This window comes from Desmodus rotundus, chromosome 2, assembly GCF_022682495.2.
Source record: "Desmodus rotundus isolate HL8 chromosome 2, HLdesRot8A.1, whole genome shotgun sequence".
NCBI lineage: Eukaryota > Metazoa > Chordata > Mammalia > Chiroptera > Phyllostomidae > Desmodus > Desmodus rotundus.
The window spans coordinates 198,566,589-198,638,476 of NC_071388.1; the positions used below are offsets into that span (position 1 = coordinate 198,566,589).

The following is a 71,888-nucleotide window of genomic DNA, read 5'->3' on the forward strand; positions in this document are numbered from 1 at the left end:
CTTGGGACGTACAGTTTAGGGTCTCCCAACTTTGGTTGGCTCTCAGAGCACTGGAAAGCCGCGGTTCTCTCTGGAACACGAAGAGTGGTTGTTAGGCTGAGTCCAACCTCGCAAACTAAGGATGCTTCTGGGAGGAAATCTGTGCAGTCGAAAATGATAATCACAAGCACATATAATCCTGAGAAGAAAAGCAAGCTGTTTGGTGCTGCTGCTGCCCAGCTTTCCAATAGCACTCGTTTGCTCTTTTCGTCTACCCGACAGCCTGCCAGTGCGCCCTAACCTCCGGAGACACAGAGTTTCAGGAAAAAATCTCTGGGAGAAAAACAATGGAGAAAATGAAAAACACTAAATTATTCCCCCTTCCGTTGAGGAAGAGCTCCATGATTGGATTACTCACAGAATGCCTTTTTTACCACATCTGTCGTACATTAAAATTGCAAAGCAAACTGATGATTTTGATCCAATGAGTTTTGCAGGAGAGGTGAGTAATGAGGTCCCTGACAGGTAGAGAAGGCTCTTTCCAGTCAGGGGAGGAGGGGCTTGCCTGGCTTTCTGATGACCCTTCCTTTACACAAGTTACAGATATTATCCTCTCTGTAGCAAGAGCACATGTCAGGAAAGGCCCGGAGACACTCAGCAGTAGGCAACATAGTTAATGAGACAGATACAGTCAACGGTCAGCGGACCACCCTCAGGTTAACATGACTCACTGGGACTCAATTCTTAGTCCTGCCGTTGTTTTTCTTGTCTAGGAAGGAAAAGCACAAGGCCTGCCACCCTTCTCTTTGCCCTTGGTAGCTGGGATTATAAACTTCAGGTGGAGGAGGTGTATCTCCAAGAAATGTAAACATTCACTTCCATTTTGCTTTTCAATACTCAAATGCATCTGCAGCCACTCACGATGCAGCTGGTACTGCAAAACAGTGCTTTCGCATTTAGCCAGTTTCTCCACAACTACCTCCTTTTCCTTGATTTGGGAGAAGGAATCTCCAAAGAAACGGAGCGTCAGAGGCAGTGGCGTCTCCCGCTCCTCGGCCTCCGGAAGTGGGCTCTCTGTAGGCCACGGAGCCTTTCAGCACCCACGGGAGGGGGAGGGTGTAGCAGTCGTTCACCAGCGCGGGGGAACTCACTAGGGCTCCATCGGCAAAGGCGTCTGGGAGAAGCTGGACTCTGTTTAACCCTCTGCAGCCTCAGGCTTGGATCATTGCGCAGAACACCGGATGCCGCCCAGAGATAAAGGTGAGGCCCCAGGAAGAAGGCTCCTGCATGTGCAGAGTGTGATAGCTGCCTGATGATGTCTGCAAACTTAGGAACGCGTTGTTCTTTCTGGTGGTCGAAGCGACTACCCATCTGTAATTTCACTATTAACCTCGTATAAAAGGGACCCTGTCCTGGGAGGGCTGGGCCCCTGAGTTTCCAACGTCCCGTCTCCCTCTGTCTAGCCATGGAAAAAGTCCAACCTTGTCCTCAGCAAGGCCAAGACAAAAGCCAGTGTGCAGAGAGCTTTTGCTTCATATTAAAGCTCAGTGCTTTGCAGTCCACAGGCAGCTGCTAAGTGGCCTCAGTCCCCATCCAGGGAGCTTACAGGTAGTTTAGCTTGGTTTCCCTGCTGCTCTAGTGGCGGAGTCCACGTGGCTCCTGGCCGTGCAGCTGCTAAGGCCACATGGCTATGGAGAGAGGACGTGTGAGTGCCTGGGGTAAGTGTGGGTCACATGGGCGAGAGAGAGAGAGAGAGAGAGAGAGAGAGAGAGAGAGAGAGAGAGAGAACAGAGCTTCTTTGTTTCCCTGGGATTATGTTAGTTTGGGCTTGGGGTGGACCAGCAGAACCAATCAACTTTTTCAAAAGTACCAATCAACTTCCCAAGCTTTTGTGGGCTTTTGATAGGTATACACCCCCTGGTGAGACTGACAGGCCTTTATGGTCCAGCACCTCCCCCTGTGGCCCCCAACAGTCTGGTACCAGAGGTGGGGGGAAGGACAGAGAGTTAATCCTCTCGGTGGAGCACAATGCTGAGGTGCCCTGGCATGTGACGAGCTGTAGCTTCCTGGTGAAGCAAATAGGTTTGTGATCCCAGTTTATTAAGCTCAAGGTCTAAGTCCCTTTGCTTTCCTTTTCTGTTAGTCATTAGTTTAATACCGGCAGAAAGAGTACTTGGTACCCAGAAGGTGCTTTAATGAATGAATGAATCAATGAAGTTCACAATTCTTAGATTACTGATAACACTATTCCTATTTTAAACTATGCAAAATAATATAACGGAATGGGATCAGGAAACTGGAAAACCAGCAAAGCTCTAAAAGGCATTAATAACTGATGCCAGCATCTTTGCTAGAGTACAAGTGGTCTGTGGCACTTAATCTCAAATAGGGAAAACACGCCCCACGTGCCCTCTCTATTACGGTTAATCAAAGTATCCATGCTTAGTTGCAAACCAAAGCTCAGCCCGCTTGACAAGCGAGAATTACAAACAGCAAATTGGTGGAGTGCTGAATGTGAAATTTTAATATATTCAGAGTGGTGAGTAGAGTTCGGAGGTTAATAACACGTTTCTCGTTGCCCTGGCTGAGTGGCTGGGTGGGTTGGAGCGTTGTCACAAACACAAGGAGGTTGTGGGTTTGATTCCCCGTCAGAGCACGCGTCTATGTGGGGGGGTTTAGTCCCCTGTCCGGGCAGGTACAGGGGCCAACTGGCCGAGGTCTCTCTCTCTCTCTCCCCCTTCTTCTGTCTCTGAAATCAATAAGCATATCCTCAGGTGAGGACTTAAAAAAATGTTTTTAAGTATTGATAAAAAAATATTTTAAACCATTCTGATTTTGATAAGGACTACCCAAATCTTGAAATTAGTAGGGGGAACAACAGGCAAATAAAAAAAGGGTAACATTAGAATTGTGATGAGTTCTCAAAAAAAAAAAAATCTTGTCACTTAAAAAAATAAAACCTCTCTAGCCTGTCACCAAAATGACACATCCACCATTCACTCCGATTTTCGAAGTCTGTTCGTTCCCAGGAACTTCCTTCTGCTTCGGCTACAAAAACCCTGCTTTTGCTGATAATACTTGGCCCTCACTTGCGTGAGTGAGCAGGCAGCTGAGAGCAGAGATGGTTTAACGAGCTGGTTATTTCTCTGAAGTGATCTACCAGCGGAGAAGGGGTGAAGCAGAGAATAGTATCTGACGGTCAGGTTTGCAGAAAACAGCCAAGGGCTCTGGGTTTCCTGCAGCTCACCAACGTGCAAAGTTTTATTGGAAGAGGCTGAAGTCTTTACAAAAGGCTGTTTCTTGTGTTGTATTTTCAAATAGCAGAGACATACCTTGTTTTTGTAACTACTCATAACACTTTATTTTTACTTTGTACAAAATACAAAAAAAGGCAAATCCAAAGAATACAGACCAGTAGCGACAGGCACACTGCACAACAGCAAACCTTGTCTAGAAAGACATTAGTTTTTGAAACTTTTCTTTAGTGAATACATGCATTATGTCAAACAACAACGACAACATCGAAACCACACAGCGGCTAGAGACTTCACTACTTCTACCCCGCCCCCCGAAGAATGCTTGCTTTCGAGACTTTGGATGAGACCAAAAAAAAAAAAAAAAAAAAAATTAAAAGAGGCCAATAATATTTTTTCATAGAAATGTAAGAGCTACCGTAAAATGTCTTTTCCCCTCATCACACTGATTAAATTTCTTCTGCAAAGCCATACATATAAACAAAACAAAACAAAAATCCTGAACTGGACAGTAAATACTCAAGAGGGTTGTTACCTAAGTAACCGCTCAGTAGTTTAAGGAATCTTTTAAACACTTGGGAGCCTTTCTCTTCACTTCTCAGTACAGTGTTCCAGCCGTCCTGCCCTTCCCCCCCCTTTAACACATCCCAGAATAGAAACGCTTGCATCGTTGAGTCTCTACTCTTAAGAACTAGTTTTGAAAAAGAAAGTAAAGTATGAAATATTTAAGAGAACTATGAAAGACGTAGGCCAGGAGTCTGCTCTTCACAGCGAAGTTGGGTTTGCTTTTGCTTTGCATGGCTTCTTCTGGGTTGCTTCTCAGGGTTTGTTTATCTGCCCCATGAATAAGAAGGCACCTACGGCAGTCAAGGAAAACAAGGCACAACCATAAAGAACAGTTTTTGATAGAGGACGAAAGGCACATTTAAAGGAGGCTTCTGGGCTGAGTTGAACCTACTGCTCTCAATAGAACTTTCTGCAGTGATGGAAGTAGTTTCTATCTTCATGGTCCAATATGGGAGCTGCTAGTCACAGGAGGCTAATGAGCCCTTGAAATGTGGCCCGTGTGACTAGGAAATGGAATGTTTAACTATATTTCATGTAAATTAACTGGAAGTTAAAGGGAAAGAGCCACATGTGTCTGTAGGCTCCCGTAGTGGGCTGTTTGGTTCAGGTGCACACTGATGATGGCATTAAGCATGCAGTGAGACATAAGGATAAGGAAGTACCTGACAGTGTTCATTTCAAAACAGAGTAAACAGTAAAATGTATTAGTTTCTACTCTGTACCAACATGAAGCCAACCTCTCCACAAAGACAATCTTATTTATTCTTCAAAATTGTACTAAGGGGTAGGAGCTACTCTTATCCTTAAAGATGGAGCTACAGTTTGAACCAATGACTCACAGAGCCAAGATCAACTGAATGAACAAATCTCAAGTCACAACCAGAGAGTGGGCTTACAAAGGTTGATGACATCTGGCTTCTCATACAATTTACTGCATTTATTTAAAAAAAATCAATAGATGTTGAAAGTGCCCCAAAGGGTTGCAGAGCTCTCTCTATGTTAAAAACAAAACAAAACAACACAAACATAAAATCTTGTCCTTGTTTAAACGGTTCCATTACCCTTTGTAAAGAGCCTGGTTTTCGTCTCTCTCCAAGGTGTGTGCTTCTACTGTTTGAGGTGTTTGCGACAGCTGCCACGTGGGAGAGAGAGGGAAAGCAGTGCCCTTGGATTGAATCCCCGTGGCGATCTACCTTTCTGAACTCTTACAGCCTGTGACCAGTGGACGGGGAGAATCGCTTACCTGTAGGATTATGTCGGATGAAAAATAGAAAAGGTCTGTCCACTATGAACCAGGGAGGAGATGACCTTGCAATTAGAATCGCAGCTGTGGGAAGAAAAGGAAGCATGCTGTACGTCCAACGTGCGGCCAGCAAGGCAGCTGGCTGGATGGGTCCTTGATGCTGATGTTTGACGACACACCTGACAGCAGGCCCACCGGTCACCATTTACTGAACACCCACCGTGGGCCAAGCCCTGCACAGTTACCATCTCATTTCATCTACGCAAGCTCCATCTTCTTCAATACCAGGACTTAGCCCTGGTTGGGTTTTTATGAGGATTAAATGACACGGACATATCACAGCTCTCAGCACGGTGTTTGCCAGTTCATGAACACCCAGTGCATATTCACTGTCAGCATTGGCTGTGTTTTACTTGTTCCATCCGCCTTCCTGCAGACGGCAGCTGGGCCCCTCAGCCTCTCCAAATCCCTTCGGTGAATCAGGGCCCAGCTTCGTGCTCAGCCACTGAGACTGTGCCTTTTGTCTAGGATGATCTAGGTTTCCCTCCCAGTGGCGACAGAGACCCCTCATCTGGGACCAACTGTGTCGTTCAGCTCATCTGGTGTAGGCATTGGAAGGAGAAAGCAAACTTCTTCAGTTTATGGTCTTAGACATGCTTACTCTGCCATGTTTACCGACAGTGGCTTGATTTTAATAAGCCTGCGAGAATGCCTTGCAGGAGGGTGGTGCCAGGCATACCTGCCCCATGCTTGCTGCGGTGACCCGCTCCTCTTGTTCCCAGCCCAGAAGGCATTAATGACTCGGGCTTGATGTTCCACGGGAAACATCTGCGGCTGTGCTGGGGCAAAGCACTCAACCCGGGGTTACAAAAACATCTCAGTAGTTAGCAGGTGTTGTAGACTAGACTGCATCCCCTCCAAATTTGTATGTTTAAGCCCTGATCCCCCATGTGACTGTATTGGGACAGAGGGCCTTGAAGGAGGTATTTATTTAAATGAGGTCATGAAGGCGGGGCCCATAGCCAATAAAACAGAAGGAGACCAGGGATGTATGCACACAGAGAAGAGGCCATAGGAGAACACAGTGAGAGGTGGCCACTGCAAGCCAAAGAGAGATGACTGAAGACACCCTGCCAACACCTTGATCTTGGACTTCAGCCTCCAGAAGTGTGGGAAGTACATTTCTGTTGCTCAGGCACCCAGTCTGTTATGGCAGCCCGAGAAGATGAATGTAGTAGGCCTGGGCTTCGTGTGGATGTGACCCGGGCGGTTACACACGGCCCCACGCTCTCAAGGACCCCACGCTTGGTTTAGTGATCCATTGTTGCTGCCTTGAAATTATTAATTGGTTTTGAACAAGGGGATGAACATTTTCATTTTGTGTAGGGACCTGCAAATTATGTAGCTAGTCGGCAAAATTGGTCAATACCTTTGGCAAAATTTAAGTGTCACTTATAACCTAGAAAAGACAAGAGGCATCTTAAAAATTCCAAGCCCTCTTATTCTAGGTCTGTGTTTTAAATGCTATTTTAAAGGAATATTAAAGTTTATTTTAGAAAGGCAATCAAGTATCTATTGTGGGTGTACCTTTTAATGACCAGAAATATTTGACCCAGTTACAAGTGTAGCTGAGATATTATTCACTTCATGAGCTGGCAGAGCTTGGTCCTATCTGTTCAGGCAATCTCATGTGGGTAATTAGGGTGCAGAAAAAAGACAGCCTAAGATTGTTCTGTTTTCTCCATTATAGAAGCTGTCAGGGAGAAAGCAGATGTGGATGTTCAAACTACCAACAAAGGCTGCAGAGCAATCCCGCTGCGATTCAGCAGCTGCGGGCTCATGCTTCCCGTTGTCCTGGATGAACCTGATGGACTATCTTCCTAGTAGCAAGTGCTGTCATTTTATGTTTCAATCTGAAGATCGGCCTGTTCTGCCAGTAAGAAGCCAGAGTCCGCTCTGCCCTTCTGAGAGCAAGGTTCAGCAGACTGCAGTGCCAGGCCAAGTGCAGGGGTCAGATCCTGCTCCCAGCAAGTTCTATATAAACGGCCACGCCCATTTGCTTGTATCATCTGCACTGTTTAGTCACTACAATGGCGAAGATGAGAGCTGCTCTGGGGACACTACGGCCCACAGAGCAGAAAACACATAGTTTCGCTCTTTACAGAAGTTTGTCCATTCTTGTCCTACAGGAATTTCTCTCCCTTCATCAAACAGACTCTGAGCTTCATGGACACGGGTCCTGCATCTGTCTCATGTCCCCACTGTCTCTTACAGTCACCACAGGGCCTGACTGGAAGTCGGTGGTGAGCTTACCCCCCGCCCCAGATCCAGCCCCAGAGCCAGCCCTGCTGCAGCTCCCCGCTTACTCGTTACTGCTGAAGCTTTGGTTCCATCTTCACTGACTTCGATTTTCGCTTTTTGCAAGATGTGAGAAATATGAAGGTTTTCTGACCCTGTTTCCAGAAAATAAGACAAAAACAGCATTTGTTTGATATGCAGACCATCTGTTTCTCTGGAAAAGGAACCTCAGCCATGGCAAATTCCAATTCTCAAAAGCAGTCAGAGAAGTGACCTCTTCCAGTCTCGCGATTAAAGGCTGTAGGATGACTGTCCCTGCAGCATCTGCTCCGTGAACTGTGATGTCACTTACGAGGAGGGAGTCCCAGACTCCAAAAATGTTAGTGCCTCAAGTGATTCAACTCTGACCATTAAGAATTTTATTAAAAAAAAAAAAAGAGAGCAGAGCTTTGAATAGGAAGCCCAGCTTTCCAGAAGCAGCAAGGCAACATTATTTTTCACTTAGATAATGTCAGAGCCAGGAAGGATTTCAGATGGTATTTATAGAAGGGAAAACTGAGGCCCAGAGTGTTAAAAAAAAATCTGCCCTCAGATCACACAGCTAGTTAGTGGCAGAGTAAATGCTGGCTGTTTACAAAAGCCACACACCCCACAGGCACGTTAGTGAGAGAAGAGGGTCAAGTGTGAGGAGAGTTTAGACTGTTTGAGGGCCAGACTCAGAAACACAGTTTTGCCGCTGGAACCTTCTGGTGAATTCATTTTCCCTCTCAGCAAATCCATCCCAGCAAGACCCACCGGGTGCAGCTTTCAGGGACAGTGCAAATGGAGGTCAATGTCAGCCTTGACTAGACAGGGGTCTGAATGCAAAAGGAAACAGGGCTTTCTGTGTCGTCTGGTTTTATTTTATTTTATTTCACTTTTTGAATTTACTGGGGTGATATGAGTTAATAAAATTATATAGTTTTCAGGTGCACAATTCTATAACCCATCCACTGTCCATTGTGTTGTATGTTCTCCACCCCGCATTCGTCATCTGGTTTTAAATCGTCCACATTGAGGCCCGGCTCTAACACGACCGACAGTGAGAGAGAGACACCTTTGCAGGGCCTGAGTCACCTGCAGGGTTAAACAGAACGTCTCAGGAGAATTTTGAACACCTGTGAACTCCCTGGGGACAGCGTGTAGCATTTAGGCTGCACAGGATAACCCTGGAGGAGAAAGTGCAGCTTAAAACAGTGCTTCTCAAAAAAAAAATAAATAAAAAAATAAAAAAGTGCTTCTCAAATGTTGTTGGGCCGAAGAGTTTGGTAAAGTGAAGATTTGGATTCACTAGGTCTGGGTCAGATCCAACACCGTGCATTTCAAACAAGTTCCCGGGGGATGCAAACCCCACAGAAGGAACGGGGAGGAGCGTTTGGTTAATGCCACCGAACAAAGGGGGAGGAGCGTTTGGCTAACAGGAGGAGACTATCGGAATATCCATGGAGCTGCAATTTCACCAGGGGGGTCAAGTTCATTCCCAGGACGAGCACTCAGGTGTTCACTGGCAGGCCACTGAGGCTGTGGATGAACTAACTCCTTCTCACTCAAGGGGAAAAATACAAAATGGAGTGAATAATGTTTAAGCCATGACTTTTCTTTGGGAAGTTGTTATGCTCCAAATTAAAAAGACAAAGGTGTGACCATCCAAACATAGCCCCAGGAAAAGTTACCTATGTCGGCAAAAGAAGGGCTATCATACCAGCTGGGTCCTAGGTGTTTTGGCAAAAACAAATTCTAATCAGACTCCTTTGAATTTATATTATGTTAGATTCATGGGCATGAAATGACAAAATACATATATGAATACTGAGTATGCCTACTATTTGGTGGGAATTGGTATTTGAGAGCTGAAACTATTTTGATTTTTCAAACACAGAGAAAATGTGTATTTGAAAAAAAAAAAAACAACAACCCTAATACCTAATGAAGAGCCACATTCTGAGGTACTGGGGACACTGCACAAAATGCTTCTTCAACTGTGTAGAGTCGCTTGGGTTTCACAGGAAACATCCACATGAAATGCAGGGATGACTGACGTGCTGATTTAAATGATTATGGCTCAATCGCATCACTGAATGCCACGTCCAATTACACCAGGGAGAGTTTTAGGACAACGCATTCCTAAGTGTGTCTTTTTCTTTCTGAACAAGTCAGAGGCTCAGTTTGCAACACAGTCTTCAACTTGAAGAATAAGTTTTAAATGGAACGTACGTGTTATTTTTGCAAAATTTGCCTTTGATGGATCGAACATCTCGGTGACGCCAAGAACTTTCAGCGGCTCCTTCAGATCCGTCTGTGCTGTAGCTGTGAACCTGGCGTGAGGGCAGAAAACAGGGGAAATCACTAGACCATAACTGATACGATCAGTGCCAGTGGAAAATGTTCGCAGATACTTTTTTAAGCAAGCCCCGAGCGCCAACCTGAACTGTGTTGTAAACTTTGATCCCAGGCTAAGCAGAGAACGAGTCACCCCTCAAACCCTGAGCTGGCTTTAGTAGCCCATGCAGTGACAGCAAGTAGGGGCCTCGCACCCTCAGGTGGAACAGGCTCCCTATTCCAGGCTCCACAGAAGCACCTTCTCTTGTGCTGGCGGAGAGACGCGGGGTGTTGACAAGTGTCTGCACTCTGCAATGTCTACAGTTCTTCCCCGTGTCCAACCAAAGAGCCATCACCTTGGCTGCAGTAAGAGCCACCATCCTTACTGGGGCTCTTCAGGGGATGGTCAAAAGAGAGGAGGTACCTTCCCGCTAGTCCATGGTGGGACCCTGAAAGCATCTTACTGTTAAAATGAGAGGAAGCATTAGAAATATTTGCCGTGGTATTGCATGTGGGTGTAAGAGAGGATTCGTGGGTATGTGGCCTTCTAGCCATACGTATGTCAGCTACTACATGTATCATCAAAGGATGTTTTACCAGATTTGATCACATCCTGTGGGAGAGCAACAGGACAGGTGAACAGATTCTCATCACAGATGGGCTGGAATGGTGATTTACCATCATAACGGTAATTTACCTGCAATGTCAGCATCTGACTCAATGATATCAAGCACTACCTATGTGAAGGCTTATTTTTTAACAAAAAAATAATGTGGGGAGGATTACTGATACTTATTATCATTGTGCTCCTCTGATTCCTTAACGCAGTGACTGGAAATGAAAAGCTGTTAGAACCGGAAGGTACCACCTCCACACCACTGAGGTCTGGGTGGTTAAAAAAGCCCTGGAGACGGGCCAGGAACTAACGTTAGAAAGTGTATAAAAAGGGGTCCTTCACCGGTCTGGGCAAAGCGTGATCTGACCTGTTAGAAATTAGGATTCGGATAGAATCTGAGATTATTTTTCCCTTGGATTCAGGTCTTAACAGCTCAAATTCCACCTATCTTATACTTTCGGGGTATGAGAGAAAAACTTCCCTAGCCACTAATGTACGAATTCTGCCTTGTTGTTTCAAAAGATAGTGGAACCTCGGTTCTTGAACTCAATTCGTTCTGGAAGGCTGTTTGAGAACCCAATTTTTCGAGACGGGAGGCGTTCCAGAACTGAAGTTTGACTGTATTTCCTAGCTTTTGGACCTTGGCCTTCAGCCACTTGCAGCTAAAACTTAAGTCACTGCAGTGAAGCTCCTTATCAAAAAACAGAACAGGACTACACTTTATTGTAATTCCATCACACTAATAAGATGGCATGCACGGGTTTTTCAGTCTTTGGACAGGATGAGGCGTGTTACGAGCTTGTGGGCTTGTGGTGGCTCCGAGGCCGGCTGCCCTCTCCTCCACAGTCGTTAGCCTGCCGCGGGGACAACACAGAGGCTCAGGGATGACAACGAACCTTTTCAGAAGCACGGCCTTGTATTCCTACCCTGCGGTTTCTGTACCACAAAACAGGCTTCGTGGCAGGTCCGATTTTAGCCTCATGTTGTCTGGTATCGGACGCAGTCAGTACCAAGGACTGAGTACTTCTGTTGTTCTCTCCTTTAGGGGAAGGAGCCACTTACTTGGGCAGGACGACCTGCACCCTCTTGGGCACCATCATGCTGGTCCAGCTGTCGATGGTCTTGGTGTTGATGTGAGGGATGATGGCGGAGAGCGGGGTGGAGCTCTCGCTTGGCAGCGCAATCAGCATGCTGATGCTTTCTCCGTGGTAGGGCAGCTCGATGAAGTTGTACCACAGGCCACTGGGGGTGCTCGCCGACCCTAAAGAAATCAGAGGCAGGTTCAGTGTGTCCTTCACGAATGCTGGACGTGGTGTGAGTGATTGCTGATCACCAGGGTAGCTTCAGAGGGAAGAGAGCGATGCAGTTTGAGAACTTCCCTTTTCTAAAATTAGCATCCTTCGGAGACAAGGGTAAGGACAATTATTTCTTCCTCCCCTGGTTAAGAATTCCCTTTCTTCAGTTTCGACATGTTGTGACAATATGCCTTTGGGCAGCACTAAGATTACATGAATTCTGCTGAGAAGAATTTAACTAGATCATAAGGCACTTAGCATACAATGCTTTGTGAGAAGTTACCCTTACCATTGGAATAAAGGGATGAATTTGAGCTGCCTTAGAAGGATTCTTTGGCCAAGCCCATGGATGCATGCAGAAGAGGAGGGAGGGAGGGGATATAAGCAGCTTCCACTGTTTAGGGCCTACTCTGTGCCAGGCCCATACCAACCACTTCAAAACGTTTTGAATCTCCAGTGCTCCACGAGGGAGGCAGAAGTAGTCTACACTACTGTCGGCGAAGCTACAATTAGAGAAATTATGTAACTTGCCAACGGACACACGGCTAAGAAGTGGAGCTCCAGGACTCAGGCTCACTGTATCTAATGCCAAAGACCATCTTCCTACTTCACTATGCTGACTACTCACTCGCCATTCATTCCATTAACTATCATTAAGGCTCTTAGATACTTTATGGTACCTGTTTTGACTCATAAAAACCCAAGAATGATTTAAACCAACATTTGTCAAAATGTTGTCTAGAGAACACACAACTTGCAAGATTCTCTGTGGACAAACCGGGTTCCATATCCCAGTAAATCTAGGAAGTACTGGATCCTTGATTCTTACCGTAGAAAATGCAATATCAATATTATAAAGGCTCTGAGATATTCTGAATGAAAGCTGTGTAACTCTAGTTATCCCCAGGTTTCCCAAACTAACTGGATCTTAGAGCCCTTTTATCCCATGTAAAATATTCAAGACATTTAGCAACTGAGCAGCACAGCTCATGGGGATGGGGTCCAGAGACAATCCTAGCTCCTTAGGATCCCATGAAATCTTTACGTTCAGCTTATAATGACCGAATTACAAAACTGAATGAGATAAATGGAAAACCAGCATTTCTAGACTTATGAGAGATTTCTGAAAAGTTTTATTAAACACACATCAAACTTTTTAAGAAGAACCTGGTGACCTTGGTATGGTTATTTAACCTCTGGGCACCTCCCAGTATAGAGGATGGAGGTATGGGAGATGCTAACAGTCTGTCCCTAATAGGGCTGTTGAGATGAGTAAATGAGAAAAACATATATGAGGGACTTAGCAAGGCCTGGCCTGTCGTGGGTACCCCCGGAGCCCCTCTTCCTCCTCCTCCTCCTCTCAGTGACCTAGAATGACACCATATTTAAGGAAGAGAGAAAAGAAAAAGCAATATCTCTCATGATTTTCGCAGTCTTTTCTTTGGGGATGACGACCTTTGCCAACACTGCACCTGAGACAGGTAACATCAATAAGCCAGGCCCCCACAGATGGGGGTGGGGAGGGAGAGAGACAGCGAACTTTGTCTTTGTTACTTAACAAACACTTTCAGCTATAAAATATGATGAAAATGGCGAAGCAATTAGAACGTTGACACTACGGGATGACACTGCCGATTCCCTTATGAAAGAACATAGAACCCTTCATCCCTACTTCTGCCCCGCACCACAAAACGGTCTCAGCAGAAATGGAAAAATCAATGGAAAGTGAGAAAAAAAATTACTTCCTAATAAGCCTTTTAATCCTCAAAGAAAACATTAGGTCCCTACTCTGGCAGAGCTAATTTTTAGAAACTATGAAACTTGGGAAGTAGTTATAAATGATTACTCTAGGGCATGAAATGAGAACCTGGAGGCAGTCATTAACCACTTCCCGAAGTGTTTAATGTTCAGATAAGGATTGGGGTCATGAATAATAAAAACTTATGAGCTGAGGGTGTTCGAGGGGGGAGACAGCCTCTGCTTCCTCCAGTTAATCCTGACTCGACTGGAGACATCATTAACTAACCTTGGCATCCAGTCGCTCTCATCTGCCCAGTGATTCATTTCTCCCTGGCCCACGTCTGCCTCTGATCTCAGGAGCTGATGGAAAATGTCAGCTAGGATGCCTCAGAACATACCCGCCTCCGCTTATCTTTACTTGGTGGCTTGAGGAGCCAGGAGACGAAATAACCCCTGTCTTCCCCTTCCACTTGGTCACTAAAGAACTGTGTCATCTTTCACAGTGTCGTCTTATGGAAGGCAAGTGCAGAGGTCAAAGACACAAGACCTGGACTTATAAAAACCTGGATTCAAATCCTGCTCTGACACACACTCTATCGTGGGGACTTGGGCAAATTCCTCCCCTCCAGGTCTGAGTTTATGTATCTCTACCGTGGGCTAACAGTACCTACGTTACAAAGCTGTGAAAACTAAGTGAGAACATGCATCGGCACAGGAGCCACAGGTGTGGCTTTCACCTATGGATGTCAGGAACTTGGTGAAATACTTCGCTTCTTGAGTATTCGGTCACTGCTCAAACCATTGAAACCCAGAGTCCATCCACCAAGAGAAACCCCATGAGCTGCAGGTGAACACAGCTCCTGGGCAGAATGTAGCACAGGAGGAAAGAGGTTTTGGGAAGCTGGCCTCCAGGTGGGGAGCTTGTCAGAGTGCCAGACTGACTCCCTTCAAAGCGTCTTGATGGAGGCCCTGCATTCTGTGTCTTGTGGGAGGCAGCAGAGTGCACTTTAATGAGGGTAATTTAGAGCACACAGCAATGTGAATGCAGCAGGCTCATTCACTCTGACGGGAAGGGAAGACGCGAAAAGGGGAAAAGCAAGCAGCCTTTGCTCTTAGATGAATGGTGATCAACCAAACCTTGAATGAGAAATAAAAGGCAGAGAATCAAATATTAAAAATGTAGAGCAGAGTTAGAACTTTCTGTCAGTGGTGCTTTTGGGCTGAGCCAGCTTTTCTGGAAAGCTCCCTAAAATACCCCAATTCCTATTTTAAGTCTTATAAGGGAGGAAGTAGTGACCGGGCTCGATGAAATGCTAAGATTGTCAGCCTGTAAAGTCAGAGAGAATACAGGGTGTGGCAAAAATTACACCGCTTTTTTATTACAAAATCATAAGCATGTACTCCTATAACATAACAGTATCACCCTCAAGCATGGCATATGACATTTTGGGTGAAATGTTCAAATTAAAACTATAAAATATTACACCCATATAATTATGTTACCAATCACACTCAAGCAGGCATTACTTCTGTTGGACCCTATAGATATATGGGGAAAGGAGGGAGAAAGAGAGGGAGAGAAACATGTGACACGTGAGAGATACATCGGTCGGTTGCCTCTCACACACCCTCAGCTGGGCACCTGGCCCGCAATCCAGGCATGTGCCCTGACTGGGAATCAAACCAGTGGCCTTTTGATTTGCAGGCTGGCACTCAGTCCACTGAGCCACATCAGCCAGGGCCAGACCTATACATTAAAGAGTTACTATGAACGTTCCTCTAATTACTTTCTACTACAAGTAACTGAATGGATTTCCTGAGTTCCTAAGGAACTGTTCCAGCTACACTTCAGTAGATACTAAACACACATTTAAAAAACACAAGAGACAGCTCCACTGCCTGTAGCCTATCTTCAGGCTGGAGCAGAGGGAGTTTGCGGGGAGTGGGCGGGGAGGGCGGATGGTTTAAGCAACTGCTGGTGCCCTGTGCTGAGCTGAGCACTGGGCAGAGAATTAGGTGGCTGAGGGCAACAATGCGTTTCTCTGTGGAGCTAGAGCTTCCTGGACAACCAAACAGAGAAGTAAAATAAACAGGTAGGTCCGAGGGGGAAGCTCGGAGGAGAGCGGAATCTGGAAACCCACTGACATACACGCAAACATACATATGTATTTCTGGAATTCTCTGTGGTCTTTTTTAAAAAAAAAAACTCTACATCTAAATTCATAACCATAAAGACAAAACGTTTGTAACTACTTTGACTCAGCGATTCTATCCAAGGACATTACCTTTAGAAGCCCTGACACAGGTGCCTACCCGTTTGTGTACGAGCGGGGGCACCGTCGTGCTGTTTGTTACAGGGAAAAGTCAAGGCCGCCCCCAGGGTGTTAGGATGCATTTACACCATGGAACAGAAGGCAGCTGATCAAAGGATCACGCAGACCCACAGGAATTGACATTAAAGATTTTACAAGACACACCGTCTAATGAATAAAGCAGGTGACAGAACAGCAATGACACTGTAATCCTGTGCATGCAAAAACGTATCTTAGGCGTATTTTACACACCCATAGAAAAGGTCTCAAATGTGATACCTAGCACGTAGCAAGGGTTTTGATGATGCAAATGGAATAATAAGGGGACATTTACTTTCTGCCTTATCTATGTTGTATTTGAGGATTTTGCAATAAGCATGAAATATACTTCTACTGAAAAACAGATTTTCAGGCTTTTTAAGTGGAAAAATTTCTTTCCTCAAAGCATTTCTATTTTATGGGACAGAAGTGAGAAGGGTTTCCCCTCCTCTTCCACTGTCCGTCCGCCCCCTTAACCAGCCCGTCTCTCCGTGAAAAGCAGTTTGATGAAGGGACTACTTATAAAGCATGCACAAAGCACAGAGGAACCATTAAGGGCAGCACCCTGAGCTACAAGCAGTGGGCCACCCTGACTGGCCTTAGGCTGGGAGGGGTGAGGGCAGGTGAGGTGACCCAGAGCTTTTGGTTGTGCCCTGATGGCAGAAGCTAAGTAGGACCTTGGTGGAGAGATGCAAGGCCCTGGTGACTGCTTGAGAGGGCAGGGAAGTCAGGGGCCTAACCCCTCTCTCCTCCCTTATCCCTGTCACCTGCTGGTTCGCCACACTAGCCAATCCAACAGGAAGCCAGGGGACAAAGGAGCCCACGGGTGTAGCCCCCTGGGGCTCAGGACAGGGTGGAGAGGGGAGGGCACAGATCAGGGAAGAGGTCCAGCATGGAAGCCAGATAGAGCATGAACTTCTGATAACAGGAATGGATTTGTAAACCACTTTCTGTAAAACACACACGCGTGTCCTTAGACAAAGCAGTTGTGAACTGAAATGCTCTGGGAGGTATAGCCTCCTCTCAGGGCACCCCTTTATACTCAGGAAAAGCGTGTTGACAGCCATTGCTGGGGACGCAATCATGGGAATCTTCCATGGGAATGCCTGTAGAATTCCTTGCCTTTTCATCTTTGACTACTAACTTACTTGTCATTTTTTCAGCAATAAAAGCGTACTGTACGTGAGCCCCCCTTGCTTTCAGTGTTGTTAGAATGCAGAGCGTGTGCAAAGATAGAATGAAATGGCTTCGCTCTGGGTCTGTGCTGGGGCCACGCTGGCATTCTGCCGACATCGACTTCGGGGCGGAAGAGCCTTTTGTTATTCTCGGTTGCTTCTCACGATAGGTTTCTGCAGGGTTTTTAAATATATATTATCTTTTGAAAAAAAATTATTGAGTGAATGGCAAAATTTTACTGCGAAGGTCAAAGAATGACAACTCGAGAGGGAAAGGGACCCTCTCGTGAGTCATTCTGTAATTAAAGGAACAGGGCAGCTGGTGAGAGGTTGGCCAATGTTTGAAGCTAATAAATGCTGAGTATGCAAAGGAAATACTTGGGACCCACAGGTCCAGGCCCGGGTTGGAGACATCAAGGCTAACTCATAAAGTAAAAAGCAGAGTAACTTCAATTGGACCACAGACGCTTCAATAAAACCAGGTTTAAAAAGCAATCACCAGACTCCGTGATCTGTGGTGTAGCAATGACAGCAGAGATGGGTCGTGCATATTTCCTGATTGCAAAATGAATACATGTTTTTGAAAATTTCTAATTGAAATATAGAAAAACTACCCCGTTAACATTTAATTGAACACCCTCCAACACACATCTCTACAGATGTATGAATATATAGCAAGTATTTTACTTAAATGAGATGAATTAGCATCTGTTGTTCTGTAACTTGTTGTCTGAAATCGAACACATGTATTATAATCTTTATCTAAAACTAAATCTAACTATCAAATGTGTTCCACTATACGTATGTATCTGGCTGCCACCTGTTTGCTAGTGTGTGACTGTCTTCAGAGCATCGATTCCTCGGTGTGGGACTGTGGGGGTAAGGGCCCTAGAAAGTCCTCTGGACCACCACTCCCTGCCACCAACAGTCCTCAGGGGCACCCACATTCCCCACCCACAGCCACCACTGGGGCTTTCTCCATCTTCATAATTTTTGCCGACTTGATAAACGGAAATCTAATTTTTGCTTTCTTTAAAAAAAGGTTTTATTTATTTATTTTTAGAGAGAAGGGAAGGGAGGGAGAAAGAGAGGGAGAGAAACATCAATGTGTGGCTGCCTCTCAGAGCCCTGCACCGGGGACCTGGCCTGCAACCCAGGCATGTGCCCTGACTGGGAATTGAACCAGCGACTCTTTGGTTCATAGGCTGGCACTCAATCCACTAAGCCATACCAGCCAGTGTTAATTTTTGCTTATTTTTCACTTGGTAATGTAAGATAGTCAATGATGAGTTGATAATGCTGTTATACGTTTAATGCCCATGTACACTAACTTTGCAAATTGCCCTTTTCTCTTTAAATTTTCAACCTAAAAAGCCTATATGTTCATACATGACCTTCACAAATAATATGAAGACTACCCTGAGCTATTTTTTTTTAATTCCTGCCCTCCCCTCCCTTGCTCTTTCAAAAAGCAAGACAGAAGGCAGGTTGCTCTTGAACGCAGTGAAAGCACCCACGGGCTGCTCTGCAGCGGCACTCCCTGCAGAACGCGGCCCCGCACGCGTGGACTTACCGCTCCGGAACAGAGAGAGCTGGGCGAGCATCGGCACTTGATAGGCCTTCCCGTCAGCTGCCACAAACGGACGCTTCTTTGTGTTCTCAGGCCGAAACCGTGATTTCCACAAACCCTTAAAATACAGGGCATTGACCAGGACCATTCTGGTGAGCACGCCGTCAATGAGGTCTGGGGAGAGCAGGTTGTCGATCTTGCCTGTGAAGTCACAGAACAAGGAAGAAACTCAGGGCTGAGGTCACGTGAGGGCAAAGGCAGCTGCTGGGTCAGGTGGAAGGAAAAGTCAAAGGACTTCTTAAAAGATTTTAAAAAGCAATTTTTCACAATACCCCTTTGTACTTCCTAATCCTTTCTCCTCAGTAAAAATTAAAACAGAAAACAAGTTAAAAATCAGAGACCAGAAGAGACGTTAGCAACCCTCCAGGTAGGGATCACCGAACTTTTCATCAAGAAATTCTTTTATGCCTATTCTCTTTCAGCCCCATGCTTCAGAAAATTTTACTCATCCAAACAAGCTGCATTAAATTGTTAATGAGCTTCCCTATTTTTGCTAATAACTGACGTACCTGACGACCAGTGAGGGATTTTGTTCAGCACAAGGTCGGCAGCTGTGTGGTTTCAACCGCTGAGCTGATTGAATCCCAGTCTAGATAAAGGAACACGTTCTCCCAGGCAATGCTATCAAAGGGAAGTGCTTAATTTCTCTTGAGATTTTAGAAATGTTGTGCATTCGTTTGTGATCGTGGTTAAAGAAGAGCCGAAGTTAAAATCGGCGTCTGTATTTACGGGCCAGGGGTCAGGCTAGGTGCTAACAGTACAGAGGTGAAGAGGAAGGAGGCCTGACCTAGAACTCCTGATTCTGAAGGAAAATGATCTTCAGGAGACGCGGGGATGGTTCACCTCGTTTGTGTCGGGAGCAAAGGAGCAACGACCTTGTTCTAGCATGCTCCTGTGAAGTCACAAAGATCCTTCCACGGGCCACCTGTGCTTGACACTTTGGTTTTCCATTTAGGTTCCTTTCGCTCCATATTTAAAGAGTCTGCTGTGTGTGTACGTGTGTGCAGAGATGTCAGTAATACCCAAAGCTATTAGCAATTAGTTCAATGCAGCCTTTAGCCCAAGCATATTTAAAAACAAACAAAAACAAAGAAGGTGTCCATAATATAAATGCAAGTTATATTAAATGGTGAGAGTAAAAGCAGTGGTTTCTGAAGAAGCAAGAATGTCTAACTCAGCAGGGAGAGCTTTAAGTCCTTTTAAATAAAGTGCAAGAAGATTCTGATGTGCAATAAACAAACGCTAAGTAAACCGTGATGGAGAAGCAGACCCAGGCTTCCCTGGCCCCAGTCTGCTCAGTAAGACAGGTTCATGACTGCTCCTTACTTCCACAAGGGGGCACCAACGCCACCTTACCGCAGGATGGGAAGGAAAAAGGCCTACGCTATAAATAGCCATTACTCAATGCAAGGCCTGCCTCTGGGAACAGACTGGGAAGGAAGTTAGAGCCCTGTGCTTGGGCGATAGGAAGCTCCTTAGAGTTGATCCCCCACAGTGACTGTCTCTGCCTTTGCTGGGAACATCACCCAGTCCAGCCCCCACCTGCCTTTCAGATGTAGCTCAATGGTTCCTTCTATACACCTTTCTGACGTTTCGTACTCCTCCAAGGAGTTGCCACAAAGCCCAATTCTCAGCACACCCTGACACCACTGTGTTTCATTCTAGACAAACTTAACGCGTCTGCCTCCTCCACGTGAACCGCGAAACTGCACAAGGACAAGAACCTGTCATTCATCTCTTAAAACCCCGTCCAGCTCTGTGTTCCGCGCAGTCAGTGCTGAAGAAATCTCTTCGGGCCTTTTCTGCTAAGGTAAATAAAACCTCTGATTGCCACTGGTAGGCCTAGGGTATTCCCAGGAGGCACGAAAAAATACAAAGAAATGACAAAGAGAGACAGGGAAGAAATGCATAGTTTCGAGCGAGGAGGCACGCGGGGCACCTGCCATCGACAACGGCCATGAACGCACCCATCGTCCACCCGCATGTCCACACGCACACTCCCCATCCACCTTCCCATCCATCCTTGGATGCCTACCTATCAGGTGCTATCCGGTGCCACGTACTCGCTTAGGTAAGAAAGTGAAACAAACCAAAAAAGTGAACCCTGCCCTCGAAGAGCCATGGATCTGTGAGGTGGAGGCCGGCATAACTGAACTTGGAAAAGAGTGCAGCTGCAGCTGTAATGACTGCCTTGAAGTGGAAGCACTCAAGGACGTGAGGGCAAAACAAGGGGAACCTGAGCTGGTGGGCGAGGTCAGGGATGGGTGGGGGCCCTGAGGAAGCTAAACTCCTTCAGCTAATGGCTATAAAAATAGCTCACACTTGAACGTTTGCTGGGTGCCGGGCACTTCAGTAAGTGCTGTACATGCATTATGTTCATCCGCGTAACAACCTTAATGTTGTTACGACTGTTCTGGTGGTATCACTAGGACGTCTCCATTTTACAGACGAGGACACTGAGGCACAGGGAGGCCGAATAACCTGCATAAGGTTACACAGCCAACAGCGGGCAGAGCAGAGATGCAAACTCAGAACTGAACGTTTTCACTACGATGCTATTCACGGGCAGGGTGAAAGTGAACGGACATCAACAAGGGGCAGGGGAGTATTCCAGGCAGCACAAGCGCACGCTGTGGGGGAGGTGAGGGGAGACAAGCGAGGCTGCAGAGAGGTGGGGAGGGCAGCCCCACAGGGCCATCCCCGAGTCCCCAGCTCGCTGGGAAGGCCTTCTGTGTTGGTTCTCCCACTCTCTGCAGGGCAGAAGGCGCCACCTCCACAGAACCGACTTGCCGGTCTTTGCAGGAGGACTGTTCAGTGTCCAGGGTCCTCCTGATACCTGTCCTGTAGGCGAGTACTTCTCAGAGGGACAGTTCACCCCCAGGGGCAGTCTGGAAATTTGTGGGCACATTTCTGGTTGAATGAGCAGTAGCCAGAGATGGGGCAGGTCCTGAATATTCAAAACAGTCCCGAAACAATGAAGAATTATCCTCTTCCTGCGTAACTTTCAAACACCCTGATGGATGGTCACGTTGGTGACACATCTATTTACTGTTATCTGAGCCCAGAACCTTCCTCTTTTTATGTAAACACATCTATCTTTTGGGAGGCATACCTTCACTGTGCACTGAATTTGCCAGGAATGTGACTACCATGCAAATTAAGTAGAGAGTACACTGACTTTATTCGGAAATTTACTGAGAGTTTTGTAGCGTTTTGGAAAAAAATTGCATCAACAATGGTAATGCAATTTGTGGTTTTCGTGCCACGGGTACCTCATACTTGTCTCAGCCTGTGCCCCTGGGTTTACCCGCTGAACTACATCTATAAGTGGCTTTCGTTGTTCCTTGTATTATAGCTTAACATTATACATATTAATCTTTTCAGTTTTGGGTCACTTGTGTGAAGGTTATACAAGGTATAAATTTCACTTCAGGGCAGTAAAGAGAGTATTAACAATATCTGTTTAAAAACAGGGAGTTGGGTCTATGGGCTTGAAGAGTTCTGCTTGGGTCTCATCGCTCTCAGTTCCCTGGGGAAGCAGTGCATCAAGCGGCTGATGGAGAGGATGTGCATTCAAGTGCTTTGAAAACTGGCGAGCGGTATACTCACGTGATTTAACATTACACAGTACCTTAGGGGGCTGGGAGTTCAATGCCACGGTCAGACTGCCATCTTGCAGCTCAGTGCCCTCAGCTGCCTAGCACTGTTCTTAGAACTACAGGCTCAGGAACACCTCTAAACCCTTCCTGTTTGTCGGTCTCCTGATGGTTTCACTATCGCACTGTCCAGGATCCTGTTGAGAAGGGACGCCATGCATTTCCCCAAACCTGCCTGGCTCTCGTCCACCCTCCAGAGCATTCCTTGTCTATCTCTTCACTAGTCCCTTGAAAGGTTACCAAACTTTCACGTAAGCAAGTCTGGTGGTGGGTGGTGGAGGTAGATGAAGGAAGAACTTGTTTTAATGCAGAATGTTAGGCCCCTCCCTTGGAGATTCTGGCTCAGCAGGTTGGGTCTAGTGGTCTATATTGCAAACATGTACCCCAAGTAACTCTCATGCAGGTGCATCAGGAACCACATTTTAAGAAACATGACCTGAAAGCTGGCGTTCCCCCAAGTGTTGTCTTCGAGCTTCTCCCTACTGAGTCTCTGTTGCTCCTTCTCCTGTGCCGTTAACCCTGCCTTCTTTGATAAATGGTTCCCAAATCTACATTTCTAGACTTAACTTTCCTCTGTCGTTCTGGACTACCTCTCCTCCTAGATGGTTTCACCCAGACCTCCAGTTTACAAATTAACAGGTTTGAAATGTCGATGTTAGACACTGGCTCAGTCTCACAGGAGAACAGATGCAGGTAAACAAGTAATCATTATGCAGGGTGGCAAGTGCTGTAATGAAGGGGCAGAGAAGAGACACAATCATATGCCCCTCATAACCAGAAAGGAGGCACCTCCTTCCTGAGATGACAGAAGCAAGAGGCAGGGAAGGTGAGAGAGATCCGCCCTGAATCTTAAAGGCTGAGAAGGACATTCCAGGCAAAGGAGACAACAGATACCAAAGCAGGAAGGAATAAGCAACAAACCTTTCAAAACAGACAAGGGCCAGTGGTCAAGGGCTCTGGGGAGGAGATGCAGGGAGAAACCCCCCCAAGGGACGTGAGTGGAGCTGTGAAAAGAGGAGGTAGGCAGACTGAGGCTGCGGGGGCTGCTCACAAGGAAAAGGCAGAGCAGTCAGTGGGGCCCCGCCTTTCACAACAGAAGGGCCAACGGACTTGCAGGCACAAGTTAGAATCTTAGAGTCTAACGCACACGTTCGTCCACGAAGTGTAAAGTCATACAAAATGCTGTCCCGGAAGCCGTGACCACTCACCCCTGGTCTCGTTTTTAACCCACGCGTTGATGGAATCACAGGCGGAGGCTGGATCCTTGAAGTTCACGTTCCGGACTTCGCACTGGAACACGTCTTTGTTCCTCGTAACAAAAGGCATTTCGATCTTAGAGCCGTTCTTCACGAACATGGCGTTAGCCACTGTCACGGTATCTTTGTTCTTCTTGGAGACGATGGCCTTATTGATCTTCTTTAGCGTTTTACCAACTCCTGGGGGGCAGTGAGAAAATGCGGCAATATTTCCATGAGAATTCCCAAAGCCTATTTGTCACGCTATCTCCTATCTTAGGGCAAATAACAGCAGTCTAAACAAGATAATGTGAGTAGCAAGAGATTATGGTTTTTGCTTTCTCAGTGTCCTTGTGTTAATCACGGAAGGGGGAATAAAGTACAACTATTACTAGGTCTTAAAAGTCAGTTTTTCCTCGAGTGTCAAAGTAGGCACATTCAAGGCATTCTCGACACCTTCCCCATGGGGACCGCATTCTCCTGGAGGGCCTTCTTGGTACCAGGTCAACAGGAAGACTGGCAAGCTCCTCAAAGATGAAGCCACAAAGGGCTACATGAAAGGAATCTTCCCAAATCATTCTCCTTCTCAGTTAATAATCCTGACTGCTGTTCCCTTTCCTGCCAAAGATTTAGCACTGTGATTCTCTTTTTCTATTTTGGAAATAAAAGGAAATAAAATAAGCTCTCGAAAGACTATAAAAAGTGGCCATGTGCCACCATCCAAGAACAATGTGATTTTTACTTAATATCAAGTTCAAAAAGTAAGGGGATTAATTTTATGGCAACGTGAGATTTATTTTACATGGGCCACTCATGCACGCTTCATTTGGTTTTAGAGCATGGGAAGGAGGAAAGTAAGTTATAAGGCTGACGTGTTTCTATAAAGAGCTTGTTGCAGATTCTTCTTACCCGCTTTACGAAATGCCTCTGTCCTGAAACGCCCTGCAGAGTGACCTTGGTGGTCTTCTGGAGAGTCAGCCTGCCCCCGAGAGTGTTTCTTTCTCAGACCCTTTAAACGAGGGCAGGGTAAAGACTCCCTGGCTCCTGAGGCCTTTGTTGGGTCTCTCACAGCTCTACCCCTCCCGCTACTCTGTGGGGCAGGCCCAGTAGGAGGGGGCAGATCCATTTTATAAGTTAGGGACAGCACCCTTCAGAGGCCAAGTCCCAGGCCTGCCCCTCTCAGCCACATGGCCTCCTCCACGCTCCCTGGTCTCCTGTCAGGAGAAGATCAGAGCAGATCTTTCCTCCTCTGCCCCTCACTGTCCTGCCTCCATCCTCGAAAAGAGCATCAATACTGCGGATTCTCTGAGGCTGGGCCAGAAGTAGGGCCTGGACAACCACCCGGGCTCTCTCGGATCAGTGCGTCCCATGGACGGAAGTCACAGCAGTACAGGAGGAAGAAGGGGTGGGGTGGGGTGGGGCGGGGTGGGGCACTGCCGACAGGCCTATGGCATCCAGACTTCAGAAACACTGCTTAAAATGAGGTTGGCTCAGCGTTAAAACAAACAACAAAAATCCAGTTGCTATTCTGGAATTGGGTTGGCTGAAGGATGGCGCTAGGAAAGGCCCTACATTCTGGAAGTGATTTGCTGTGAAGTGATAAATCACCAAAAGTTTCCAGATTTCCGAGCAAGGGGCGGAACAGTGAGTTCCCAGCATCTGGTCTTTCCAGGCTGCCAACAGGTAAGCAAACTCCAGACTCAGGCAAACTTGAACTCCGCGCCACCAGAGCAGGGCGGTTAGGCACCGGGCGCTGCAGCTCCGCAGGCTGCGCTGAGCCCACCAGCCATAGGGCCTGCAGCACACGAACCCCCACCTCCCCATCTTCCTCTCCAGCTGAAGGTGTCAACGCAAGTCAAGAACCCTAAAATGTCATGGCCAGCAGGAGGGGAGGGGCATGGGTAGAAGAATCCACCATTTTCCAATAAAGTGACTGAGACCTAGATGTGAGAGGTGACTGGCTCAAGGGCACAAAGCCCTGCAGGCCCCGCGGCCAGGCCTGCCCCCGCGTCCCCCACAGTGTGGAAGAGGCAGGTGGACGGTAACTCTGAGGGAGAAACCCTGAGCTAAAGCAAAACAACAGTGCTGGGACACAGAAGCCCTTTAGTTAGGTTTAAACAGGTCACTGAAAACAGGGTTTTCTTTCAAAAAAAAAACTAAGCCTTTTCCACTGGGCTTTACTTAAACAAACTTTTCGTAGCTTGTATTTTGAAATAATTATACCTTCACAGGAAGTCACATAATAGCGTATAGGGTGGTCCCATGTACCCATCGCCCAGATTCTGCCATCGGTGGCATTATGTATGACCACAGTACAGTGCCACAACCAGGACCCTGCCCTTGGGACAGTCCACAGAGCTCTCGGACTGCACTGTGCGTGTGGCTTTATGCAAGTTTATGTCCCAGGTGGGTCACGTGTCCATCACCTCGGTCAAGATGCAGAACAGTCCCATCACACAAGGCTTCCTCGTGCTGCCCTCTGGCCACACCGACTCACCTGCCCAGGTGACATTGTTAAAAGTGCACTCAGAGCCATAATGCATTTTTAGCCCCATAGGCCACAGAGGTGGGGCAGACGGGCAGTTTTCTTTTCATGGTTGAGAAAACAGAGATGGGAAGACTGACCAAGCCCCACAGCCACAGAACAGAGGCCAGAACGCAGCTCCCCTACCTGCCAGCAGCGCCACCTCTGGGCTTGAAAGCAGACTGGCCTAAGCCCTGGATGGTGCCAGGGAAAACCCACCTGGCTGCCCCACTTGCTTTGGGGCTTTTACCAAAGACCCAGCAAGGAACCCACTGATGCAGGACCCCCTCCAGGCCCCGCAGCCAGAGCCCAGAGGTGACACACGCACCTTTCACGCCGTATCTCATCACTGCGGTGAGCTGTGCCCTTGTCCGGCCGTCGGCTCCCAGCTGCAGCATGCCCAGGACGGAGGCAATTCCGTGGGGGGACACGACCACGTTCTCCTGTGGCCGGGACCTGGCGATCTGACTGAAAACCCGGATGCCTATGTCGGAGCCCAGTTCCTCCAGAGGCTGAGGACTGAACTGGAGGCACATGGAGGGCAAAGTCACTGTGACCACGAGTACGAAGGGGAAATGCCAAGACATGGTTCCTGCCGGCAAGGCCAACCTGGAAATTAGATGAAAAGGAAGAACATTTAAACTCAGCTTAGATGGACACTTTGGGGACTACTTTTTACTCAGCCGGGTATGATTTACTGTACTCCGTATAACTGAATGCCTTCTTAACATATTGAAGACAGAACAATGTAGATTAAATTGGTTTTGACCATAGGCTGTTAGGGGGATGAGGAGGGAGAGGAAGGGAACTTCTGCTTTGTAAGTCCCAATGACGTGCCAGACACTGTTCTAATTTACAGTGGGTATTTGTTCTGTGTAACAAGTAACAGTGTTCACTCAATTAAACCAACCGTTGCCGAGTGCATACTGTGTGTCAGGCCCTTGTCTAAGGGCTGGGTATTCAGCTGTAACAAAGATGGTCAGAACCCTGGCCTCCTGCAGTTTCCATTCTAGAGGGAGGCAGAAAATACCGACCAAACCAGGAAGCACTGAAGTAACCTCGGAGGGGGATCAGGGTCAGGACACTGCAACAGGATGCCACCTCTGCTGGGGGAATACCACGGGGAGAGTACCAGGATGAGAAGTAGACCCAGCAATGGGCTGGGCAGGGTTCGGAAGGGCGTGCCCAGCAGACGGAAGGCAGGGCAGAGCCCCTGAGGTGGGAACAAGCCTGGCGTTAGAGGTTGGGTGGCTGTGACTTGAGGAACCTGGACGAGGTGAAAAGGAGGAGGGGCTGGATCCTGAAGGGCCTGTAGAGCCTGGTGTGGCTCTTGGATTTCATCCTAAGGGAAAAACCAGTCGCGTAGCTGTGATTATTTTCTAACTATGCACCGTATACTTGGTTTTTTCACGTGAACATATTCCTTTCTTAAAGAATTGTTAATCACAATAAATTTAAGTGACACCCGTAAATCTACAATGGGGTGGAAAATTGGTAAATTTATCAGTTGTGAGGACGGCACTGTTTACCCTGATATGCTCAGGTACAGTTACAGTGGTCTTTAAAAAATGTGCTTTCTTCCTTGAGCTCTCTTGGAAATGTACATGTGTTTATGAAAAAGCAAATACTTTCATTTAATAAGAACCTAAAAGTGGCAGCTGGGAAAACGGAAGCAGAATTTGTGATGTGGCTAATCTGGTTCCTCCCTTCTAGATCACGCTCCTGCGAAGCAATGTCTGCAGAGACCAAGAAAGAGGGGATCTTCCTGGGCTAGGTGCCCAGGAGTGAGGGGGAAATGAGGCCTACGTGCTCCAGGGAGAAGAAATGGCACTGGGCCCATCACTAGACGAGGGGATGAAAAAGCTGTGGTAATAAACACAATGGAATGCCACTCAGCCATAAAAAAGGACATCTTATTTTTGCAACAGCAAGGGTGGATCTAGAGCAGCAATTTGCAACCCGTGTGCCACAAGAATTTTTAAAACATTCAATACCTGACTTTTTAGTCAGGGGCACTGACCTCTCTTCCCTTAGATTGTCAAGAAAAGTGGTAACAGCCAACTCAATAATAGCCATCTGGTGTGAATCAATCAAAATTATACCTTTTTTTTTGTCTGATCAGCAAAAAGTATATTTTTGGGGGTACTGTAGCATTTTGGTAATTAGCACATGTCATGAGATGGAAAAGGTTGAAAATCACTGATCTAGAGGATGTTATCCCAAGTGAAATAAGTCAGACAGAGAAAGACAAATACCATATGTTTTCACTTATACATGGAAAATAAAGAACCAACTAAACACAAAACAGACTCACAGATCTAGAGGACAGACTGACGGTTGCCAGAGGGGAGGGAGGTTGGGGGGCGGGACGACACAGATGAAGGGATGGAGAACTACAAACTGGTAGTGAGAGAACAGTCACAGAGATGTAAATGATAGCAGAGGAAATATAGTCCATAATATTGTAAGGACTCTGTATGGGGCCAGGAAATATCGGGGCGGGGAGACCCCTCTGTAAGGCACATGATTTTCTTATCATCATGCCACATGTCTGAAACTAAAGCGGAGTAATACTGATCGTAAACTGTAATAGAAAATGGAGTGAGTAGGACTTTAGAGATTAAAAAAGAAAGAAAAAAAAAAGGGCACCGGGGCAGCATTAAGCAAAACTGGCATTTGGTGTTTCCTCACCTTCCTTTCTATGCACTTATTTCCGGTCACTTCCAGATCACAGTAGGTGCTCAATAAATACATGTGGTATTAAGTCTGAGGGCTTATAGACGTCCTATTTTTGCTAATTATTTTTCATTGCCATCAACATCACATTTTTTGAGTGTGACTAGGAAAATGTTTGTGTTGAGTCCCGAGCCCCACTGTTCACGCCACACACTTCCCAAGGAGGGGGACATTCGCTGGGGTGGGAAGAGGGCTGGTGGCGAGAGTTCCCCGCCCACCATGCCCACACACACAGGGCCACGAGGTGAACCACCAGGCTGGCATTCCAGGTGAGGTTGCAATTTTCTTTACATTTTGTGAAACAAGCATATTTTTAAAAAAAATATGGAGCATTCAGAGTTTCTCTGGAGCTTCACAGTAAAATGATTGTGTAAAGGCTGCCTGTCTAAATTCAAAACAGGTGAGTGAACTACATATGCTCCTACTGGGGGCTCCCCTATGGCCAGCGTGGCCTATTTTGACTTCGGCACCTGGGACCGGCTCTAATACCCCGACAATCCCTTGCATTTCTTCCAGCCTGTTGGACTTCGGAGAGCTTCCAAATCCTGATAATGGAAGCTTCATTCATTTTACCTAAAAAGTAGACTTCGTGTCCATCTTCCCTCCCTCCCTCCCTCTTTTCTTTTTTTCTTTTTTGGAGAGAAATGTTTTCTTTAAAATGAAATGTACCAAAAAGCCATTAGAAGTCTAACGCAATTTGTACAATCTTTGTTACAAATGGTCAAATCCGGTGACGGGCGCCACCTTCATCAATCTGAACGGGCCCTTGCATCGCAGTCCCTTCGGGCCCCCACCTTCTGCTACGTCGCCTGCACCCTCAAGCCTGCACAAGCACGCCTCCAGGACTAGCAAATAGTTGAGTGGATATTTGAATCTGCACAGTCATAAAAGACATCAGGTTGGTTTTGCCTCTGATAGCGGACGGTGGAGTCACCTCAGTGTTGTAGATGCATGTAGAGGGCTGTAAAACAGGTATTACGGATCAGGAACAGACAGAAATGTAACAGCTCCAACATCTTAGAGTCAGCGAAGACAATCTTCTGAATAAACAGCCATCTTATTCAGCAGAATTTTGCCCAGTTAGGAAGTTTGGCTGAAAGAACAGTTCTATTATGAAGTAGGGAAGGCTGCCACGGGTGTTTTCCTCGGTTTCTTGGGCTTGGGGAGTTGGTGGGAGACATCTGAGTGAAGTTTCATAACCATGCAGCGGGACAGTGTCGGAGCTGTGCGGAACTTGGACTCAGAGCTAGTTTTGATCGATGTTCTGGGCACAGCTTCTTCTTGGCCTCAGCTTCCTAGGCTAAATGCTCACTCATCTGAACTCACCTGGCTTGTGTGCACATTCCGTAGCCAGGAGAGTGGATACTGATCCACCAATTACCCCAGGCCTATAATTCCTAACACAGATGCATGTGCATGCTCAAACAGACAATCTTTTGCATGGAATAACTGTTGGTGTTACCAGGCTTTGAAATGCTTAGTCTCTAGAGGACAAGTGGATTCTCATTAGGGAAGAACATAGTAACCTCCTGTTTCTTTTTAAAAGAAATTATACTTTAAACTTTCAGATAAGAGAGAAAGAATAAAGACGTTGCCCAATTGTATTGCATAGCATCAGTATGTTTCCATTTCTTGAATAATTTGTTCATAACAGTAAAAACAAAAAAGATTCTAGTTTAAGCCATCATGGAGGAAGATCATAAACCTATAAATAAAGCCGTCAATACAGGCATCTCCTTCCAAATGTGGGTTTCTTGTCCCCCACAAACTTCTAGTTTCTCCTGCTCCAAACCTTTCCTTCTCAGTGAGGAAAAAGTGTTTGAAGTGACTGGGCACTACTTTGAGTTTTAAGTGATATCTAGTATAGTGAATGATTGCTGGTAGTTTTGCGAACGCCAGACGCAGGGCGCATTTATAAACGGACCACGTGCCAATGGCAGACCGAGTGGCACACCCTTCACAGACCCCCCCCGCCCCTCCCCCGACTTCAATCCTCACTGCTCCGCAGACAGGATGCACAAACCTGTAGCTCAAATCCTCAGCTGAATTTCAGTGCCATACTTTCAACTGTTGGCTGCATATTTTCACCTGGTTGTCCAGAACACTGTCTTGGCCTAGGAAACTTGAGCCTGTGAAATCTACCAACTCTCCTCTTGCAGGGGTGTCCAACCTTCCGGCGTCTCTGGGCCGCACTGGATGAAGGAGAGTTGTCTTGGGCCACACAGCAAATACACAAACACTAATGAAAACTGATGAGCGAAAAAAAGGTTTTAAGTAAATTTATGATTTTGTGTTGGGCCACATTCATGGACAACCTGGGCCGCATGTGGCCTGCGGGCTGCCAGTTGGACCCTCCTGCAGGGTGGCATTTCCTGTTGCTAGTCCTTGGTCTTGCCCACACCTAGGCTTTGCTTCTCTCCCTACCCTCCACCTACTGAACACCAGAGCTTCCCCCAGGTCCTTCCGTGGCTTGTGGGAAGCTTTCCCTGATTGTCCCTGATAGGGCTATTCACTTCCTCCTCTGAATTCCCATAGCATTTATGATCTGCACCTCTCATTTTGTTCTTCAAGTATGTTTTTTTCTCCCTCCCTACTGGACTGAAAGCTCATGGAAACCCAGGGCCATGGGACTTCAGAATCCTGGTGCCCACAGGGTCTTCTTTGGGGACCCACCACTGGTACATACTAAAGCACAGGTTGACCCACGGGATTAATCCAGCTGCTTAAGAAGTCTGGTTTGGAATACAAGGCATTATAAAAATATTTAAGCAATTAAAACATTAGAAGATGCCAGGTGCAATCTAGATTTAGAGTTGTTCTCAGGAAAAATGGAAACGAATAGGAGTTTTGCTGATGTGGAGTTCTCATTGCTCAGGCAAACATCCTGCGAGACTGGGCGCATCCTTTCCCATAAACCACAGCTCCCGCCGCTCCCTGTCGCCGTCACTTAAGTCACCTCTATTGGCTGTGAAGCTCGGTGGCCAGACCCCTGCCCTGAACGAACACCAGTCTGTCGAACAATGGGAGACTAGCAGAGCCGGTCACAAAAGGTGAAGCTTAGTTTCAACCTAATAAATTCTTTTTTACAAGATGAAGTATATTTTATATGTAACACATGAGCTAATGAGATGTGTCGGCTCTATTTACTATAACAAATAAGATGTAAACAGTCTGGGGAGAAAAGACACACTAGAAAGACTCTTCTGGCTCCAACTCTTAGCCAGATGACTCGCATCTGCTGTAGGAGGACCTGAGAGTGTCCAATACATGGGAACTCCCTTTCATTCTCTAAAAAATGTCTACAGGGGTACATGTTACTATCTATGTATGTAAAATCTTTATGTCATGAATGATTTCAAATACATGCAAAAATAAAATGAACCCCCAGTATCCAAATGGAATAATTATCAACTCATGGTCTATTTTATTTCTTCTAATGTCAAAGATTCTTTTGAAGCAAATTCTGAACACCACATAATTTAAAATATTTTTGATGCACACTCTAAACCAATGGAATATTACACATAAATATCTGTCTTTATATATATACACATACACAATAGCATTACCCCACTTAAAAACCAGTAATTCTTTTATATGTTAAATATCTAGTTGGCATTCAAATTTCTCTGGTTCTCTTGTATTTTTTTTATAGTTTATTTGAATCAGGATCTAAATAAGCTCCACACATTGCAACTGGTTGATAGGTCTCTTGCCTTTAAAAAATGTGTTCTTCTGGTGGCTTTACTTTTAACTTTTTCCTTGGAACTTTTTTTGGTTGAAGAACCAGGCCATTTGTCCCATTGAGTTTTCCATTGTCTAGACTTTGCTGATTGCATTCATGTGACGCTGTCGTCTGTGCTTGCTGTACATCGGTGGGCCTGGAGCAGAGGTCTGTGCACCCCTGCGTCAGACCTGGCCGCGCTCTCGGATTTGTCCCTGGCTGCGTCTGAGCTCCCCCAGGTGGAGGAGACCATGTGGCCATCTGCACAGCAAAGCCAACTCAGTTACTACTTGGCTCTTTGCAGGGAGTTCGTCACCTCCGCGCTAGAGACTGGTCAGACTCGAATTTCTTTTTTGTGAGAGCATTTCATAAGGGTGTCGTATCTGGTGCTGGAAGGAGACAGTGGCTATTTGTTGTGTGTGTGTGTGACCTTAGCAGCTACTCATGATCATTGCTTGAGTGCATTATTAGGGGTTGCCCAATGGTGCTACTGTCATTCTAACTTTCCTTCTTCATAAGCTGGAACACTTCGATAAAAAGAAACTTTCCATAACCAACTACTGGGTCATCCTGAGGTTCAATTTGTATAGCAAAGGCAGGATAAATGCTTGAGTCATTCCCTATATTGTTCTCACAACAATGAGTTGGTTGGTTATCCAGCATTTTTAGAGTTGACCATAGGGGTTTTGTTTTCTTAGTATAAAAGCTCATGTTTTTAAACATATTTTAAGGACCTTGATCCACTTAAATTTTATTGTCCTTACTGGTGTTCAAGCCAAGCCTCTTCGGTTTGGCTCCTGAATTTTTCATATGACCTGCAGGATAACTCTGCACACTTCCTGTCCTAGGTGGAATCAGCCACTTTTCTAGAGGGCTCTGGTACCGTCTAGTGGGAGACAGTATTTAGAGACCACAGTCTGAGAATGCTCTCCTAATAAAACTTGAAGTTAACGCTGGGAATACTGAGCATTGCTAATGTGGAAAGTCCAAAATGCATTTACATCACTCTCTGAGCTATATCCAAATATTGAAATTCAAATGATGAAAGATAGGCTGTTTACCCATGAGTCAGTTTGCCTCCCACAGCCCTACAGCCCAAGGGAGGCACAGTGGATGATGAAAAAAGACTGAGAAGTGAGCCGGGCATGAAAGTGGGGCTAGACCAATCAAAACGGATCATCCTCACGTGAAGGCGGTGAGTCCCATCCTAAGAGTGGGATGCTAACTGTGCGAGTGTCTGAAATGAACTGGCACACAGCATGACAAGGACAGTCCCCTGGTGTATCGTCTGGGGGCGGGGCATGACAACCAGCCCCTGCCCCTGCTTAATGAAAGATGGCATTTTCTCAAGCACTGGGAAAGCTTCGACAGCCTTCTGGTCTCTGTATTTCCAGGATCCTCATTCTTAGGACCGAGAGCCCCTATTACTCTGCCTTTGGACTAACCATTCCTTCCACAGGAGGTAGACAAAAACAGTACATCAGATTTTATGAGATTCATGACATCTTCCTGTTTTGCGGGGGTTTTTGGACAGTTTTTCTTCCCAAAGAAATAAATGTGAAGGGAAGGTATTAGGCTGCAGACTGAGACTAAGTGGCCTTAAGTAGGACTGAACTGCCGACAGTCGAGCCAAACGTGTCTCACCGACACCTTCCCTGACAGGCCAAGGCCTCACTCTTCGGGGTGTCTGGCAAGAGGCCTTCTAGAGACTCTCCGGGGTTGACTCACAGAGATGAAGGCTGACCTGCAAAGGGACAGGGGTTGTTCATGCACAGGCAGTTGGGGTTGGGCCTCAAACACAGTTCTGTGATGGCGAGAGGGCTCTGGTCCCTCCCACATCCACAAACATCCCTGAAATACGGCCACCCAAACCTGCCTTCATTTCCCAAACATCTACCACATTCTCTTAAGGCAGAAAGTGAGATGAACGCGCAAAACGAAAGTGCATTCTGATGCCCTGGGACGTGTACAGTGTTATCAGAATGAGTCAGCATCTTTCAAACTTCAGAGAAGAAACAGGAAGTGCCAGTTGGCCAAAGTAACTGTCGTGGTGGTTTTAAACGTGCTCCTTCAGGTTACTGGGGGGAGAGAGGCTGAGAGACCTCTTTGAATTCCTTCTTAAATTTTTATCAGACTTCAAAGTGTACAACTTGATCTACGATTCAAATTAATTTAACCAAAAATAAACCTAAGCAGTGGGAAAGAAATGCCCACCCACTGAAATGTATGGCCACAAAGTCTAAAAGGTTCCTTCAGTGCAGAGACACATATTTTACTAAATATATTCTAACTGACATCCAAATGCCTTTCACCCCCATATTATTCATTCTTAAATCTCTTCTGGGGCAAAGGGGGGAGCTATTTGTAAGAAGAAGGTAACTGGGGCTTTGTTAGTTGCCTATCTTTTAAAATACAAGCCTACAGGACATTCAGTCTGTTTACCTCTAAGCAAGAGGGGAAATTAATCCAAGGTGCCCATCCCAGTTCTACTTGCCACTAACCAAGAGACCCAGGGCAAGTCCCGATCTTCATCAACCTCAGCCTTCTCCTGTGCCATCAGACATCAGATTTCCAGGGTGGAGTGGGAATTTCATGAGCACAAGCAGACAGACAGACGGAAACTAGCACAGGATCTGGCTCACAGCAGGTGCTCAGTAAATGTTGGCTCCCTGCCCCTTGTCTTCCGCACTACTCAAGGCCCGGAATAGTCCCTGATTTTTTTTTTCGAACAGCTACTTAGAAAGTCTCAAGGATCAAGCGAAAAAAATGGGTCAAACACTACTTCCATTTTGATAAAGTCCTGTCTGTGCCGTTACAGCTTCCTTAGATATTTGAGACACAGAATAAGACAATGCTGGTGTGTTTTAATGTCTGTGGAAGAGAATGGAAGAATTGAACCACGACGGGGGTGTAGGTGGGCGAGTACATTCCAAAAAACCTTTAAATGATGCTGAGATATGTTTTTCAATCACTAAATTTATTTCATTTATGGTATCAAGTCCTACAGACTTCCTTATTGACAAATTTTTAAGATACAACAGTTCAAACAGGTGATTTCCTAATCAACAATCAAGAGATCCCTCAGGACATCACAGTGACACTGACCAGTGGTGCTCAGTCTTTAAAAGGAGGTAGAACCTTTTTTAGACATGAAAAACTATTTAACACTTTAGGACTCATTACATTTTTAGTGCTTGCAAAAATACATTATAAACAACTATCATGAGTTCATAAACACTTTAATACATTGCAAATCTTTTTGTCTATAACAGCACCTGGATACATTTCAAAAATCCTGTTTCGAGATATTACTTAGTCTCTACTCAAAGCTGGACCGTGAACATGATTTTTCTGATTCCTTAGAATAAGTGATGTTGATGGGTCTTCAGTTCATAGGTGAGAAGTGAATACTCTCTAGATTGTTGCTAGTAAAAAACGGGGAGTAAGTGTTAGAAGTGTAAATTAATAAAAGTCTTTCTGAAAGGCAATTTTCGGTACACATAATCTTAAAAATGTGTTTACCTGTTGGAACAGTAATATCCCTTCTATCAATCAACCCTAAGGTAATAATCAAGAGGATTTGGGTCTAAAAATGTTCACTGTGGAGTTATTTCCAGTAGCAAAATCATCGCAATATTCTTTGCAACAAAGAACTGCAATAGCAATTATCACTGCAACCTAAATTTCCAAGGGAAGGGACATTGCAGGTGACCGTTCACCAGCTTTGTACACCTCTCCTCTAGTTTTGCACTTTGTTGCTAACAGTTTGCACCTGTCACCTTCGGAGGATTGCTGCTGGGGGCTGAAGCCCATATTTTTAGTGGGCTTTAAGTGGCTAGGAGTTGACACACTCCATTGCCCCACTCCTCTCATCCCCCCCCCCCCCCCAACTTGGGCCCAGCAGCCACTGACTGCCAATCTGGGAGCACAAGAGCCCAGCTTCTCCACCTCGAGGTGTCATAGATCAGCAGAGCTGTCCAGGGTGGCTAGGCGGAGTGTGGGACTGCCCCTGACAGCTCCCCTTGAATGGCTGCTCCCCTTTCTAATACCCACTCCCCCCACTCTCTCACCATGTCACCTGGGGGCCTCCCTCAATGAATCATTTGCACTTTATCCTCAGCTCAGGAACGCATCTGGGAGCCCACGGTCTATGACATCCAACAATAAGGGTCAGCTCACGACATCCTTGTAACACCGCGTCATAAAGACAGATGGTAACATATTCTGCGTATATCTTAACTGAAAAGAGAGAGCTGTGGTCTAATTAACTACGTAAAAACAATACACAGGCGCAAAAAAGACTAGAAAGATGAATACCAAGATATTATCTAGATATTTATTCCTGATGGTAGGGATATGATACAGATTATTATTCTTTATATGGTTCTGTATATTTTTCAAATTTTCTACAATGAACAGATCACTTAAAACAAGCTGCCCTTTTTTGTTTATAAAAACACAGCAGCGGGAGCTCAGACCAGCTGAAATGTGTAGTCAGGGGGGACAGAGAGGGCAACAGAGCCCAAAGCAGTGCTTCCACCACTGGATCTAAAAACTTGAATTGAAAAAACCAGTTACTGGAAAAACAGAAAGCGTTCAGAAACAGAATAGTGAGAGCCCTTTATACACATGAAAATGAGTGTTTCACCCCATTACAACCCACAGTCCAGGTCGTATCAAGTTTTTTCAGTACGTGGTGTAGAGTTCTATTTTGATGTACATGACTTGAACCGTTCATGTGACTAAACCTATATATTATATATTTAGTGTCAGGGATTACAGTTTATTGATTGTTTTTAATTCCCTGCATTTAGCATAGTACCTGGTATACAGTAGGAACTCAGTAATGTTTATGAAATAAACTGTAGTTCAGTGGAAATTAACTGATCTCATTACTATTTTAGGGAGCAGCAACTTTTATAGCTAACTTTAAAAATTCCAATTTGCTTAAAACTTGTGGAATACAGTCTTAAGTACTCAAAAATAATGGCCATGATTTATTGAATGTCTACCACACGCCAGACCCTGTACCTGGAGCTTTTACATTCAACATGTTGCTGAACCCTCAATTTAAGAAGTAGGCATGAGTATTTATATTTTACAGATGATGAAAACGGAGATCCAGAACAATTAAATAACCTGCCCAAACCGTACGGCTTGTACCAGGTGAAGAGACGTCTGAAATGGACCTTCTTAGCCAGTATGTCCAATGTGCTGCCTCTTGTGATGGAGTTTAAAGGGTCAACCAAGGAAAAAGTGAAGAAACACTGCCTTCTTTCTGCCTCTCGGTCCTGTGCTTAAATCATCAAACGCTCGGAGTAAACAAGTGACCACAGCTTTACAAGGCCCAAGAATTGAAGGGAATGTTTGTTGCTCTAGTGCAGTGGTTTTCACCTTGGAGGTGGGCTCCATGGCCCCCCAGGGGACATCTGGCCACGCTGGAGACATTCTGGTTGTCCTACCTGGGAAGAGGTGCGACTGGCATGCAGGGGGTTGGGGTCAGGGTTGCTGCTAACCAACCATCCTACGATACACAAGACAGCTCCCCACCACAAGGCGTTATCTGGCCCGAGGCGTTAGTGCCCAGGGGGGCACACATTCCCACTCTCCCCCAAGCTGCCACACGAAGACACCACTGACTTTCCTTAATTTAGAATCCAGGCTTCAGTGTGAAGGCACAGACTGCCTCTTGTCAAAGCAACAACTGCATGGACACCGGCCGTCGCCGTGGCTTTCCCTGGGACTCTCAATCCCAGGCTCCTCTACACGGGAGAGGAAGAAATCCAGCAGATCCCTTCTGTGGCTTCCAAAAGGAGGGGTGTGCATTACCAGTAATTAAAGATGAAAAGAAATTTTTAATTTTTACTTTTAGAGAAAGGGGGAGGGGTGGGGAACGAGAAACATCAATCTGTACACACCCCACTGGGATTGAACCTGCAACCTAGGTATGTGCCCAAGAATCGAACCAGCAACCTTTCAGTCCATGGGACGATGCTCCAACCAACTAAGCCACATTGGCCGGGGCAGTAATGAAAGCTTTGCTCTGTCAGCCCCCTTATCAAACCAGGCTCATGCACGGCCTGTTGAAAATAGGTGGGGAGGCCTGCGTCACCGGAGCTTCCTGTGCGGGGCATCAGGGCAGGTGTTTGTTCATGCCAGGCCCATTCACCAGGAAGCTTATCCTCGCAGGAGGAAGCCAAGCCCCAGCCTCCTAATGCTGGGGCTCCTCTGTGCACACCTGACATCCTCCCCATAAAGCGGCAGCAGCAGGGACCAGGGGACATAACCTCCCGTCATGGCTTCCTGTGGGCCTGTGCCCGCCCCCACTGCCTGGTCCTCCCCAACCTGCCCATTCCCATAGTCTTTTTTCTGAACCAAAGCCAGCTTTATCATTCAGGTCCAGGGACCAGCACTGCCAGGTGCAGAGAGGTAACCCTAAAATGCGCACATACACCCTAAATTATTCTTACGGCCACTGTACTTACTCCCTGGGAACTTTCTGAACTAATTAGTTAAGCAAAACTGAGCCCAAACGCCCACTTTCTTCCCTTCCCTCATGAAAAGGGGGCAGGGCCCAGCTACAGAGGAAAAGATACCCAGCAGGTGACTGTTAAACTGGGACTCCAATATCACGCTGCACCAAATTACCCCAAAATACCTCCTGCGGGAGATCCCCTTCTGCCCGCTGCGATGCCCTCTTTTTCTCAGGAGAGTGCAGCGTTGGTGGGAGCCCTGTGAATGATGGAGGTTTCCTCACTGGGCGGTGAGGGCCCCGCTGTGGCAGCGCAGAGGGAGGGTGTGGGTGTTAATCAGGCAGGAGCTCAAGAATCATGCATCCTGACCTCAGTCGGCAGGTGGGGGGCGGGGGGAGTGAGGAGGGCACCCACATTCTACTGCATATTTATAGGGCTAAGTTCACAGCTAAACCCACTTGCTTCCTTTGAAGTCAGGGTGCTATTGCCAGGGCTGCCATGTCAAAAACCGTTAGGTGGTAGGTACAGTTTGTCCACTTAACCTATTTCACAAATATTAGGGGATCACCCACACGGTGGGCACGGTGCTGAGCTGAGAACATGCCCCGAAATGGGCCCGGCCCGGCCCCGACTCTCCTGGAGCCGATGGTCTGCAGCCTTGGCTCTCAGCCCAGCAGGTTTGCCCCTCGGGGAACAACTGGCAACATCTGGAGACACTTTTAGTTGTCACACTAAACACTGGGGGGAGGGTACTACTCTCTAGTGGCAGCGATGGGGGATGTGGCGCAACATCCCACACAGCTCAGGAGGACGCTGCCCCACAAGCAACGTCTGCTCCACAGTGTCAGTGGGGCTGAGGAGGCCCTCAGAGGAAGGGCCACGTGGGTGGACGCCGGAGCGTGACCTGGATATGACCGCACAAAGGGGGAGAGGGACGAGGACAGGGTAGAAGGTCCCAGATGGGGGACCTCAAGAGCCAAAAGGCCTGGTGTTAGGAGGTTCCACGGATGGTTCTGGAAACTGACATTCTGGCAATACGTTTATTTGTGAGACAGGTCGACCCGGGCCATCCCCTGACAAGGAGCTCATCGTGGCACACACCGGATCCCAGACTCCGACGTCCGTCTTCCCCCGCGGCCTTCTTCCTCCACCACCGGGCACTGCACACATTAGAAGACGTAGGAATCGAACCCTATTTTTTTCTTCGTCTCGATACCAAAAGCATGACCCCAAAATGGAAAAACTGATAAGCCAGACCTCGTCAAAATTTTAAAACTTTGCTTCGCAAAAGACTCTGCAAAGAGGATGAAAAGACAAGCTACAGACGAGGAGAAGGTATTTGCAAACCACGGATCTGACAAGGACTAGCGTCTCGAAAATATAAAGAGCTGGACACACAGAGGGCCCACGAGCCCGAGGAAAGATGTTCAACATCATTCACCATCAGGGAAGCGCAAGTGGAAACCACGATGAGCTGCGGCTACGCACCCATCAGAATGGCTAAAATAAAACACTACTGATAACACCAAATGCTGGGAAAGCTGCAGAGAAATTGGACAACCCACCCATTGCTGGTGGGACTGTAAACTGGTAGAGCCTCCCTGGAAAGCAGCCGGGCAGTTTCTTACAAATCTAAGCACGCATTTAACCATACAATCTAGCAGTCTCGGACATTTATCTCAGAGAAATGAAAACTCAAGTTCACGCAAAAATCTGTACACCACTGTCCATAGCAGCTTTATTTGTAATAGCCCCCAGCTGGAAACTACCCGGAGGCCCTTCAGTGGGTGAACGGCTCCACAACCCACGGCACATTCTCACCGTGGAGCACTTACCCTAGAACTACCGGTACACACAGCCCTTGGATGGACCTCAAGGGAATTATGCTGAGTGGAAAAAGTCAATTCCAAAAGGTCACAAACTGCATGCTCCCATTTATAAAACAATCTTAAAATGACAAAATTATAGATGGAGAGCCTATTAGCAGTTACCAGGAGTTAGGGAAGGGGGTAGGGATGTGAGTGGGAGTGACTGCAACAGGGTGACATGAGGGGTCCTTGGGACCGAACTGTTCTGCATCTTGGCTGTGGTGGTGGCCCCACAGTCCACAGGTGACACACCGGCACGGAAGTAAGTACACGTGGACATGCATGTGAGTGCGTGTAAAGCCGCTGAAACCCGCGTGAGGTGGCTGGATGGCAGCCGCGGCCATTTCCTAGTTGTGGTGCTGGCTGTTGTGCATTGTAGTTACGCAGGATGTCGCCTGCGGGGGAACGAGGGGACGGGCGTGTGGGATGTCTCTGCATTATTTTTCACAACTGCATAGGGATCTACAACGCTGTCAACATAAAAAGTGAAAACACAAAAGCTTTATATTAAAATTTCAGTCAGCCAAAAAAATGCCCCTTCAGACAGCTCTTTTCACTATTTATTCGAATTCCTTTCCCAATCCTGCAAGTACCCTAAAAATGCCAATATTCTAAAAAGACAAACCAACAAGGTTTTTGTATAATTGTGCCTTTCCATAATTTGTGACAGCCTCAATTCTGAGACTTCTCGGCTTCTGTAGGCTCCTGAGACAAACCGCCCAGGTTCATCCCCACTTCCACTACCAATTACCCGTGTGACTTTTGACAAGTCGCACCTTCACCATGCCTCAGTTTCTTCACCTGTACAATGGGTGTAACAGTAGTCCCTGCCTTATGGGCTTCTGCATGGCGTGAAAAAGGAGAACACGTCTCAACTTCCTCCATCAGTCACTGAACACCCCGCAGGCCCAATTACAGCTGGCTCCTGGCTCTGCCACTCACTCCCATCATCATGGACAGCTGGGATGTCCTTGGGTCTCTCTCCTCAGCCTCCCAGGATCGGGGTCTTCTTGCCAACCCATCGTAACAGTTCCCTCAACTGCCAATCTTCCCCAGCTCCAAGTTCTAAAAATTGAAAGGAGTTTTGACAGCTGCCTTTTCTACTTACTTGTGGTCTTTTTTTTAAATTGTGGGCCATTTTCTCCTTTTCTTTGCTGTAGAAGGGACTCAAGGGTCTGTCTACTATGTGACTTTATGAAAGTTTCACCTGTGGTCACAAGTCCTCAGGGAAGGTGACTGGAGTGGCCCTGTCCTCTAAAGGACAAGCAGCCGGGCCCTAGGCAGCCTCCGTGAATGGGCCTGGTGATGGGGTCAAGCAACGCCTGATGGTCACTGGGTGACTCAGTGAATGGGTGCCGGGCTCTGCTGGTTTTCTTGTGTTCTCTCCAAGACTGCCAGCTTCATGAACAAGGAAAAGGGTTTCCTACCAGCATAAGCTGAAATAAGGCACGATTAGACTAATACAATTTTCAAAACACTTTAGTGTAGCAAAGCCAGACCAGCCCTGTCTCAGTGGTCAAGAGACTCAGTGGTAGAAGCCTGGATTGTAAGCTGAGTCTCATCACTGTTTTATTTGCCTAGGTGGAGGAAATATCTGACACGAAATATCTGTGTGAAATATCTAACACAGAAAATGTCTGAGGAATGACAGAACATGCCTGGTGACTGCCCAAGGAGGCCACGTAGAGATAACCCAGAGCTGCACTGGAAAGCTATTGCGACGGTAACTGAAAGGAAGAGGTAGGTCATCCGGGAGAAACAGCTTAAATTTTAGCAAGCATAGCGGACTCTAAATCCTTGTATTAAAAAAAAAAATAGGTAGAAAGATATGAAGTCCTCTTATCTATTTTCGTAGATATTTTAGGAGAGGAGGAAAAAGCCCTCCCCATCTCTAGGCTTGCTGTTCCCAGGTTCTACATCTCAGCAAGTGGAGCACCCCGTCGGTCCGAGATTTGAGGTAAGAAGTCTGGGTGTCATCCTTCTTCCTTTCCCTGACCCCATTAGAGCCATCGACAAGCTCAATCATTCTCCCTCTGAGGTAGTTCCTGAATGGTCTACTCTCTCCACCTCCTCTGCCCTCAGTCCAGCCACCAAGAGGGACATTAGTCTCCTGTACCCAACTCACTGTCTGCTCTGCCCAGTGAACTTGCTGATAGAGAACGCTGACCAGAATCCTTAGCACGAAGACCTGCATCAAAAACTTCAAAGGCTTCCCTAAGCTCTTATAATAAAGTGCAAACCCGCTGCCACAGCCTGTGAGTGGGCTCCCTGGTCTGGATTTGGCTTCCTGCTCGAGGTCAGTTCTCCTTCTCGGGGGTGGCAGAGCCTTTCCCGCCTCAGGCCTCCATCTGCACATTCCTTCTTGCTACATTTGTCATCTCCCCTTCTCTCTGTCCCTGCGGGCGGGATAGGGACCTGCTCTGTCCTGTTTGCCACTCTTCCCCAGCACCTGGGACACAGGTGCACATGGGACACAGAGCTGCTCTCCGTAGAACCAAGGCATCGCTGAAGAAGGCAGGCCCCACAATCAATGTAATTCACTTCATGTACTAACACTGATGACAGAAGCCACCATCTTAAAAGCAGGTTGCGATCTAAATTATTTGGGGAAGTCATGTTTTTAATGAAATCCTGGAGCAAGCTTTCACAACATGGGCTCTATTGACGTTTCGGGTGGGTATTTCTGTGTGGTGGGGGTTCCTGTGTGTGTCATAGGTTGTTTAGTATTATCCATGGCCTCCACCCGCGAGATGCTATCACCCCCGCCCCCAATTGTGACAACCAAATTAAATGTCTGGAGACATTGACAAATGTTCCTGGAGGAGAGAGGGAGGATCACCCCTGGCTGAGAACCACTGACCCAGAGAACAATTAAAAACTGGCGGTTAAGACTTTAATTCTGCCCACAAAATGTCTAATTAACCCATACTTTGTCTGGATCACATGAGCAATCATGCATTTTAATACTGTATCACCTAACCACCATTTACAACATCGTTTCAGTGGGAACGTGCATTGCAAAACCCTCCATGAACCACCATGGAGGGCGTGGCTAGACCCTCCTGAGACTCCACGTCGCTTTCTGCCTCAGTGCTCTCGGGGGTGTCTGATGTCAAACATGTGGCAAAGACCTGGGGTCGGAGGGCAAATAGGAGGTCAGAGAAGCTGGGGAAAGGATGGAGCTCCTCATAGCTGATCTGCTCTTTCATGTCTGGGACATGAAAACAGGAGAGAGACAGAGAACTCCTCAGAACTTTGGGTCCTGCCTGAGAGCACCATCCCACAGAATGCTCAGGCTTTCTCTTCCTGTCCACAGTGAGGCACAACCCAGGAACGACATGTGAAAGATGGAGTCTCAGTACTGCTCTAAACCCGTCCATGCCCGCCCCTGGGACTAACAGAAGGCCTCTGAGCTTGGAGCAAAATGGACCTCTGGAAAGCAAAACGACTTCCTCGTTTCACCTGCCACACGGCAACAATATTTCCAATTGCTGGTTAAATTGCAAATGCCCCGTGAGTCATTTAAATAAATCTCACACGTATGAAATAGTCAATTGTGTTCTCAGGGCAATTCCCAGCTGTAAAAATAGAGCCACATGGAACAAATTTTTTTTTCTGCGGCTAATTGAAAATACTGCACATATAATGCATGATTTAAAGCACCCAGGAGGAATTTCAATTTGCGCTCTCTGTTTTAAAATGTACAATCAAACGCTGTCTTACAGTGCTCCATACATTTGAGTCAATACTGCCTGCCTGAAGCCCCAACCACTCCAAAATTCTCATGCTATGAATTGATGACCTGAGATTTTAATGCTGAGTGACTTTCAAAACAATGTCTTTCATAAGGCTGTGTTTCCTGGGAAAATCTCCAAAACACCGGCAAGATGCCTGCCAGGAGGAAGGGACCAGGTATAACATCCTTCACTCGGGAGCCAAGCAGGGATCTCACAGGTGCTCACAGCGCTGCCCTGGAGTTAAAGGATCTCGATAGTCTTGATGGTTGATTAAATGGGAGTTGGCAGAGTCTGTGACAATGATGAAGGGACTGTCAAAGTAACATGTGCCAAAGAAGGAGTGCCCAGACGTGGGGTCTAGGTGAAGGGGCAGTCACAAGCTTCACGATCATTTTCCATTTCCAATAGAGCTTTAGAGCCTTCCTGGTTAATCAAACAGTTGGGGAGGTTCTGCACCACATCGGGAGATGTCACAAGGAAGAAGGGAAAGCCCCGCCTGACCTTTACGGCTGCAGATGAACAGAGGACGGAGGTACTCAAAGGACTTAGAAACAAGACTGAACACGGTGGGGAGTATTAAGAGTTCCAGGCAAACAAGGAAGGTCTCAAATTGCTTTTACTTTACATGCAATCACATTAAATTTGATCGTTAATGTCCCTCCATACAGCAAATTAGTAGGAGGTGAAAATCAAAAGCAGCCATAATTACCCTGCTGGCCACGATGAGAGTGGAAACCAACAAATAATAACTAGTGAAGAATTAAAAGCATTAGAATTTAAAGTCAAATAACACAGTAGACACCTGATACATATTCATCGAACAAATTAAAGTAGTACTCACAACCTAGTGTTACTCGTTAGATAAGCAAAGCTTTAACCCTTAGCTTTTGTTCCATAAATTAAGAAACTGAATCAGAAACAATAGCAGGACTCAGAAACGATCTGTTTCCATTAACCTGTCACCAAGGGCTAATGTCTTTTTTTTTTTTATGTTTTATTGTTTATGCTGTTACAATTGTTGCAATTATTTCCCCCTTCTCCCCCTCTGCCCAGCCTGCCCCCAACTCCCATAGTCAATCCACACCCTGTTGTCCATGGCTCCTTCCTATATGTTCCTTGACGAATCCCTTCACCTTCTTTCAAACATCACCCGCTCCCTCCTCCCCTCTTACCTCTGTCAGTCTACTCCATGATTCTGTAACATCTGATAGTATCTGTAACTAAGACATGGAGATCCCCAACAACTGGGGACGAAGGCACCTACTATGTGGAACTCTGCTGACAACAGCCTCCTGGCTCTGATTGACTAGTAATTGCCCTACAGGCCCCAGGGGACTAACCCAGGTTGAGCCCTGCGACTCCAGCCATCAGCTCTCTCACTTGCTTTCATGTGGTGCTTATCCACTAACCTTCCGTAACAAGTGGGCTCCCCATGAAGACCTTGGTCATGGGGGGAACAGGCTCATTGGTCAAGGGACCATCTTTCCATTCTCCCATCTCTTACGTCTGGTAACTGTCAGTCTCTCTGACCTGTAACGACGCTGCGGGTGCTGACAAAATCTGGCTTATCTTCCATGCTTCATGCTGTGAATCTCCCTAAGCCAGTGAGTTGCAACCTTTTTCATCTCAGGGCACACAGAAACTACCCACTAAAATTCTGTGGCACATCAAAAAATACATCTTTTGCTGATCTAACAACAGAAAAAAGGTATAATTTTGATTCTTTCACACCCGACAGCAATTGTTGTGTTGGCTGTTGTCAGTTCTTTATTTGACAATAAGGGAAAAGAGGTCAGTGCCCCGGACTAATTAGTCAGGTGTCACGTTTTAAAAATTCTGGCGCCACACTGCTGTGCCTCTGGCGATCAGCTTCTTGGACATTTCACAAATAAAATGCAGCACCGTTTGGTGACCCATCCTATGTTTTTTCCTCTTTCTTTGGCACCACTGAGTATTTATTTACATTTTCCCCCCAGGGCAAGTGGAGGGAAGGCAGGAAAGTGCTGAGCTTGTCTCAAAACCTGAGAAGGGAGAAGACAAAGGAAGAGCTCAGTGGAGCTCCATCAGCTTCCTAACACACCTGTGCTCCCACATAGGATCATTCACGAAGTTCAGGGATGAATGATTTGGCAAAATACAGGCAACATCCTTCCTACCCCATCTCCAAATCTATTAAAGATTTCGAATAAAAAATGGATTGCATTTTCTCATTAAGTGACCAGGGATGCTGTGAGACAAGTTTTGGCAGCCACAGAGGTGATTCTGTGATACCTGGGTATACTTTCATCTTTTCTTTCTCAGTTTCCAGTTCTGGTTCTTGTAACTAAGTCCCCTCTATCCAGATGTGGTACAAGAGACCCAAACAGGTTTAGCCCATCCACCTCCTTCAGCATAAGTTTCGGGCACGTATTACAAGTATTGTAAAATAGTTATGCAGAGGAAGTTGGGAAGGTGTGTAAGAGGTAACAAGTCCCTGGTTCCATCAGTTTAACTTCTGGGGGAATATTATATGAGAGAGACACCTTCTGAAATAAATTGAACAAGTAAATAAAGATAGATGTATCTATAGGAACAGGATCTGGAAATATTCTAAAGTGGGTGGAGGGAACGAGGAATGGAGAAGATAAAGTAGTTAGTAACCACTTTTAGAAGGGCTCCTCTACTTTTATCTTAGATCCTTTGCTCACTTCTTTCAGTATAGTTTGTAAACAAATAAAATCCCAAAGGAATATTTAAGATGACCACTTTATATATACATGTTTTTTTTCCCCTGGGAACCATCTGACCAGCAAAGTTCTGCAAACCTCAGAAACCATCTTAAGTGGCAGGAAACATGATTCCAAATCTGGCTTTGGTCACCCAAATACTGAGGTTCTTCCTCTAGCCTGAGTGTCTTTGCTGAGGTCCCTACTGGTGCCTTCTGAAGGGATTTGGTGGGGTTAGTTGAGGTTCAGCTATTTTGCAGAAGAAATCTGTGTCCACTTTTGCCCTGGCCAGTGTGGCTCAGTTGGTTGGAACACTGTCCTGTAACCAAAGGGCTTCAGGTTCAATTCTCAGTCTGGGTACATACCTAGGTTGCGGGTTTGGTCCCCAGTCTGGGCGTGTGCAATCCCCAGTCTGGGCACGTACAGGAGGCAACCAATTGATGCTTCTTTCTCACATCACTGTTTCTCTCTCTCCATCCTCTCTCTGAGAGCAATAAAAAAAAAATGTCCTCGGGTGAGGATTAAAAAAAAAGAAGAGACCTGTGTCCATTTTAACACAATTGTGGAATGGGCTTCTTGTCCAGTCCTAGATCTACATGCTTCAGATAAAGCACATACCTGTTCTGTGACTCAGTTTCCTCAGCTATACAATCAGTGATAATCCCGTCCCCCCTCCTGCACCTCAGAAGTTGCTGTGAGGATCACGTGAGACACTGTTCTGAGAGATGACATGACAAGTCTTAGGCACCACACATAGGGCCAGCCCTTTCGTACCTCCCCACATCCAAAGCTAAGGCAGAAGAACAAGAATTTCTGGAATTAAAAAATCAGTGGCTTCATGAAAGTTCTTCTCACCACCTTCGTCTAACCTCTGCTATAAGCTACGACACGGAAGAATCTTTAGGGATGGAGGACATCCAGCCCCTTTTTGTCACAATTTTATAGTGACAGAACACCTCTCCAATGTCTCATGGAGAAGATGTTCACCAACAATGGAGCTGGTGAGTAGGTGTACAGGAGGTGGGGGCGAGGGTACATTTATAAAGCTTCTACTGTGTGTATGTCATCTCACTGAATGGATACAGTTGAGGTAACAGAGATGCATAGATTGAGTCATCTACCCACATCCCACAGCAAGAAACCAGTGAGTGACCGCACAGATGCCTCCGCCACCAGGCGATGGACGTTGACAGACTGCTCCCAGAGAGACGGCGGAGACTCCTGTCACCTGCCTCTCTCCTCCTGTTCAATCCCTCCAGGTCCTTTTTCGTTCCCTCGGTCTGCACTCAGGATCAGCACTGATCCTGAACGTTTGGAACGTTTGCCTCTTCTTTTGCTCCCACACGCAGAACAGTGTTTTCAGCATATCTGACAACCCTCTTCCACACTGTGAGGGCGTCCTTCTCCTAGTATAAAGCTCTTTCTTCGATGAAGTTCTAAATACCTGTGCCTCTATGGGTGATACTCCCCAAATAAGATCCTCCCCTTTTCCCAATGAGAAGATCCCCAACAACCCCCTCCGCTCCCACCGAAGTTTTGGTCAACTTGACTAAATAAATTTTATGGCCAATGTGTAAAATCCCACACATTATGATTTGGAAATAGCACTTTTCTTTCCATCCCCACTTTCCATGAAGCAATGAACTTCAGAGGTTCCCCAGGCATCTTCTACATGCCGGCCCTCACTCTCTGAGTGGTCAAACAATTCTCCTGAGCACATCAGCTCCTTCTCTTCCAAGTTGCCCCTGATAGGGCACTTTTCACATTCATGTGTGACACTGTCCCTGAAACTTGTGAAGTCATGAAACATCTATCCTAAGCCATGAGAACCCCTGCATGGGGCATCAGGACAGTTGCCCTCACAGGTAAAAATATATTCAGGCCCTGGCTGGTGTGGCTCAGTGGATTGAGTGCCAGCCTGCAAACCAAAGGGTCGCTGGTTCGATTCCCAGTCAGGGCACATGCCTGGGTTGTGGGCCAGGTCCCCAGTTGGGGACGTGTGAGAGGCAACCACACATCAATGTTTGTCTCCCCCGCTCTCTCTAAAAAACAAGTAAAGTTTTAAAATATGTATATATTCCAGATCCCCACAGCATATTACTAGCCATGCTACTTTTTAAAGTGGTCTTTCATCATCTTCATAAAATTTCATTTGACAGAAAGCAGTTACCTCCCCAGCAAACCCATTTCCTCCTCTTCCCAAGCACAGAGCTGCGCGACATTCCCGAGCTTCCGCCGCAGGTGGCAGTGACCATCAGACTGAAGTGTGGTCAGTGAAATGGGAATAGAAGTGATACACACCACTCTCAGAGCTGGCCCATCGAAACCCGCCACAGACAATCCTCCACGATCTTTCTGCTACACCAGCTCAATGCCAATAAGCACCATGCCCTTGGAAACCAGCTACAAAATACAGAGGAGCACCAGGGTGAACAGAGACTGGGCCACTGAATCACCAAGTTGGGAAACGACACACCCACTTTAGGCTTTATACAAGTGGAGAATAACCCTCCATTGTATTTGAGCCATGACATATGTTTGGGTTTATTCGTTACAGCAACTAGCATGACCTTCACTAGTACACCATTCAACATTTGGCAACTGTGAAGGCACGAGCTCAGGCATAATGACTAAATCTGTATTTAATTACTTTGCCTTGAAAGACAAATATCATATGACCTCGCTTACATATGGAATCTAATGAACAAAATAAACTGATGAACCAAATGGAAACAGAGGCATAGATAGGTGGAACAGACTGGCAGCTGTCAGGGGGGAGGCGGGAGGCAGAATGAAAGAAGGTGAGGGATTAGCCAAATAACATATATGCAGAGCCCACAGTCACAGAAAACAGTGTGATAATGGCCAGAGAAAAGTGGGGGGGGGGGGTGGAGGTGAGCAAAGGAGGGAAAATGGGGACATCTGAAATGGTGTCAACAATAAAAATAAAAATAAAATAAAATAAAACCCCTTTTTGTCATGCAAGCTCTAGAAGCATTCCTCATTAGTACTGACAAAGGAGATTTCAGGCTAATGTGCCCAGAAAGGCCTCCTGATAAGACAGCTGTTCACATTTCCTCACACAGGAGGAGTAAGAGGGAGTTCACTTCACGCGCTGACCATCCTTGGCTCCACAGCCAGTCCTGGAAGACCTGGAAGGCTGCGGGAAGGCCAGACGACCAGCTGATCACTGGGAGCACTGCCAACCAAGAGCGTCACAGGAAAGGGGTCTGGGATCAAAGACTGAGAACATACAGAGCAAGCCGCTCCTTCACGAGGTCAAGGACAGACTGAAAACATGAGTCTCAGAGGAATTAAATGCTCACCCGGACAAGCTAAACCCCACTACCACCTTGTGCCCTGGACGTCAGCTCCATTCTAGCCCCCGTGCCCAGCACCGAACGTACACGCCGTACTTCATCCTCACAAGCCTTAAGACACAGTTTCCTTCATGCCCAACTCACAGATGAAGAAACAGAGGCTTGGAAAAGTTTAGCAAATTGGCTATGATCTCTTGGTCTCTAGCTAGGACTGATCACATCTGGATTCAGACCAAAAATCGTTGGCCCTCCAACCCTCCATATTCCTAATTACTTCGTATACTATAGGCGGGAGGAGGAGGGGAACATTGACTATTTAGATGTGACAAATTTTGAAATAAAGTTAACTATTTAAAAAAAAACAACTGTTAATACTATGAAAAGTTACATCTCAAGCAATATCCTAAGTTAGGTATTCATGTGTTCGTGGAGTTCAATGAGGCATCTTTTAAAAATCATGCCCCACTTTCTCTTTGGTCGTGTCGAGTTTTATCCAGCTCAGGCTGTTATCCCCTTGGACTCTGGATACATGCACTCCACCTTTTCAACCGAAAGGTCAGTGTTAACTTTAGAGCTTGAGTCCCATGAAAAAACAAGTGTCCAAGAAAAGACCTGGAGGGGGCTGCGGGTCCAACGCATAAAGACATTACTTCAAACATGACACAGAAATATTAGCCTCTTCCTGTCTCAAGTGTTTGGGCTGTGTTGTTGAAGGATATCATGCAGCAGAGTGAGAAGATGGTCTTTTGAGAGGAGGCATGTTGTATGACAAGAATTTCTTTCTGAGAAGTTAGAAAAATTGATGGGATATAAATCTTCAAACATTCACGGTATCGGCTCAGTTCACACATTTACAGACCTGGCTTCAGGTTCTGGCATTGACACATCTGGGCTGTAAGATCAGGAACAGTTGGGCTGCTCCACACTCTTCTCTCCCAACCATACGAGTGGAAAGGATACTGTGTCTGTCCTACAGGCAGACATGTAGCTCGAGGAGAGAACACAGAGCGCCTGTCAACTGAAAAATCTAGTGGCAGTTGGGGTAACTTGCCTGTCCAGCACAGCTCTCTCAATGCTCCCTCCCATCCTGACCACAGGCCTGAACATGTGACTCAGACTCTGGCCAATCATAATATTCCATTCCCCTGACTACAAGCACTGGTCCAGGGAAAAAGCACATGACCCAAATTGAGCCAATCAGAGTGCCTCCCTAGGATTCTTCCAACTGGAAATGGCAGAAATCCCCTCTTTCCTCTTTGATTGTGAGACTATAGGGAAGTAAGCCTGAAACTACCTACAGTCATGGTTGCTGAAGAGACAGAGAGGGAGAAAAGAGAGCACCAAGGACCTGGGTCTCTGGTCCCAGTCACCTCCAAGGCCAGAGACACCTCCGCCATGCCTCAGGGGCAGCAATGCAAACCAATAGCACTACCTTGCATTCCATGCTTTTGTGTCAATTATTTTGATTTGGGTTTCTACACTTTTAACCAAAAGATACTGCAGTAATTAATAGCTCATAGAATCTAAAGAGTAACCAAATTCTCAATAAAAATTTCTTCCTAAGTGGATTCCTTACTTAAAAAAAAAAAATCAGTAGAGCAAACGCTACCATTATTTACATAGCATTTTCTTAAAAGAAAGAAAAATCTATTTTCACTTACAGTCACTCATTTTGAGTGGACTTCATATTTGGCATTAAACTCTCTCACATATCCACACCCACCTTCAAGATTTGGTTCATAAAAGCTTAGGCTGAAAACCAACAGTTATTTTTTTTTTCTAGAGCTATATTAGCACTAAATGGAAGAGGAAGAACTAGTAATGCTAATTCTCCAGGTTACCGGAGTTCTCACTGCAGGGTTGCGGGGGGCACTACAAAAACAAAGCATATTTACCAAGATTTGCAGTCACTACAAGAAATCATTCTGCTTTTTCAAAGGATTTTTTCTCCTTCTACACAAAAATGTCCTGCACATTATCTTTCTCTCGAGAATGAAGTGATAAAAATAGAAAGGCACGGTAGGTTCCAGTTCTGGAATTCTCTGCTGAAGCAAAGGACAAAGTCTGAGGTCAAACCGAAGCAAGAGCATGGGGTGTTCTCGATCTAATCTTGAACTAGGTGCATCCATCCCAACCTTTGAAAGAATTCGAGGATGAAATAGCAGACAAGTTTGTCAAAATGCATTGATGGAATTTCAAACAGAAGATTGCGGAGGCTCAGTAGCCATCCACATGCACAAAAAGCCCCAGAAGGAATGCCAGCTTCTCTGGACTGGGCTCACCTCCAGACCTAGAAATCTACCCAGAATAAGGGGACAATCGTTGACTGTAAACAGATTTGCCCTGTTCAATGAAAAGTGGCATTTCTCAAGAGAGAAGTAAAATCACATTAATCTTTCAGTGTTCTTAGACAAATTGTGAACTCATAGATTACAAGTCACTTAAAGACGTAGTTTGCATTTGACTCCATTCTACACCAAAGGGTACTTTTATGAAACCCTGAATATTGATTTTCAGATCAGACGTGCAATCTATTCATGAGGAAAGATAGTTTTGGAACAAAAATATGGCCACATTTATGGGTGGAGATAATGGTTTACAAACAAGAACCAAGTATATGGGACACAATTTATTTGATATTTTTTATTAATCCCTCCAGGTGGGAATACAAACTAAATCTTCACGTTGGCCCTCAACACTATTTCCGAGTACTAAAGAGCCAAGTTGAATAATTTCACTTGTTTAAAAGAAAAAGAATTTCATGTAGACAAACATAAAACTATATATTTTTTAAAAATTTCCTTGAGACCTGATATTCACTTATGAGACAGCTGGATCAGACAAGAAAATAAGCCTAGAAGTTACATTTTTAAAAATAATAAGACACCTTTCAGATCATTATTTCAACCCACCCACTGATCCATTATACAGGCAAAGGAATTAAGTTCTAGGTGGTCACCTATACAAATCATCGCAGGCCCTCTTCCAGCCCAGGGCTCTTCCCACACACTTGGCTGAAGACATTAGCCAAAACATTACTATGGGGAAAAAAAAAGTCAGCAAGAGGTGATGCATGCATCACCATCATCGAGAAGGTTAATGGATATAAAGCAGAAAGCCTCCTCCTACCGTGTACAAATCATGAAATAGAGTCCAGCCCGGCCAATGGAACTCAAGGAAGACAGACCCAAGCCAAAAAAAGGTTCAGATGAGGATAACTGAAGTGAACAGACACAGAAGCCCTCTGTATTAGACTTCTGCTTTTCTCTTCTGCTTTTCCCCCTATGTATTGTTCAATCTCAGAAGACATGGTTGATCAGATTTTTTTTTAATGTGAAGATACACAGGGTGGGGCAAAAGTAGGCCGAGTTGTGAGTGTGTGAAGCAGAGTTCACAAGGCTGCTGTAATAAGCATAACCTGCGTCTCTCTTTCCATATGAACAACTGTAAACTTACTTTCGCCCACCCCTGGATATTAAATGCAGAACCTGGGGTGGAGGTCGAGGAGAGAGCTCCCCTTTGAGCCTGAAAAACAAGCACTCTTTCATGAATATATAGTGAATTTATAACATGAAGGAATATGGTTTAGTTCAGACACCCATTAAACGCCTTTTGGGTCATGCACCACTGCGGATGCAAATGAAGCTAAACCCAGGCATGGGCTCATGGCCCTTAGAGTCTGGTGGGTAAGGCACGCTGCCATGACACAGTCTCTGCCATCAGAGGCACCCACAGGGTAGGGGGGATGTGTGAGCACACACGCCACACACCTGCCATAGAAGGCTGGGGGTAGAGATTTTCAGGAAGGACTCTTTGGAAAAGGTGATACCGGACCCGAGTCTTGAGAAAGGGGTAAGTCACCTAGACAATCAGTGCAGACAGAAGATGGACAAAAAGAATTCTAGGCAGAGGTTCAGCAGTTGCAAAAGCAAGGCGGGTATGAGGAGTCTTCAGGAGTTTTGCAAGAAAATAAAGTTTTGGGAAGGGCATGAGGCAGGGAGGTGGGAAGGGGTTGAAGAGAGCTTAGACTTTGTTAGGTCATTACAAATGGCCCACAGCCTGGGGGTCGCTCTGGGGGAAAACAGAGCACGGTGGAACATTCCCTGGCTAAGTGCTGAGGAGTCCTGGGCCAGAACCATCCGACGGCAACTGAGCGACTTCGGTACTGTGTGTAAGTGGGGCCCACCACATTCTAAAGGCTGAGAGCTCCCGGGGCAGCTGGGACCTCCTTGATGAGTCTCCTCACCTGCTCCCAGTGAGGCTGTGAGAAAGTAGGAAGGTGGTGAGGTCCATGAAATGGTCTGTGAACAGCAGAGACTGCATCTTAACACAGGGGAGGTAACACTAGATTTATGTATTCACTGCCCTCCTTACAGCAACTTGGGTGCAGCACCACAGAAATACGGTAGAGAGCCCACCTTTCATTCTGAGATACCTACCCTATGACACAACATAACCACTACTTCAGAGTCAGGATTTGTCCCAAAGACAAGAAGGAGGCCTGGGTTTTATCAGCAGGGACACACGCAGACTTGGGATCGAGGGGCAGAAGAAAAGTCATCCCAGCCGCCACATGGAAGACAGTTGAAAGGGGTTCAAAACCAGGCAGGGGACCAGGAGGTGAGGCACTAGCGAATCACAGGCTGTCATGGTCTCCTAGCCAATGGTCTCCCACCTGTGGTCGCCAGTTCAGAGCCCATGGGAGCCAGGGAGCTGCTATAAGCGAGGACCGTGGGTCCAGGGGGCGCTGGAAACTCCGCGACAGCCAAGTGTTGCCACGTGGGAATAGAACTCTCATGCTCCAGGTCTTATGACTTTGAACAGAAGCTATAAATCCAAGTGGCATCTTAATATTTCTAAATATAACTCAATGTTGGCATACTTTGTCCAGGCCAACAACACATCTGCCAGCTATCAAAGGCACACTGGCCACCCTTCGGCCAGTTCTGTACTCTACAGCAGGGCAAGGCCAGTGTGATGACAGCAGAGGGGTCCAGGACTTCACAGCCTGGACAAGCAGCACAGCCTGGCAGCTGTCTGGATGTAGGGGTGCTGGAAGAGTCTAGCATCATCATGAGGTTCCTGCTTTAGCACCCTGGTGAACAGTAGAGCCACACCCAAGAAATACATACATACATATATACATACATAAATAAATAAGAGGGACACATTTTGGCTAAGGATGAAACGGGTCTGGGTTGGATGATGAGAACTAAAACCAGTTTTGAACTTCCTGTAGGTTTCTTGCCTACAGGGCATGGAAAAGTCCACTGGCCTGTCGGTAACTAGCTAGAGACACCAGTGAGGGACTCACTTTGTACTTGGTGATAGCTGGAGCTGTGGGCACGTGGTCACCCAAAGACTCTGTAGAGCAGAAGAGGAATAAGGACAGAGCCCTGGGTGACCCCAGGAGGTGCCAGGGAGGCAGAAGGAAAAGCAGGAGGAGATGACAACTAGGGAAGGAAGAAAGCACCAAAAAGGAAGATCCGCATCTCATTCCACACTGAGGTCTGGAGAGCATCCACACAGTTCTTGCAGGCATTAGGGGGTTTGCTACTTTGGGGAGGCTGTGGTCAGCTTGCAGAGTCAGAAGGAGGGAGTGACCCGGGAAGTGTTAACGCATTTCAGAAGCCCAGGGAGATCCAGTGATAGCTAGAGATGAAGTGAGGATGGAGGGGTAAAAGAGGTGATGGAATTTTAAAAATACTATTAAAAGAGAAAAGAGTTTATTGGGAGACATTAGGCAAGGCCACAAGGAGGCCTTCTCTCTAACCTTCGCTAGGTTCCCAGCCCCAATTTTATTTTATTTTTTTTCTATTATTCTACCCTATTTATGTTTTATGATACATTTTATCGTAGCCTAATTCGGTTTACTCTTCGAGTCTTCCGACAAGAACAAGAATTCAGAGAGAGCGGGGGCCTTCTGTATTTACCATGTGTTAGTGCCTGGGCACAGCAGATGCTTGAGAAGATCTCTTGAATGACTGGCTCAATTCAGAAAAGTCTGTCGGAGGGAAATGGGATAGGACATGGAGAGATTTTAACCCAGTGGCCCTACTTACTGGGTAGAGTGGGCCATGAAGCCACCTGCCAAAAGGGAAGGAGGAAGGGAAGGGACCTCTTGTGTTGGAGAAGAGTAGCAGTGGGAGTGCCTCTGAAAGATTGTTCAGAGACACTGAAACGCTGAAGTTTCTTACTTCACAAATTGAGCATCTCCGGGCGAGGGCAGGAGTCAGATGCAGAGGACTCAGTAGCTAGAGTGGGCGGAGGCCACTGGATTGGAGATGGTCAAGGAGTGAGAGTACCCCCCACACAGACTCTGGGACTAGAGGAGAGAAAGCCCGGGAGCCAGAGCTCACGGTGCTGAGGGAGAATGGCCAGGTGGCAGAGGAAGCCACACAGAGGAGTAGCCGGGACCTGGCTATGTCACCACCTCCTTTCCAAACTCTGCCACTTCAGTTTGATTAGCTGATATTTAATGCCCTATATCCGGAAATGAAAATTAACGTCCTTTTAGGACTGAGTCATTTCTGCCCTTTTAAAATTACACTAATATGTGAAGTTCAGGGGAGGCAGAAATTTTCTGTATAGATTTCCATTTTTTATAGAATAAAAAATAGATGACATCCTGCTGACCTTCAGTAACTGACCTGCACTGTGCAATACTTTCAAACATTATTTGAACAGAGAATCAAAACTTAAGGGTTGAAAGAAACCTTAGAGTCCGGCTCACACCTTCGTTTCCATAGCTGAAGAAAACTGTTGCGAAGCACGGTGAACAGCACATAATTACTGATTTAGGTATGCAGGCAGCCTTGAAAGTATCTTCGATTTTGGAAGGGCGCTTTAGACAGACAAAATAGCAATGCTTACGTTTCTTTCAGTCATCTGTGTTCAACTGTTGATATAAAAATCTCCAAAGTAAAAAAAAAATAATAATAATTATCACGTAAATTGCTCCTGTACACTTCAGAGAAGTTAACTGCTTCCTGGCTTGCAAGAGGAAGTCAAACCTTCACCAACCTTTTGATGTCGGTGCTAAATATCAGAATGCTCTCCGCAAAGTAGTCAGAGCAAGACACAGCAGCATTTGCGATTTCTCGAGAGAGACACACACGAAGATTATTTTTCGTTTACTAAAACACGAAAACCCTCAGTAGCATCTTCCACAATACCTAAGGTAGAGTGCTGTCTTATGTAACCGGAGCCTTCTCGCCCCAATCAGTTCGTAGGCGAATACCCAATTCCGCCCAGAATCTCGGAGGACTTTCCTTCACCTTACCTGTAGTCACTAATCAACATCGCAATTACGATCTGTACACAAGATGAAAACAGCGGAGACCTGCTCCATGGGGTTAAAACAGGTGCCAGAGGCCAATGTACAGGCTCTCCCAAACCACCGGTCCCCCCCAGCTTGCCCAGGCACCGGGAACAATAAGTAAAGAGTCCGTTCGTCTTTCCTTGCAGGGCGGCGCACATGCAAAGTACGGGGCAGGGGACGCCCGCGAGTACCTGGGTACCTCAGGTTCAGGGTTACGGGCGCCAGCTACGACGTACCGGGAGACTCCCGGCACACGCGTCGCCCCGGACTCCCAGCTGCGGGCACACCTGGACGCCCCAGCAGCGCGGCCCCGCCTCGCCGAGCCGGGGTCCTACTCGGGTTCCCGGGCACAGGGGCCGGGGCGCGCACGCAGCCTTGGCCGCCGCAGCCTGAGGGCGACTGAGAAAGTTCCTCCGCCTCGACTTCGCCGCCCCCGGGCCCCGCTGGCACCGCAGCGTCCCCGCCGAGCGAAAGGTCGCGGCAGGGAGCCGGCGGCGCGCGAAGGGACTGTCCCCGGGGCCGAGGCAGCGGCAGCCGCTCCCCTCCCGGCCCGGGCTCCCGGGATCGGCCGGGACGCGCAGCCCGTACTCACCGCCCCTCGCTCGGGATCCCCAGTGGGCGACGGCAGAGGGCAGCGCGGCCGGAGCCGAAGCCGGGTGGTGGCGGGGCGGGGAGTCGGAGGCCCGGGAGCAGCCGCGGCGGCGGCGGCGACGAGGAGGGTCAGAGAAGGAAGAGGCGGTGGCGTCTGCAGACTCCGCGTAGCAAGAGCAGCCCGTGCGCCCTACAGCGCTAGCCAGTGGCCGCCTCGGCGGGGGCTTTATCGCCGCCCGCCAGGCCCCCGCCCCTTCCTGCCGCCCCCGCCCCGCCCCGCTCCGCCTTCCCGCCGCCTCCTTTGTGTGCCAGCGGGCCGCAGCGTCCCCGCGCCCGCACTCCCGGACGCCCCCACTCTGGACGCAGCCTCGTGGCTTCCACCCCCAAGGGGTCCCAGTCGCGGGTCTGCGCCCCAAAATCTCCGGGAGACACCGCGACCCCGAAGTGCGGCGCCAGCCACAGCCAAGCTGCACGTGGGTCGCGGGGATCCGGGTGTGGGTGGGAGAAGGAGGGACCCAAGGGCTCCTGGCGCGTCCCTGGGACAGAGCGCGAGTCGTCTTGGCCGTCCCTTGGGAGAGACGGTAGCGCCCCGGGACAGTGCTCATCGGTCCGGGTAATGGGGATAACGGTGGCAGATAGCGGCCGGGAAGGGGCTGATCACCCCTCTAGGTGCTTCGCAGGGTGCCCCAGAGCCGACTTCCCTGGCCGTGGGGACAGAGAAACGGCAGCTGCTCGCAGTAGGCAGAAGGCAGACGAGGAAATCTAGAAAACTGGATTCCTGGCTGCAGTGACAGCAGGAGGAACCCGCCGAGTGCTGGGGGTCCAGCCCATTCCCACCGGTAACTGCAGCAGAGGGGACCGGACCTTGTGCGCAGCAGCGAGGCGCAGACCCCCGGGGCCGGTGACAGATGACCGCCCGGATCCCAGCTGTATTCCCACAGCTCTGCTTTGCGTCAACTTAGGTTTGTGGGGACCCAACTTAATGACATGATTTATGTTGCCCTTAGCTCAGAGCCCTCACCGGCAGGCCCAGGGCCCCAGCTGTGCGAAAGAGATGTGGTAAATCTCCTAAGACACAGCCTTGAATCGAGGCTGCATCATCCACTGATTGGAGCAACTTGGAATCTACAACTGGCGCGTAGGCGACCCTGCTAGACGGTGTGTGCGTGTGTTGGGGTGAGAAAGTCGCTTTTAAGTGTAAAATCTGGACTAGCCTAAGGGTATTCACAGCCTCTCTCAGAGCTGTGGGAGGTTTGGCCCTTACATAAAAAGGAAACAGTCCACAAAAAGAAAACATGTTTCATTGTTTACAGCCAGGCCTGATATTTATATCCAATTACAGAGCAAGATTTAAATCCCTTTTTCCTCGTTGGCCCCTCTGCCTGAAATAATACCCCCTACCCCATGATTTCATAATCTCCTGATTGTCTCCTTATACTTCAGGTCACAAGTCAAATGTCACCTCCTCTAGGAAGCCTTCCCTGACCACTTGTGTGAAAGTCACTTCCTTCTGCAACCATTGCTTACTTCCTAGACCTCAGCATGGTTTGTTTTTTTTTGTGGTTTCTTGGCTAGTTTTCTTCTACTCTTCCTCATGAGAATATATGCTCCCAGAAAGCAGGAAAGAGAAACCAGTTCAGCACGGTTTCCAAGTCACCCAGTCCCTAGTGCCTAGAGCCAATACTACAGGTACAGTAGTTGCTCAATAAGTGGTTGTTGAAGGTTGGTGAACAAGCACCTAGTGACTTTTGACATGATACGTTACTGCCCCCAGGCATGGTCTAGTCAGGGGGTGAGATGGAGCTGGGAAGAATAAGGTAGGATGGGAGAGGCTAGAGGAGAAAAAGCCCAGAGGTGAGTATGAGCTGGTGCGTTTGAGAAGCTGGGAGGACCCCCTTCCAGGTGGAAGGAAGTCATTCAAGAGACTAGTGGGGAAACAAACTAGAATCAGGAAGTGTGGGTGAAGCCAGGTTATAAAAGCCTGCCTGATTCCCCACTTCCATTTCTATCTCAATCACTTGTTTTAACTGAAAACTTTTATTGCGATAACTGCATGTCCACATGGAGTTGTAAGAAATGACGCAGAGAGGTCCCTTGTAAACTTTGCCTAGTTTTCCCCGTTGGAGAAACATTTGGGAAAATAATTGTCTAATATCACAATTAGGATATTAACATTGCTACATTGATGCATATTGCAAACACTTTGCTCAATTATTTGCAATTTTAGATTGTTAGTAAAGTTACTCTAAAGTTAAAAAAGTAAAGTTACTCTAAGTTTTTGAAAGAAATGCACAAATAATATTTTAAAAGGTTTATTCTCTTGTTTTAATGGAACCAACATTTTTTAGGAAAAAAATTTAATTTTACCAACCAGAGAGTATTTAGGTTCCAGATTCTTCATATATAAAAGACCCCCAGAGTCTTTGGGACTACTTCATGTTTACATATTAATGACATCCGTTCACTTCCCTGTCCTCCCCAGTACTGTGGAAGGAACACTTTGAGCAATACTGTACATGACTTGTCAATTCTGAAATCAGACAGGATGCAGCGTTAACTAATATGCTAAACTAAGCCCAACCACTAATGTGCCTTCCTCTGTCCTTGGACATTGGATGGGACTGCCAATGAGCATCTCCCAAAGGCAAATGGTTCAAGACAAAGACCCATTCTGCCAGCCGTATATGCCGGGAATACCAACTATGCTTATTACAGAATGTGCATGGCTGGTGGTGGCTGGCCTTCCTGGTGTCAGTAGGAGGATACAGAAGCAATCTTTCAAGTTTTCAAGTGACATTCAAGTCACCAGGCACTTCAGCACCCATCATTAGGGTGCTGCCCCAAAGAGGCCGTGTTCCTACCTCAGCTGGTGTCCAGGAGCAACCGTTCCTCCAGGGTCCGACCCTCTTTGAAATCTATTTCTCAAAGATGTGCACTTTTAATCAGCATTTGCCTCGCCTTTCTACGATGGTCTCGTTCGAGAAATCCAAATCATTAAATGCTCCTACCTCCCTCTTTCTTTGCAACTTTCATTCACGGCTGAATTTCATTTTGTCCTCCAGTCATGTGGCTTGCCTTAATCCTTGGAGAGAGCTTCAAATTGTTTATTCTGTTAAAAGGTAAAAAAAAAAAAAGTGATCTGGAGTTTAGCCAGCTCCAGCCAGTCTCTGAGTTTGGCTTTGTGTCCATAAGCCACAGTTGGGAGAAACGCAAGAAATGCCCAAACAGAATAAAACAAATGATCTATTTAGTCTCGTTTCCTCTCTTGGAAGAGGTCCAGTGTTGAGTGCTCTGGAAGAAGATGAAAACTCGCTGTCCCCCCCACCCCAACCCTCTGTTCCCCCATACGCGCTGACAGTATGACCTTGTATGTAAGTAAAAACTATCCTTAGCTTCCAATGGGTGATGGTATTTTGTCTGGAAGAGGGACTGATGTTTCAATAATAAGATAACAGTTGCTCCTCTCCTATCTAACCCCATTGAAAATGCATTACCCCACAGGATGACTTGTTACACATTGAAGATGCAAATGCTGTTATGTAAGATTGTTTCACCCAGGGAAAAGGAGACTGGTTATAACAGTTCACTCATACAATTAGTTTCTGGGTTGTTGTATTACAGTTTTTTTAAAGCTTATAAAAGGCATTTGTCTTTTTATTTCCCTTTCAAGTTGCCTTTCAAATAAATCCAATTTCCTTTTGCTGTAACTTCTGAAACAGATGAAACCAGAGCATCAATTCACACTTTCCCATTTTCGTCACTACCTTTCACCAAGGGCTTCAGAGAAAAGACATTACTAAGTGCTGGGCTGAGTATTATTTTCTACTTATATGGGGGGGGGCAAAAGGTTTACAGTTGTTTGTATGGAAAATATTATGATACACGAATAAACTCTGTGTTTCATGTATTCGCAACTGTAAACCTACTTTTGCCCCACCTTGTATTTGGCCAAATACGATGGGAAACCGCGAGAATCGTGTGATCCTGACCCTCCAAACAACAAACTAGCTCTTCCTCCTTTTACACCCAAACAATAGATGCTGCCTGTGTACTTCCACACAGGTCTCTGACCTATCTTCTTACGTGCATCACTGCCTGTGTCTCCCGCATCCCTTTCCCCCACCCCAAAGCTCTGTTACCAATAATTTCCAATGCCAGCCCCAGCAGTTCTTTGTCATTCTCCACCACCCTTGATCTCTGGGCAGCATTGAACTCTGGTGTTTTGCCCATCTTTTTGAAACTCCTATGCCTATTCTCCCTCCTCCAGTTCCGTACGCAGCCTTACCCTCTGCTCCTCAGATCATCCTCCATACGCGGGCGCTGTGCAGTTGCCCGCCCGCTGCTCCCTCTCCTCTCCTCCTCACACTCTCCCTGTGGAGGGAACATCGATTGGTTTGTGGCCGCCTGACATCTCTCCCCCTGTCTTGGTAGCAGAATCTGGTCTGCTTTGGAGAATCACCCCTCCTGCTCTGTGTGCCTGCCTGTCAAAAATGGAAGTCAAAGTGCCTTTACTTCCCCTAGCCAAGCAGGAGCGTATGACTGGGCAAACTGGATCCCCTCCCAGGACTCTGAGTCCGGAAGGGAGTGAGGAAAGGTGTTGGAGCTGACTCGTCCCAGCATGCTGAGATGGTTTGAGACTTCTTCCCAGCTGGACCCCCAGAACCACAATGGTCCCGGCCCCTTCTGAGTAGAGGTCCACAGTGGACTCTTCTGAGTCTTCTCCATTTCTAGCCAGATTCCGCTTCTGTGGCTTCCAGCCAAGGACCCCTCATTGACACGTCCAGCTGTGTGTAACTTGGCTTCATTCTGGGTGAATTCCAAGCCTGTATCTACAGATGGCCTTGACCACTGCCCCAAGTTCCCACTCACATACCTCCAATGCCTGGCAGAAACTTCCACTTAGGACCCTATTATCACCTCCCATCTAACATGTCCAGAATCAGTTCATTCTCGTCCTTCCCAAAGCAGTTCCTCCTCCAGCATCCCCTAAGTGTCCTCTACAGGGGTGACCTGCCATCACCAAAGCCAGAAAGATGGGGACGCGTTCTGATTCCTTCTCTTCCTCTAATTCATCCCCCATCCAGTCGTTCCCTGGGGGAATTTATAGTTTCTTTCCCATATCCCTCTTATTCACCTTTTTCCCAGTATTTTTCAAACTAGGTGAGACCCTTGTCATTTCATACTTGGACCACTGCAATGACATCCTAAATAGTCTCTCAGCTTCCAGATTCCATCCACCCCTGCCAGGGCAATCTTTCTGGAGTGCTGATTTTATCATGCCACCACCTGCTCGAAACCATTCCAGGTTTATCACTAAGGTACCAATTCCTTGGTTTAGGCAATCTTCTGCAGAGGGCGTGATCACAGGCTTTGGAGTTAAGATTCCAGTGTTCAGATTCCAGTCTCGCCACGTAATCTAACTTCCGGGCCTCAGTTTTCTTATCTGTAAAAAAGTAGATAATAATAGTATAATCTCCTCATAAATTTATGTGAGAATTAAATAGTTGACCCATGAAAAGGCTGTAGCTGAGAGTCACATAGTAAGTGCTCAATGAACACTTGTTACAATAAAAGCCAACTCTAATCTACCTTGCTAGCCTCATCTTCTCAGTTTCTCTGATATGTTTCTAAAGGTCTTACCAATCAGAATCACTTACATTGTATTTTTCTACCACAGTGTCATTGTTCAAGTCATTCTCTCTGTTCTCTCTGTTCTCACTCCCCTTGTATCAGTAATATAATTTTGAATAGCAGACTGTCCCACTCTTAAGGGCTCCAAGTAACCATTTGTTTAGGATTCTGTGGGTTGGCTGGCAGGGTTCAGCCCAGATGGTTCTCTGCTCCAGCCAGGTGGTCCGACCTCACTCACGCAGCTGCAGGATTCAGCACGGCCTCACTCACGTGCAGGCCCTCGGCGGGTTGCTGCAAGTCAGGCCTCTCTCGCCTTTAATTTTCTCTTGCTCACAGGCCTTTCCCCCTCGTCATATTTCAAACCGAAAGGCTTCTCTCTACCTGGGTTTTCCAGCAGTACTCACACTTCTTTACATGATGGCTCAAAACAGTAAGAGGGTGAAACCAGGAATTCAGGTACAAGGCCTCTTAAGAACTAGCCATGGTTTGTTCACAGTGTCCCTTCTGCTGCATTCACACGAGTCACAGGGCTATCTTAGATTCAGGGAGAAGCAGCAGACTCTACCTTTCGATGAGAGACATTGTGGTCACCTCAGGCTACCCTAACAAGACACCACAGACTGGATGGCTTAAACAACAAACATTTATTCTCTCCTCGGTCTGGAGGCTGGAAACCCAAGATCAGTGTACCGTAAGGGTTGGTTTCAGGTGGGGCCTCTCTTTGTGGCTTGGAGATGGCCACCTTCTCGCTGTGTCCTCACAAGGCTTCTCTGAGAGCACAGTATGAGAGAGACATCTCTGCTGTCTCTATTCTTCCTATAAGGACACCAGTCCTATCAACTTATGAGAACATCCTCATGACCTCATTTAACCTCAATTAGCTCCTTTAAAGCCCTATCTTCCATTGCAGCCACATTGGGGGTTGGAGCTTCAACATATGAATTTTGGAGGGACACAATGCTGTCTATAACAAGAGGAGCACACACAAAAAATCACATTGCAAAAGAGTGTGCCGGATGGAAGGGAAGGCTGTGCCCATTTTTGGACACAATCCACCACCCTTCTCTGCTACTAAAGAGATGTTCACTCTTCACAGTTTTGCCTCAGCTGGGCTGCACTGATGCCTCCTCCCTCAGCACTCATGGAGCTCTAAGTATGGGTTTCTCATTTCACACGACCACATCCTGCCTTGGATGCAAGCATTTGATTTAGACTCTAACCTCAAGGCAATGGCCATTTTTTTTTAATATCTTTAAATTTTCCCACAGTACCTTACACAGAAAAGGCCATCCTAAATGTTTGTTCAATGAATAAATAATGCTCTTAACTTTACTGCTCTAAAAAATGACAACTACTCACAGACCAAGCTTGGTTTGGGGCCTGGGCAGTCGTCATGAGCCGCTGCTTCTCACATGTCCTTGGTCCTCCAGCTCTCCCAGCTCTCCAGACCTCTGCGTGTTGGAAGAACTCGGAAGGCTGGACACTGGGGGCCAGAAGGCCTGGGTTCCTGTCCCATTTCTGCCACCTCTTAATGGTGACCACAGGCAAGTCATTGATTTCTCTTGGCCTCAGCTTCCTCATGTCTAAAAGAATAATAATAATACCTTTTCTGGGATTGTTGTGAGGAAAGAAAACAATGATTTAGGTGAAAGCACTTTGTGAAGTTCAGAGAACTTCACAGATGTTATTACCTGTATTAGGCTGGTTGGGCTGCCATAACTAAGTACCATGGATTGGGTGGCTTAAGCAATAGCAATTTATTTTCTCACACTTCTAGAAGCTGGAGGCCCAAGGTCTGGGTGCCAGCATGGCCAGTTTCTGGTGAGGCTGTCCCCTTGGGGTGCAGATGGCTGTCTTCTCACCGTGTGCTCACTGGACCTCTCCTTTGTGTGCATCTAGAGAGAGTGCTCCGATGCCTCTTCTCACAGGGACACTAATCCTATCGGGTCAGGGCCCCATCCCCATGATGTCATTTAGCCTGAATTACTTCCATAAAAGCCCCATCTCCTAAAATTGGGGGTTAGGACTGCAACAGATGAATTTGGGTGGGGGGAGGACACAAGCCTTCAGCCCATGCTACTACTATTGTGAATTCTGAAGCACACAGTTCATCTTCATTGGTCTAGCTTGGATCCTTGCTGACTCTGCTCTATACCAACCCTCCTGATGCACCTGTAGTGCCCATCACATTGTGGAAATTAATACGTGACAGCATTTATTTTAGTTATTTACAATGCCTATTGGCAGGTGTAAGGGGAGTAGAAAGTGAAGGCAAATGTTCTGAGATTTTCAATTCTCAATAGAAGGAAAGGGTTTGTCCTCTTGGGTTCTTAACTTTTGTGGAAGAAAAGGGGCCACATGGGAAACCTGACAAGCTTGGGGGAGGCCTACATGGCAGCCTTATGAACTCAGAGACCTAGAGTAGCCACTTAGGGTGGTCTGGAATTATCACTGTCTTACTGAAAGCAGTTCATGATGGGAGTCATGTCCTAGGCCGGTACTTTTCCCGAACAAAAGTCAAACTTTGCCTTGAGTCAGTCTGTTGTCTTTTTGCATCGAAGATAACATGCCTTTGGAATATCAAGATAATTTCCTTCTTCCGGACCCCTCAGGGCGTAGTGTCCCACTAGAGCAGAGACCACCGGAGCCCCTCATTGTCATCTTGTTCTCCCGCCTCTGTGTGCTGTAAATATTCACTGGTAACTATGGTTTACCCACCAGTGTGAAAGAAGCATGTGTCTCTCCGTTGTACTTGTTACCCAGTCCCAGAGATTTCCCTCTTTGCTTTCTCCTGCCTTCCTAATCTATCACCAATGGATTTCTTGTAACCCCTTACCTCTCCTCTTCTGACCGTGGCGTATAAAGTAAGGTGCTAGCCCTGGCTGGTGTGGCTCAGTGAACTGAGTGCTGCCTACAAACTGAAAGGTCTCCAGTTTGATTCCCAGTGAGGGCACATGCCTGGGTTGCAGGCCAGGTCCCCAGTAGGGGGCACGCAAAAGGCAACCACACATTGATGTTTTTCTCCTCTTTCTCCCTCCCTTCCTCTCTCTCTAAAAATAAATAAATAAAATCTTTTTAAAAATAAAATAGGGTGCTAAACTACCATTCTCCATAGCATATCTCAACCTGTTGAAATTTTGCTCCCCAGCAATTGTTGTCAGTTTCGCTCAAATAAACTCATAAAAATTTCTCTACAGGTTTGTATGTTTCTTACGTTGGCACTTCATAGCAGGGTGGGAAACTTTCTGACAGCTATGTTGGGTTGTCTCTAAATTCCCAGGAAGACACGCCCCTCCTTCCGAATCATCAAAGTTCACCCAAATTGCAGAGTGAGAAAAACCAGCCTTAAACTCTCAAGAACCTCTTCTCAGTTAAAAAAAAAAAAAAAGTTAAAAAAAATGGCAGGCCGCCTGCGTGCTCAGCGGCTGGTCACAGGCAGGAGCGGCTGGGTGCGGCGTCTTGCATCACTGCAGGGCGGTTCTCACTGGTTCCAGGACACCAGCCTCTCCTCCTTCATCTGCTCCCACTTATCTTCTCTTCTTACATACCACCTTAGATTTAATGAGGATAATGATACTCCCATCTTTATAAAGTCCCAAGAAAAGCCTGGTTTTTATAAAGAATAAAAATCAGTTATTAAGTTCTACTAGACATGGAGATCTAGTGCCACTTTTTAAGCGATAATTCCATTAAGTACCACTAGAGGACCCTCTTCAGCCTCACCAGTCCACACTTTGTAGATTTCTACCCTAACGGATTTAGGAACAAGCAGCTCAACAGCGAGGGGGTCTTAAGTGTGAACTTTGATGAACTGAATCTTTTAACATACTCTATAAATGCCAGCATCATCTTAACATTGAGCATCTCTTCAAAGATTTCTGGAGAGGAAGCGACCTCATAGGTCAGTAGCCTTGCATTTCCTGAAGTGTCGTCTAAAGGTAGCCAGCAAGATCCTCTTGGAGACTCTTATTAAAAATGTACATGGGAATCCATTCCCAAATCAACTTTTTGGCATTTTCTCACTCTGAGTTTTCCAACAGGCCCGTCAGTTGTCACTTACACATACATCTAAGCACTGCAGTAGCCCAAGCCCTTACTTCCAAAGATGTAGTCCTTAAACAGGTAGTATCGCTATCGCCCTGGAGCTTGTTAGAGATGCAGAATCTCAGGCCCTACCCCAGACTTCTTGAATCAGAGCCTACACTTTTAACAAGATCCTCACTTGTGTCATATAAACAGTAAAGTTCAAGGAGACCAGTCTAACCCACCTATCTAATATACAAGGCAGTTGGGATCCAAGAACCCAAATTACTTGCCCAAGGCCGCACAGGGAGGCCAGAAGGCTATGTGGATACCTGGGTAGGAGCCTGTGCTTGGAGTCAGAGAGACCAGTGTTCAGGTCTAGCCTTTCCCCTTTGCTATCCTGAAATCTGAGGGAAGTCCCTGCGTACACCTATAAGCCTCCAATTATTTGTTTCCAGTAGTAGCACCGCATCAGAGGCTTGTCAAGAAGATAAAATGAAAAGCAGGTTAAAAGCACCTAGAAACGGATCTTATGATCATGGGTCTGACTTCGATCTCCAGATTATAACCTGCCTCCTAGGCATCCCATGTTGCATGCAAGATGTGAGAAATAATGCTTTAGATAAATTTGGTCTATTTCAGACGATTGTGTCTAATTTAGATTCTATGTTTTGAAAGAATGAGGACAAGGGTGGGGATTCTCCAGAAGAAAGTAAACAAAATGTGGCACAGCCAAGCGATTGCTCAGACTCCTGCTGTTCTGGCTCCTCCTGGCTTGGGTGGCCCGAGGACCTGCAGAACTGTGACAACCTGGAACAACACCCTCCAGGAGGGCGAGACCTCTGCCCTCAGGCCATGCTTTTCCTCAGCTTTGGGGTCCTTCTCCTCCAAGTCCTCATTGTCTGACCCCTGAGCCTTCCTCAGTGGGGCTCCTCCTGCTTCCTGTGACACCCCCGATAAATTCAGCACCTTCCTTCCACACCTCCGAAGTTGCCCGCCCTGTGCTTCACTCTAGAGGACTGTCCAGCTAAGGCAATAAATCAAATTCAACCCTCGCTTCACTTTCTTTCAAGTAATATTTGCATTTTAATAAGATCTTGCCTTGTCTGAAACCCTAAATAGTGAGCCATGTATCACCCAGTGATGCAGACATTTTTGAGCGGAGTGACAACGGGGATTCCTTTAGCATCCCCCAAACCCTGCACTTCTGAGCAATAACCAGCACCACCTGCAATGAAAACAGTCTCTAAAGATCCATCTTCTCTCTAAACCTCCCTCCCTCCTTTTTCTTTCTCCTTCTCTCCTTTTCATTTTACAAACCATTTGACATTACGTGATTAAGAACAGACTCACCGACAGACTTTGCAGTCAGACTTCCTGGGTTCAAATGCAGCCCTGCCATTTACCCTGTCTATACTGTGAACCAGTAGCTTAACCTCCCTATTCCTCAGTTTCTTGCCACTGAGGTCTTCAAGATAAGTTGTTTAGGAGAAACACCTTGGAATTTAGTTTTAAAAATATCTCTTGTGAGCTGTGGCTGGTGTGGCCCAGTGGACTGAGCATTGGCCTGTGAACCAAAAGGTTGCTGGTTTAATTCCCAATCAGGGCACATGCCTGGGTTGTGGGTCAGGCCCCTGGTTTGGGGCTTTCGAGAAGCAACCGATCCATGTTTCTCTCCTTCTCTTTCTCCTTCCATTCCCTTCTATCTAAAAGTTAATAAATAAAATCTTTAAAAAATATCTCTTGTGGGCCATCATGGAGACAACAGTATGTCACATGCCAGCAACAAGTTGATCAGTTGTATGTTATAATGTTATAATATCTGCCTTAGCCCATTTGAGCTGCTATAATAAAATACTACAAGACTGAGTGACATAAACAACAGAAATGTATTTTTTGCTGTTCTAGAGGCTGAAAGCCTGAGATCAGGGTACCAGAATGGTCTGTGAGGACCCTCTTACGGGTCACAAACTTATCACTGTGTTATCACAAGGAGCAGGGGGCTGTGGAGCTCAATGAAATCTCTGTTATAAGAGCACTAATTACTCCATTAAGACCTAATCACCTCCCAAATGACCCACCTCCTAATACCATCACCTTGGCCATTTTGAGGGGGACATCAATATTCAGATCATAGCAATATCTTTTAATATGAGCTGATGGCATTGTACCAAAGCACAACTGGAAAATTCTCTAATGGAAGATGTGAAGGCAAGGTTCCAATATCATTTGTTTCAGGGACCCAGGCAATCCAGCTCTTCAATATTGTTGCCTGATCCAAGGATAGATTTTTACAGCAGTGGTTAGCAAACTATTTTTTTTTTAAACTACAATTAAGCCCTGGCTCCTGTGACTCAGTGGGTTGAGCACCAGCCTGAGAATGGAAAGGTTGCCCATTCGATTCCCAGTCAGAGCACACGCTTGGGTTGTGGGCCAGGTCCCCAGTTGGATGCATGTGAGAGGCAACCAGTACATGTTCCTCTCACATATCAATGTTTCTTTTCCTCTCTTTCTCCCTCTCTCCTCCCTTTCTAAAAAAAAAAAGAAATAAAAAAAACTGCACTTAAAAATAATCTTTTTATTTTGGAATAAGTTTAGGTTTACAGAAAGGTTGCAAAGATCATATGGAGAGTCCATCTTATGCTTATCAAAACTTAGAAATTAACCCCAGCACATTACTGCCGATTGAACTTTAGACTTGACTTGGATTTCAGTATATCCCCCCGCCAATGTCCCCCCATAGTGTTCCAGGATTTCCCGCAGGACACCCATTGGATTTAGCCATCACGTAACCTTGGTGTCCGCTGGTCGGTGACAAATTCTAAATCTTGCCTAGTTTTTCCTAACCTTGCGGAGTATTGGTCAGGTGTTCCGCAGAATGTCTCTGAATTTGAGTTTGTTTGCTGTTTTCCTCGCTAATCACGGTGGGAGTTATGGGTTTGGAGGGGAAAAGATGACGGAGGTGAGGTGCCCTTCTCACCACATCATATCAGGGGTGCATTCTGTCAGTATCATGCCTGGTGAAGTTAATCTTCCTTATGTGGCTCAAGTGCTGTTGGCCACTTGTCCGTTGGAAAGTTACTGTCGCTCCCTTCTCCATACTCTCTTCTTTGGATGCAAGTCACTATATCCAGCTCACACTCAAAAAAGTCAAGTTCCACCTTCTGGAGGTGAGACATATTAAATAGGATTCTTCTGTAAGAAAGATCTGTCTCTTCTCCCCATACATTTATTGAATTCATTTGGATTTGAATGTAATAGCACACTATTCATTTTGCTGTTCACATTTGCCCAGCTTTGGCTATTGGGAGCTCTTCCTATGTCCCTTTGACATGCTCCCATCCTTGCAACTTTTGATCACTTCCTTGCTTTCAGAAACTATAAGATGCTCCAGGCTCCTCTTGTACTTTCTCTACCCAGCCCTAGAATCAATCATTTCCTTGAGGAGCTCTGGTTCCTTTTATTGCAAAACAGCATTTAGAAGTCAAGGTCTGATTACTAGGTGTGTATGTTGCTACTGAAGCATGGAACACCTCCCAAAAGCCTCTATGCAAAAATGTTGGTGCATAAATTATATCTATAGGTAGAAAATGATATACTTGGTCCTTCTCTAGACCTCTGTCTCCATTATCTTGAACACTAACTTTGATTTACTCATGAGAAAAGGTTTTCATGTGTTCCAGGACACACATCTTGGAAATATTTGAAGCTTCCTACCTCTTCTTATTCATGGGAAAATATACACAATATTATACAACAACAATACAATCAGCTTGCTACAGCATTTCTATGTGATACCTATTAACATAACAAGATGGGTGTTCATATAACAAATTCT

The 71,888-nt window shown here is 46.5% G+C and overlaps 1 protein-coding gene across 2 annotated transcripts; it reads right to left on the reverse strand.

Annotated features, from left to right (window-relative positions):
- Positions 1-4,035: 4,035 nt before the first annotated feature.
- Positions 4,036-58,612, reverse strand: SERPINE2 (serpin family E member 2). 2 transcript variants are annotated; one of them, XM_053919124.2, is made up of 9 exons: positions 58,398-58,612; positions 26,250-26,530; positions 23,371-23,598; positions 18,450-18,647; positions 11,378-11,576; positions 9,595-9,695; positions 7,410-7,496; positions 5,044-5,127; positions 4,036-4,090 (listed from the first exon to the last, which is right to left on the reverse strand). In XM_053919124.2, the coding sequence occupies exons 2-9, from the start codon at positions 26,506-26,508 to the stop codon at positions 4,053-4,055; spliced, it is 1,194 nt and encodes a 397-aa protein (XP_053775099.1). In that variant the 5' UTR covers positions 26,509-26,530; positions 58,398-58,612; the 3' UTR covers positions 4,036-4,052. The 2 variants fall into 2 exon arrangements, with proteins under 2 accessions (XP_053775099.1, XP_024419735.1); XM_024563967.4 differs by lacking the exon at positions 58,398-58,612 and adding an exon at positions 58,042-58,281.
- Between the last annotated feature and the right edge of the window lie 13,276 nt (positions 58,613-71,888).

What these genes read in the sequence shown, in the direction of transcription:
- SERPINE2 (XM_053919124.2), bottom strand. Translation starts at nt 26,508, where the DNA reads ATGTCTTGGCATTTCCCCTTCGTACTCGTGGTCACAGTGACTTTGCCC. An exon ending in GGTTAAAAACGAGACCAGGG is followed by an intron (nt 18,648 to 23,370) that starts GTGAGTGGTCAC and finishes GTGACTTCACAG; the next exon opens with GCAAGATCGACAACCTGCTC. An exon ending in CAAAGCTTCAGCAGTAACGA is followed by an intron (nt 5,128 to 7,409) that starts GTAAGCGGGGAG and finishes TTCTTCCCACAG; the next exon opens with CTGCGATTCTAATTGCAAGG.